Below are 69,014 nucleotides of genomic sequence, written 5' to 3' on the forward strand. Positions count from 1 at the left end.
AGGATTTTTAGAGCTGACGATTCTCTACCAGACAGTCTAATTTTCAAAAATTTTGGATGAGAAATATCGAAGAAAATGTCGTTTGAAGGAAAGTGGCAATTTTCAGATAGTTCCTCTTTGAAAATCATTATCATTTTTGCTGTGTTAATAGAAGTGACTTTGATTATTCAGAATCTTTTTGAATTTTGAAAAAATCTTCATCTGTTCAGATTTTACGGCTTCGTGAGAAATAGGTTCTGGCGGAGCGCGGGTCGAGCGAGCAGCGCCGCGCCGATGTATACCATTACCCTTAAGAAAAAAAAACTATAAAGTAAGCGTTTTTTATTTTTCTGTGCGCAGATTAGATTCTAATTTAAATTATCGAATTTCAGAAAAAATTTTAAATGGGGAGCAAATTTGGAGCTCCCAATTTACTCCAAGCCCCGGAATTCCGGGCTCCTGCAGCAGAAAAAAGGTGAAACTATTTCCACAGAGTGTCCCCTTTAATATTGACCAAATGCTCTCTGATTGGCTTTTATTTTTGAAGCCCCAGTGGAGGGCGCTCTCCGAGGAGCGAGCCAATCAGAGAGCCCTGAGTATTCCTTTTGTAATATTTAATATAATATTTAATTTAATATAATTTAATTTAATATAATATTTAATTTGTTTGATATACAAATTCCTACATTTTAACCTATTTCCGGGCAAGAACCGCGACGAACCGGAAGCACAACCGGTTGGTCAAAAAAAATACCACACCATTTTGATCAGTAATTAATAAGCTTCAATTTGAGCTATAAAACATCATCATAGCATGCTTATATCAGAAGTTGATAATATTGGATTTTCGTATCTGGCTGCTTGCGTCAACTTTGGAGCTCTAGAATCATATGAAGGAAGCACTCCGCAATAATAAATTTCATATGTTTCGATGCATCTTGCGCTTATCTTTCACATGGTAGGCATCAAATTATCAAAATCGATCTAGCACGCACTCAAAAGCCGCTTCTAATCAAACTAGTGCTTTTTTTCTCGCTAAAAATCCCCCAAAAAAAGAGGTAAGATGACTCATATCGAAAATTCTGTAAGTGCAGTTTTTCAAGGCTTGTCTTGATGCATATGTTCTGAAAGTATGGGGAGATTTTTCAAAAGAACCTTGAAAATCGAAAAACACCGCGGTAAGCCTAGTAATACTTTTCCAACTCTGGACTGCGTCGTTTGGTGGCTCATATTTTGTAACTGATTACCTAGTACCGTTTTATCCACTTTAAAAATAAATGTTCTAGAGAAATCAAACTTTCCGCAGAAAATAACGGTTACCTTCTTGCAATGCCTGATTGGAAATCATTGATTGCTTATTCGAAATTTCACTTCTACATATACAGTTACAGTTATTTTCCTCTTTTGTGGACATTTTTTGTCCTAAAATTTCATAAAAATGTCCACAAAAGTGGGGAGACGGACGGTGCCGGTACCAAATTGGTACCCGGTACCAAAAAATTGGTACCCGGTACCAAAGTCAAACATTATTTCTGACTCGTCAAAAAACTAATGTCCGCTCCGCGGCTGAAGTGTAAGAAAACTTCATTTATTGACCGAATACACCTTTTAAAATCAATTTTGGCTCGGTATCCTGACAATTTTTGGTACAGGGTACCAGAAATTTGGTACCGGGTACCAATTTTGGATTGGTACCGGCACCGTCCGTCCCCGCAAAAGTGGGCAACAGTCTTCCAAAAAATGTCCCGCCGTAGGGGCTCAAAATTTTTTCTTCGATAAATTTTTCGTCGAAAAATGGCAAATTTCATCATCGAAACGTATTTTTTACCTTTTTTTACCATTTTTGGTCAATTAAACAGTAAAAGCCATTGATTTCTTATAAAAAGATCCTGATTTTTGAAAAAAACACCCTATTTTTTCCTTTTAAATTTTCTCGGTTGACAAATGCGCACAAAAATGGAACATTATTCTTGCAAATATGTCCCAGAAAAACCCTCCCCCCGTCAACAATTTTCGAAAAATTTATTCGGAATTTCATAATTTTGACCCCGGAAATGGATTCTACAGGTCAAAAAACGATTTTGAGGCTTTATTTTTTGGGGGTCTATCTCGACTCTAACACCCTCAAAATCGCGTTTGAAAATCGGACTTTTTGACGAAAAATGACGAAAAAATCCCAATTTTGCTATAATTTTAGATTTTTATGGGTCAAGAAGTGCTCCGAGCAAGTTTTTATGGTAAATTGAACTTCCAGGGACGCTAAGAAGCCAAAATATGGCTTTTTTGAAATTTTCGATTTTTCGAGGAAAATTGTTGACGGGGGTCCTTCAAGAAATATTTTCATTAGAAAAATCGCGTTCAAAAATGACGCAAAATGATGATTTTCACGGACATGACTTGAAGTTGAGCTCTCTATGGCCAAACTTCCTTAATCATTTTTTCTGAAAAAATTTTAACTCTAGTTTAAGGCCAAATCTATAAGTAGAAGAAGAGTTTATAAAAATTTTCTTACCCATCTGAGCCAGAGGGCTGTTTGAAAATGGTCAATTTTCTGAAAACCGCCCGGTACCTCCTTTAAAGATTTTTATTTACATAATGTTTCAAAATTAATAAATATTGTTTGTCTCTAGAACACATTTATAAAGATGTTTTTTCGTATTTAAATACATCAGTTTTGTATTTTTAGTGTCAGCTAAGGTAAAAATCAAGTTTTTGTCGTGCGAATAATAATTTTTGAAGGCAAGTTTCTTTGTTTTCTTATAAAAACTCTTATTCATATACACTAAAAAGTCTTACCCAGAGTTCGAAATTTGTTTGCAGTACTGCCACGATTGCCACTTGCAGCTGCCAATTTTGGCAGTCACTTGGCAGTAGCAGTTACATTTTTCAAGGACTGGCAATTACTGGCAGCTGCCAATCTACTGCCACTTCGAAATTTATTGATTTTTTCTCAAATGATAAAGAATATAACGATTATAATCAAATTTTGCTACCGAGACATATTAAATTTCATTTTTCTCATCAAAAGAGACATTTTGATATCGGATTATGCTTCTGTTATATGGCCAATTCGTCAAAACGACTGTTTTGAACTTAGTTTGACTTTAAAAATCTTTATAAATAGACTATTTACTATTTAAAATAGTATCGAAACCCGCAGTTTTTGGCGGTCAACTAGCAGCTTCCGATTTTCGCAGTCAATCGGCACTGCCGATTCGGCAGTGGCAGTTGCAATTTAAGGGTAAAACATGAAATCGGCGCGGCGTGGCTGCCCGTTCAGTGCCCCGCCGTGACCTATTTTTCAGAGGTCCGTTTAATCTGAACGGAGAAAGTATTTTCATAATTCTTTTTGCGTTAAGATCATCAAAGCCTGCACTTTCATAAAGACAATTTTGAAAGAATCGTGAGCGTAGAAGTATGAAAAAATGGGATGACTTGCTCAAAGTCTATCTCCTCCCACAATTTTCGTCCGATCTTTCCCAAATTAGAACCATTTTGTAGAGCTCCGTCTACTCTACAAATTCATAGACTAACTTTTTAAATTTTAATTTTAAAGATTTTAGACGGAGCTTTGAAATGAGCGCTATCACTCCGCGGCCGCCTTTTTCACACGCTGCGCTCCTGCTAATGTCTTTTTCGAGGGAGCGCTCATTTCCAAGCTCCGTCTAAAGATCTATAAGATAAAAATTTAAAAGAAAGTCTACGAATTTGTAGAGTAGACGGCGCTCTACAAAATGGTTCTAATTTGGGAAAAATCGGACGAAAATTGTGGGAGGAGATAGACTTTGAGCAAGTCATCCCATTTTTTCATACTTCTACGCTCACAATTCTTTCAAAATTGTCCTTATGAAAGTGCAGGCCTTGATGATCATAACGCAAAAAATTATGAAAATACTTTCTTCGTTCAGATTTGACAGGTCTCTGAAAAATAGGTCACGGCGGGGCCCTGAAGGGCAGCCGCGCCGCGCCGATTTCATGTTTTACCCTTAAATAAGGCTGGAAGTCACTTGGCAGTGGAAGTCGCCATTATTTTTCAGATTTCGAACTCTGGTCTTATCACCGGCAAATTGAAAACTAATTTTATAAGGTCTCAGTAGCGGAAGTCTGAACTGACTTCAGATTTTGGCATAAAATCACCAATTTATTAAGCACTCGACGGGCCAGAGGCCCTTACGTGCGCATTTTCTGACAGAGAACTCATTGGTTTTTTCGTTCACGTTCAAAGATCGTCTGTTTTAGAGCTTATCAGTGCTCGTTAGCCCCAAAAAATCTAGTTTGACTTTAAAAATTTCGCGACAAGAATTTTTTCGGATTTCGAGTGAACAGTGATCAGTTCTTTTAAATCGCTGTTCACCGAGTGAAATTCACTCTACTGTAGACTCTGTAGAGTGAACAGTGAACAGGGGTTTTCGGCGGATTTCGAACCCTGTGCCGAGCTCTTGCTCTTATTTCGAGCCATTGGTTCGGTTAGGCGGCGCTATTCAATATCCTCGAAATTTCTGAATCATCAAAGAAAGGGTCTGTTTGCCCTTCGAAAACGTCTCTTCTGAAAAGATCTTCGGATAATATATTTTCATTTAGATTTTGGGTCTCAAGAACGAGTTTGATGGAATAAATCTGTTTAAAATTATAAAAAACGAGGGTTATTGAACAGCGCCGCCCGGTCCGTTATAAACCAGGTCTCTTTTGACAAAATCATAATCAAACAAAACTGCGCTTTAGGAAGTTTGCGAATCAATTTTCAATCTTTTTGGTAAAAGTAATTTAAAAAAACAGGAAATCTTTTACTGAAAATAATTTTGATCAAAAAAGGGGTCCTAAATAAAACATTTAGCTGTCAAGGTTGGCTTCTGATGAAGCCAAATATGGTCGCTCCAGAATCAACAAGTACGGAAAATGCTGGAGCAGATTCTGACAAAGTTGCAGAGGACGTATTGGAGCAAAATGCACCTCAAGTGAGTGGAATGGCGCCCGTTCAAGCTCATCCAGGTTATGGTCAACCTCAACCAGGAAAGAATTAAAAGTTTATTTTCCCGCTTATTTGGTCAGATAATACTATTGTTTACGATTAAATTCTTTAATTCACTGACAAAAATTATATGATTCATAGATAAGTATAGGTTGTCTGTGATTCATAGTGATTTGAAATCACTGATTTCCCAAAAATTTTAGCGGTCTACTTTTTCGGTTTATCAAATTTAGCGCGCATATAAATATTATATTTTTAGAATCAACAAATCCTGACAAGTCTGTTGAAATCATTTGATAAAAATCGGTTGTAATGGGTAAAATTGATGAATTTGTAAAAAATGACCATTTTTGGTGAATTTTCTCGAAAAGGGCCTTAATTTAAGCGGATTTTACCTGATATTTATTATTATATTTCTTTGGTAGAGTTTAACAACCCTTTAATTTTCCCGTAACAATTCGATTCTTCCTATCCAATCTTGTTTCCCGCTTTTTTGGTCAAGAGAAACCCCATCGGTTACCCCGATATTTACGATAGGTTTTATAGAAGATTTTTTATAACTTCACAAAATCATTTCTCTATACTAAAGATAATAAATTTTATCTAAATCATGTCGCAGATCGAGTCTTTATCAGCACAAATCGGCCGTATTTCCATAGAAATTCCCTGAAAATGGCCTTTATCGAAATTTTCGAATTTCAGCGCCTCCGAGTGGACGGTTTTGCTTGAGCAAATCATTTTTGTGTAGAATACCACTGTACTAGGGAATAGGAGATAGCACTCGAGCTTTCTTTAGAGCCTATATACGACGTATATTATACGTAGGGTGGCGCGCGAAAAAATCAGCTGTTTGATGTCGTCATTCCGGTCGATGACGTCTTAAAATCATCAAAAACATACAGTTATCGGTCAATATGTACTCTACGACTGTGATGACCAAAACATTTTCTTTTTGTTTCTGACTAAATTGAGTGCGCTCTTTCCAATGGTGAGCTTTGTTTTTCTCTACCTTGAGGCGCTCTGGAAATAGCTTTTTGGGTGCAAAAAATTGTACTTTCTGAGGTCACACAAACTAATTTTTTTCAGATTCGGAATTTTCAGCGTCAAAATTATAAACAATTTTCAATGGAATTTTCGGACATCAAATTTTTGGACATTTTTGCGATTTTAAGGGCTTTTCTTGGGACATTTTTTCAAAACATTTTCTACGCCAAAATATTAAATTTTCAGTTTTTTTTATCAGATATGACGTTTTTTTGTCAAAAATCTTACTTTTTCTTTAAGAATAATAGAATTGAAGGTTGATCTCATACCCCTAGAATATTTTTTGTCTTTGGAAGGAGGAGGAAAAAGAGGTTGATCAAGTTTTCATCAAAAAGAAAAATTTTAAGAGATTTGGATGGGACATTTTTTTGGGAGCGTGTATAAAATTTTTGGACATTTTTGAGAAAATCATGGGACAAAAAATGTCCAAAAATTCCATAATTAACTGTAATATAATTATATAATATAATATAATTTAGGCTCGACACAATTTCAGGAGTTAAGAAGATTTAGAGTAACAAAACCTGGAGAAACCGAAATTTTCAAACCGATTTTTAGGGTGTTAAGGGCCTCCCGGCCCCCTCAAATCCCGGCGAAAACTCGGCTTATGGCCCGGGCTTTCTTTTGACCGAGTCAGATACCCTTAATTATGACTTTAACACCCTTAAAAATCGGTTTGAAAATTTCGGTTTCTCCAGGTTTTGTTACTCCAAATCTTCTTAACTCCTGAAATTGACTTTTGCCTATAATTTATATTAAATCCAAAAATGATCCCTATACGATATATGATGCCAAAGTTGTTTTTTTCCGTGCCGGTTTTCAGTTGAAAATGGCCAAAACGGAGGAAGATCTCTTTAGTGATAAATAATCACTGATAATAAAAATCGTTTTTTTGATAAAATGTCTTTGAGCTTCGTATTTACTGCTGAAGGGACTGTCTCGAATTTTCGCCTTAATAATCAGTCAGTTTCTAATATAAAATTCACAAAAAGGATACGCTCAGCCTCAGCCTGGTTACGCACCAGCTCCTCAGCCAGGCTATGCTCCAGCTCAGCAGCCAGGGTATGCCCCGGCGCCGCAACTTGGCTATGCTCCTCAACCTGGTTATGCCCCTGCTCCTCAAGTTGATGCTTATGGACAGCCTCTTCCTCAACAAGCTCCAGTTCCTCAACCTGGATATGGCTCAGCTCAGCCCATTCCTCAACAAGCGCCGATTACTCAACAAGCACCGGTACTTCAACCTGGCAATGTACCTGCTCCTCAATATGATGCGTATGGGCAACCAATTCCTCAACAAGCACCAGTTCCTCAACCTGGATATGCACCTGCTCCTCAAGTCGATGCGTATGGGCAACCGATTCCTCAACAAGCACCTGTTCAGCCTGGCTATGCTCCTGCTCCTCAAGTCGATGCATACGGAAATCCGATCCAACAACAAGTAGCTCCTGTTCAACCAGTTCAACCAATTCCTCCTGTTGCTCCTCAAGTAAATCCTAATGGGCAGCCACTTCAGTCTTTGGTCACGAAAAAATAATTTGATATCAACAAAGATAAATCTTGGGCGTTAAGGGCGTCCCAAACGACTTTGTTAGAGTTTGAATTTTTTTAAAAAATTTAAGGATAAAAAAAGGAAGAAAAAGTCCGTAGAATTTAATAGTAAAGAATTTCGGTCTTTGAATCAAGGAAAAAGAAAAAAATCAGATTTTCATAGGACTGTTTATTTGAATCTCAACGTGCAAATTTTCAACAGTCAAGTTTTGACCAGTTATTAATGTAAGTTCTGGATATTTTGTCTCGCACGATTTGCGCAAAAATGTCCAAGAATTTGATGCATTGCCAGAAAAAAATGTCCTATCCAAATCGCTTAAATTATTTTATCTTCTTTCAGAAACCTGTTTCATTTCTTATTCCTCCTTCTCAAGAACAAAATAAAGTTCTCGTGGCTTTTGTGTAACCTTCAATCTCAACAAGAGCTTTTCAAAAGTGTCGCGAGAAAACCTCTTAAAATTGTCCAGAATTTCCATAAATAATTGTTATATAATCTCATAAAAAATAGAAATATTTCGTGACCTGTTGAAGCCACCAATTGCAATACAGCCCCAAGCTGATGAGAATCAAAATAAAAGCCAGGAAGAATCTGAGACTGCCAAAGAAAGTTCTGCACCAGTTCGACAATCAATCATCATCAATGTTCAGCAAAATGTTGGCTGGGCACCTGAGCCAGAAAATATTCCAGAAGATCTTCCTTATGGACTCGAGTATCTGTATAACGTGAAAAAACTGACTATCGAGCAACAAGTTGAAGCTTTTGAGACTTACTCTGGCTTCGAAACAGCTAATCAATACAAGGCAAGTGTTTTTATTCACGACTTATAAGGGTGAAGTAGGGTTACCGTTAAAAACCTTTTATGAGCAAAAAATTTATCGCGGAAAATATGGCATGCGTCTTTATTTAAATTATTTTAATAATTTTGTTGACGAAAAGATAATTGAAAGTTTCGATTTTACACTACGTCTCAGGCAGTTATCCGCATAGACCGAGAGATAGAAGTGTATTAATGGATAATTTTAATAAGATTGCTTCACTTTACCTTATTGGCCGTTAGCAATGGCTGATTAAGGACCTCCCCCGTCAGCTTTTTCCTTCGAAAAGCTTAAAATTTTCAAAAAACCATGCAAGAGCCATTCGGTTCTCAATGCGTCCTCAGGTTAACCTTCACAAACTTGAGAGAAGGAATTCTTGACAAATAAAAATCAATATTTTTGCCAAAATTAGGGCAAATTCGTCAATTTTCGGAGATAAGTCTAACTTTTAAATGCCATTTTGGAGTCGAGATAGACCCCAAAAAATCGAAGCCTCAATATCGTTTTTTGACCTGTATTATTCATTTCAAAGGTAAAAATTTTTAAATTCCAAAATCTGATTCTTCGAAAAAACTGACGGGGGTCCTTAAGACAGAATCCGAAAAATAACTTTTTTGGTTTCGCCCCAAGAGTTCGAAATTTCGGGAACCCTCGACTCGCCGGGACTTTCGGGTACCCTCCCAATCCCTGGGCAAAATCGAAAACCCAGGGATTCGGAGGGTCAAATCCAAAGTGTTCTAGAAAAAGCTTTTAGCTGTTTTAAATCAGATTCATTGATTAGTTTTCTCTAAAAATTTGTTAGGGTTGAAAGCAAAACAACTTTAGCATACTTATTAAATGTTCTAAATGTAATATTGGTGACTCACAAATTGTGAGCATATACTATTGATGAAATTGAAATGATTTTAAAAATACTTTTTGCTTTCATTCAATTTTCTTCTTTTAAGGGTTAGTGTTTAATCAAATATGACATACAAGCTATCTTATAAAATGCGTAATTTTTGATATATTTTGAAAAATGATAAATTAAAGATGTTTTTTGATCATTTGTAGGGGTTTTCTAGAACATCACCCTCCGAATCCCTGGACTTTCGCCAAAAACCCAGGGATTCGGAGGGTGCCCAGGGATTCGGAGGGTCACCCGGGACTTTCCATATTTTTTCCCGGCGAGTCGAGGGTGTTCTAGAGATTGCTAGAATCGCCAATTATACCCATTATTAACGCTTAAATATTGTATATATATATTATATATATATATATATATATATATATATATATTCTTAATCATTCCTTATCAAATATTTCCCAGAGAAAAGGTAAAGTAAGAGCTATTGTTTTGGTTTATGGTTAGGGTTTAGGAAAATTGTCGAGGAATTGTGCTTAGCGATAAGTGATAGGGTTAGGCTAATTGACCCTCGACTCGCCGGGATTCTGTCTGCATATTTTTTCCCTGCGAGTCGAGGGTCAGGCGAAAATCGCGGCGAGTCGAGGGTCTCCCCGAAATTTTCTGGCAGTAATGTCACGACTGCCACTGACAGCTTCCAAAGATATTTTGTTTTCTTTCTAGAATGACAAAGAAAAAAAACGTCAATGATCAAATTTTTCTCCCGAGACCAAATTTATTCCGTTTCTCTTCTCAAAAGAGACATTTATATTTCAAATAATGTTTATTTTATATGTTAAACTTGTCAAAAAGACTGCGTTCAACCTAGTTTGATCTTAAAAAATTGTATAAATACTTTTAAAATTGGAATTTTTTGACAGTCAGCTGCCGATTTTGGCAGTAACTTGGCAGTGGTAGTCGCTATTTTCTTTCAGATTTTTAACTCTGTTTGCCCCAATAATACATATTTTTGAAAATTTTGGTAACAATGATTTTTTCTCCAAATATAAGTAAATCAATTAATACTGTATTCTTTGAAACGCTTTCATTTTTTCCGTCTTTCGGAAAAGACTTTTTTCAAATCAGTTTTTAGATCAAAAACAGTAAAGGTGATCAAGTTTTTTATGCTGGAGAAAAAAGTGGGTTCTGTGCAAGAAACTGTTGCGGAGCAAACCGAGATTTCGACATGGCTATTACAAACAATCATGGAGAAGAAATTGCCAGATTCGTTCGACCTTTTAAGCCTCAAGTGAGATGTGGCTTGATTTATTCGCCATTGTTTCTTCAAAAAATGGGTATGTCACAAACGTGTTTTTCAATTCAAACAAAAAAAAAACAAAATTTTTCATTTAACAGGCGCCTGATTTTAGATTAAACATTATCTTTCAACATTTCTAAATCAAACCGGGCCAAGGACCTTGGCCAAAGGTATAGTGTGTTGCGCAGGTAATGTGACTCTTAAGGGTAGAAGAGGATCCTTGCGCGCGCCCCTTTGACGCTATTTCTCATCCTCAGAGAATCTGATGGGATTATTATGCACCAAAATTTGTTTTTGAAAGGTATACTCAAACTAAGTAAGTAGTACTACTAAGTAATATTTTTAAAATTTTGATTTTCGTAATTTGAAATAAAAAAGTAAATACATAACTAACATACACAGTTAATTTATACTGAAAGAATTTTGTTGCAAAAAGATTCAGTTTTTAAAAAAAATTCCCAATCCAAATTATTCAGGTAACTAATTGACATTTATCATTAGATATTTTAACAAATGGAAATATTGTTGGGAAAATCCGTCAAGTTGCTGATTTGTCAAAGCCGATTTTTTCCATTCAAACCGCAGACGATCAAGAAGTTCTTCGACTAACTGGCCCGGCTTTGTCATTCGCCTGCTGTGGCGATCTTGAGTTTGAAGTCTCCACTGCTGATGGCGTTGTTGTTGGTAAAGTTTCAAAGAAATGGGAAGACACTGGCGGAGAATTTTTGAAAGAGATTTACACAGATGCGGACAAGTTTGGAGTCACTTTTCCGGTCGATTTGGATGTCAATGTCAAGCTTTCTCTTCTTGGCTGCGTTTTCCTCCTTGTAAGGCGAAATTCTTTTGATGAAAATAAAATGTTTTTAGGATTTCATGTTTTTTGAAGATTCTTGCAAATGGACTTCTCACGCAAAAGATGAGGAAGAAGGAAGCGGCAGCTCAAAGCTAGACTTCCTCATGTGCATATGCGACTTTATGTGTAGCGATGACTGATTATAAATCATTTTGCTGCGAGAAAATACACTGTTATCATTTTCAATATGCGGTCTCGAATTTTTCACATTCTTTTTGATGGAATTTAAAGATTTTGGAATTCATTTTTTTCCCGTAGAAAATTAAATTTGCGAGTCATTTTCGGCGTAAAAGAAAGAGGTTTTGTCAAAAAAATCAAATTATGAATTTTCTGCAAATTATCAAAACGAGAGACATTATTCTTCTACATTACGTTTCTTTTATAAAGTCGACATGTTAAACAAATCTTTTGATCTTAGTTTGTCCTTCTAAATATCTATACCTCGGATACCTGATTTAAGGGGGGGGGGGTCGACGAGAATCGGGATTTCCGTGACCAAAAATGCGGGAAAACCTGAGTAGATAGGGAAAATCTGATTTTATTGGGGGATAGAAAAGGGTTGAAAAAATCAGGCGGCGAAAACTAGAAAAAATTCTGACCAGAAAAAATCGGTCAAAAATCCCCTCAAAGTAGGGCCATTTTCGCGAAAAAGCACTATAAATGGTCAATTTCTTTACAATTTTGTTCATTTCACCCCCTAAATCTAATTTTTATCAAATGATTTTAGGCTCAACAGATTCAGGAGGATCTGTAGATTCCAAAAATATAAGATTCGTATTCAGACTATGAGTATAAGCGAAATTACGATCTCGCCGGAAAAAATTCTCGTCGACCCCCCCTTAAGGCACCCCAATTTAAGGCACAAATTTGCTTACTCCTGCAACCATCGAACTCTAATTTAAGGCATATTATATCATATTATTTATATGCCGCATATATTTTCGGTGATTAGATTCCTCAAGGGTCTTGTTATTTGGATCGCATGGTCTTTGGACTTCAAAAACTAATCCAGAGGTATTTTATGGGGCCTACATCCAGAGGTATTAGCGTCTACCCGACGCTGCTCGGCACTCCCTTCCATGCCTTTTGCAACAAAAAAAGATGTTTTGTTCTCATTCGAAATTGTCTACTCTTAGATGAGAGCAGAGTTCGAAATCTGAAAGAAAATGGCGACTGCCACTGCCAAGCGACTGCCAACTTTTTTTAAATGGCGACTGCCACTGCTAAGTGACTGCCAAATACTGCCGATTTCGATACTATTTTTAAAAATTTTTAAACACAAACTAAGTTCAAAACAGTCTTTTCGACAAGTTAAACATATAAAAGAGACGATATCTGAGATTTAAATGTCTCTTCTGATTAAAAAAATTGAATAAAACAGGTTTCGGGAGCGAATTTGAATCATAAGCGTTGTTTTTTGTGGTTCTAGAAAGAAAACTTTAGAAAGAAATTAATATCTTTCGAAGTGGCAGTCGGTTGGCAGCTGCCAGTAACTGCCAGCACTTGAAAAATGTAACTGCCACTGCCAAGTGACTGCCGAAATTGGCAGCTGCCAGTGGCAGTCGTGGCAGTACTGCCAACAAATTTCGAACTCTGGATGAGAGTATTCTTCTTTTTCTGAGCTGTAAAGTTTATTCTGTACTAGGGCTGGTGAAGGCACTTTTGTAGACGAAACGCGTCCCCAATAAAAAACGTATCTATCAATAAGGAGAAACGCCGTTTAGAGACACGAAAAAAAGCATAATTTGGCAAAAATTTTATTTTTATACCGTCAACTCCCCACTTCCTTAAATCAGGTATCCGAGGTATAAGGAATCGAAATTCTATAAAAATAATTGCGGTTGTTATTTCAAAAAGCTAGCAATCATTTGGCTTTCCGCATCATACAGCGTTTTCTGGATAATTTATTTGCTGAAAATTATAGTGAATTTAGGGATCCCCCTGTTTTTCAAGTACTTGATGAGGGTCTATATTTGATATTTTTAGATTCCTCGTGCTCTGAGGATCATTTTGATGTATAATATTACCTCTTTACGAACATCTTTCCTCAAAATATTAGCCTTCAAAAATTTCGAAAATGCATGGAAATTGTACTTAGCTCATTTATTGGCAGCGACTAGTTTCGGAGATAGATTCCTTCGTCAGGCTATAAGGTCAATGAACAGTTAACCCAGAAACAAGATGTTACCTCTGAGAAGCGAAAAGCGCGTCTGAGTAACAAGCGAGATTACAAAACGAGATATTTGAGCGTAACAGAAATTGCAAAAGGGGCGCCAAGGATGCACAGTTAGCGTACAATGCAAGAATACTTCTAAGTGTGTCAGCTAGATGTCCCTTTCTAGAACTGTTTACTTTTACTTTTTGAAGCGCAACAAATAGTCAGTTATGAATTTTTACAACGGCTACCAGGGTTTGTGAATAAGGGATTGACTGAAATTTTGAAATTTTGAAGAAAATCAGTAATCCCGCTCCCTCCGTGCTCCCAAAAAAGGGAGCTCCCAATTTTACTCCTTTTTTTCAAATTTCAATATTTGATTTAGTTTTTCATTTTATTTATTATATTCACAGTGGCAACATCATCGTTCAAAATTCATCATCAAGGGTTCAAAATTTGCTGTTTTCTCTGTTCACTCTGTGAATTTCACGGTGAACGGAGATTTCGAATTGCTGTTCACTCTAGAGTAGGGATCGGGAAAAATTATTGGCATGAAAAGTGTACAGCGATTTGAAAAAGCAAGTGAGCAGTGAACTATTCACTCTGTTCACTCGACTTGTTTTGCCAAATTTACTTTGTCATCGATAATTTGAGTCAAAATTTTTGACTCCGAAACTCGGCAGAAGATTGCTGTGAAAAAGCAACAATTGTGTTCTAGAATGTATTTTTGCGAAAAAAATGTAACGAGAGTACATCTGTTAATATGATCTAACGAAAGAGACGATTTTTTATCCTCTCATTTTTTTAACCGTCTCTTTTTAATAATAAGAAAGCTATTTTGCTTCGAAAATCTTAGTTAACCAAAAAAAATTTTTGTCTGATTTCGTGCAGAGTGAACTGTTCAATCTATTCACTTGATTGAACACTGAACAGGACTTTCGAATCCCTGTTCACTCAAGAATGAAAAGTAAACAGTATTTTGAGATTGCTGTTCATCTCAGAGTGAACAGTGAAGGGGGGTTTCGGCGGATTTCGAACCCTGATCGGTTTATTGGATGAGCAGACTTCAACGATTTCTTCTTTGCATTTATTCTTTTGAAATTATGAATTTCAATGAAGATGATTTTTAATTTTTATTTGAATAAAATTTTCAAAGAAACATTTTAAAATATATCGAATCATATAATAACGTCTTTTTTTTGTATAAATTCGTGCGGGCGTTGCATCTATTTTCATAATTATGTCCATAATCTGAGATTTTATTTTTTTTTAAATTATAAGAAAGAAACAAGCGGTTAAATCCTTCAACCTTTCGGGATCCCGAATGTTTTTGTCTTCAAACCGGGGACGCTCGATTTGTGTACCAAATTTTTTTGGTATTCGAATACCAATTTTTGGTATTCCAATACCAAATTTTTTTTACCAGATCATAGTTTTTCCTTCAAAAAACTAGTAAACCACTTCTAAAGTTTCCTTCATGACAGGCGCGGAGCGCATAGGGTCTCTTTAGGTGTATCAAATTTGGACTTTTTGACGAAATTTGGTATTCGAATACCAATTTTGGTATTTGAATACCAAATTTCGTCCCAAAGTGTCTCCCCTTCAAACCTTTCGGGGATGATTTTCAATAGTTTCTATCCCAGAAAATATTTGAAGCCAAACAGTAACGTCAAAGTACATATTTATTGAAGAAAATGGAGGCGCGAAGGAAAAAAAATAATTAACTCGAAAAAAATGGATCTCATAAAGTTCTCTGTAAAACAGGCGCGGAGCGCAAACATTCTCTTTTACTACAAATTCAATATTTATAAATGGTCTGGCCTTCTTAGACCATCGAATTTGACGAAGGAAGATAGAGTTATCATTTTTGATTAGTAAAATGACCTAATTCTGCATTTATGCCACTTTTTTTAACGTTATCCTCAACAAAACTCCCGAAAGATTCGGGCGATCCCGAAAGTTTCGGGAAATCCCGAAAGATTCGGGATCCCGAAAGGTTGGAAGTGACAACCGAAACAAGCTAAATCAGTTTCTTCCAATTCATTCATTTCTGGTCACTCGTCTGGGATTGACACTAGGTTCATGTTCGAGTTAAGGTTTCGGACTCTCTTTTGGTTAGGGTTAAGGTTTCACTTCGGGCATTCTATTGATCAAAAGATGGCGTGATTCTAGCACCCTTATTCGGCAATCCTGGCGGCAACAATAATGAAGACAGGAACCATCAGTGTTCGTCGGGTCTTCAGCAAGCTTCCAATGCAGCAGTAGAGGATCATTTTGGAGGGCAAGAGAGGTCGCAATGTAGTGGTCTTCCTGCATCTCACCAAGGTCAACCTGGAAATCAACAGTATCCTCCTATTGGAGAAATTTCACCTACTCTCTATTCGAGTTATGCAATTCCTTCAATAAGCGCGGTTGGTAGTGTTATGGGGCCTGTTCGTGTTCTCGATGAATATGTTTTACAAGACTTGCAAAAGCTTTTCAGGTTCACCGGTTTCGAATTGGGCTTCAAATAGCTTAAAAATTGTTCGAAACCAAACTAAGATCACCAATACGCGCTGATATAGATGAACGAAGAGCGATTCTTCGACAATATATTCAAGTCTTAAAGAGCCGTGATATCAAAATTCGAGAAACTTACCAAGAAGACGGAGCAGGAGACAATCCTCGCTCTGTGACAGTTTACGTGCCAACCAAGTTACCCCTGACCGCTGAAAATTTCGCAAAGGGAAACCCTGAATTTGTTTATTATTTTATAAAGCATGTTCTTCCGGGTAAACTTATTTATTATTATTCGGTTTCAATTTAATTTAGGCGGACCCAAATATATCAATTATGGCTGCTGTCCGCATCCATTTGATAACCGATTATATCGATATCCAGTCATCTCAACTGGATGCGGCTACAAATCTGGCTGGAATGAAAACATGCCTCTTTCAGAAGAAGACGAAATGCTGATGGAATGCGTAAGCGATTCAATCGGAAATTTATACTTATGAAATGTTTAAGACTGGTTGGAATCAAGCTCAACTTTGGGAAGGGATGAAAAGAGTTCAATCAGCATGTAGGTTTTAATTTTCATAGTTAGAAATTGCGACAGTTGAAAATGTCATGAGTGTCAAAAGAACATGTTTCTTTTGATGATTTATCACTAGGCCTCGGACGTAAAAAAGACGATTTTCACCATCCGGTCATCGTCCGGGAACATGAGAGGGCTCATTCGAAAGGTTTTGATAAGGGCTTTCTATTTGTCCGATAAAAAAACTGGACCCTCCCTTTCTGTTACGAGTTATTATGAAAAATATTTTTCGAAGCTTACCTTCAAAATCAAATATCTCGAAAAAGAAGGACAGGGCCCATTTTTTTATAAGACCAACAGAAAGCCCTGTTCAAGAGCTTTCGAATGAGCCTACTCTTGTTACCGTACGACGACCGGCTGGTGGTGATGATTTTTTACGTCCGAGGCCTATTTATCACCATCATTTCGATTTTTAACAAATTAATCAATTTCTTTAGTTTTTTTTGTTTATTATTATTACCGCTTAATTCCTTTTTTTATAACGGACCCCCTCAGCTTCTTTCAAAAAATCAAATTTCGAAATCTTTAAAAACCGAAAATATGGTGAAAAAGATGATTTGGGGGTTCCTTAAATTCAAAATATTCGTGAAGGTCATAAAATGAGTTTTCAGTGGATTCAAGTCATTGCTGTGCACTCTATTTCAAACTTGTCGTCTGCGCGTTCATCTTGTTCTTTTTCGTTATGGCGTTCATTGACCCTACTCATCCTTTTCATGATGCTCTTGCTGGCTAAAAATCAGATGAACTGCTACTTGAGTCAATAAATGATTATTATCTTTTCTTAATAACATCGAAATAAAATGAGAGTGCAGTCACTCAAAATGAAATCGCGGTATATGATTCAGTGACGACGTGATTAAGACTTTATTTTCTGATACAACCTTACGTTCACAAACGGGAAATTCAACCAACTATCGGGGGGCGGTCAGCCGTTACAAAAGTGGAATTGGTACAGCGGGTACAAATTTTGTACCCCCGGTACAAGGAGTCGTAATTTTTTTGAAAATAAATACCGATTTCTACCCATTATAATGCGAATTTTCGGACAGAACTCCACCTCAGCTATACCAGTAAGGGGTTTCCTTCAATTCTAGCGCGAACCTCAAACTAATTCTTTGATTTTATTTCTGGTCTGTACCGGCGGTACAAAAATTTTTGTACCGACATTATTAATTTGTACCGTCGCCACCCCACACTTTAACTATCTGGCAAAAGGGTTAAAAAATTATAAAACCTCTGTTCACTTTTCACTCTCTTTACTCTGTCCAAAACCGAAAAAAAAATTTTTTTTGGAATATTTTTTAAGTTAACCTATTTTTTTTAAGTTAATGCAAACTATTAAGTCTGAAAAGAGATGTTTTACGCAGTGACAGGATAAAAAATCGTCTCTTCTGATAATTCTTAGATTTAATTGTATACTTTTTTTGAAGTTTGCTGATCTCTAGAATGTGTGCAGAGAATGTTGTGAAAATGGTAAACGCAATCAGTTACAAGTTATGAGTTATTTTGACGACGACAAGTACGGGGATGTAACCGATCCGGTGGGATCAGCATTTGATTCGGGTGACAGCTTCCAGCCTCAAGATACATCCGTAACAATCCCACAACCATCAGAACAACCGAAGTGGGCCATGGCTCCTCGTATTTTTCCTTCGAGTCAACAAGAAGAACACGTTGAAATTAATGAAGCGCCTATTTATCGAGCTCCAGAAATCGTTGTCGATTCGAAGATAAGTTACCTAGGGACAATCGAGAAAAAATTCAGGAAATTGATTTCAACGAAAGACATTTAACCTAAAAATTTTCTTTAGAGCGCTTGTAGAAGGGTTCGAAATCCGCCGAAAACGCAGAGTGAAAAGCGAATTACGAACTCTGACGTGAACAGAAATTTAAAGACTTTAATTTTCTTAGGGAACTAACCATGGCCCGTGTAAAGTGACCTTGTCGAGCTAGCTGAGACGCTATTTCACACGCGCCATTTTATTTTCTGAATATAAATGATAAAGCGAAAGAATCGGTAATCCGGAGTTATTAGCGCGCGCGTTGGGGGAATCGTGCGCAATCGGAAAACACATTTTTCTCATTTTTGAAAACCCACCATTCCCATCTTTAAGGAAAACCAACTTTCCCATCTTTGAAACCCATCTTTCCAATCATTCCCACCTTTCCCATCTTTCGGAAAACCCATCTTTCCCTATCCCATCTTTTGTTTGAAAGATGAGTTCCCGACCGAAGCTCGACAGGTTATTGTTATCATAACCCCACAAGCCAATTTTTTTTTTCGAGAATCGTCTGCTCTTTCTTCTGAATGTATCTTTTATTTCGTACGATGAAAATGAGGGAGCTAATCATTTGATCATTTCCAGGAGATAGCTCAGCCTTTAATCTTTCAATTCATGTCCTTTCGAAAATTTTATCACGACTGTTAGACCCTAGAAAAGCCCGACCTATGCGTAGGTCGATATGCGGGCAGAAGTGACAAATTTTTCACGCGGGCAGGGGTTAAGAGGGGGGTCGCCAATATTCGAATAACGGAAAAACAAGAAAGCGGGAAAATCTGATTGTATTAAAAACATTTGATTTCTTAGGTAAAAAGGGAAGGATGGAAAGAATTCATCGGCGAGTAGAAAAAAAAATTCTTGGAAAACTTTCTCAAAAAATAAGGTTAAACTGGGGGCGTCTCCCGAAAAAAAATCTCGAAACCCTTAATTTTTTATTGACAATCAAGTTTTATTTACAGATAGATAGGACCCTTAAGGAGGGGGTCGTTGATATGAAAACTTTTCGACTTTGAAAATTTTGACCAGATTTTGAATTACTCATGAAAAAATAAAATTTTTTGGTTCCTGGCTTTCTTTGATTGGTCAACGTTAAAGCTCGCCTTTTTTGCGCGAGATACTGGGTCAGAATATCAATTGGTGTTCAAATCAGAGTTCGAAATCTATGGGAGTAAAATTGGGAGCTTCCAAAGGGAGCTCCCTTTTTTGGGAGCACGGAGGGAGCAGGAGCACAGGTTTTCAGGGCTGGGAGTAAATTGGGAGCTCCCCAAATAATAATAATTATTAGCTTAATAATTATTAATTATGATACCGTGATTGCTCAGATTTTTATTAGAAGAGACGTTTTTTTTATTAGATTTATTTTTAAATGTCTCTTCTGAAATTTGATATCAATAAATAGCCTAAAATTGACCTAAATTTGGTTATGTAATTTTAATAAGAAAATATTGAAGTCATTCACGAAATTCGCCTATTTGGCATTATGCCTATTTATACTTTCTTTATCATTGCTATATAATAACCATACAACGATGGTTTTGCTACTTAGACTTTACTTAATAAAATTAAAAACTTTCGAAAATTTTTGAAATTTGAAAAAAGGGAGCAAAATTGGGAGCTCCCAAAGGGAGCTCCCTTTTTTGGGAGCAGGGAGGGAGCAGGAGCACGGGTTTTTTACGAGGGAGCTCCCTTTTTTTCAGGGTGAGGGAGCAGGGAGGGAGCGGGAGCACGGATTTTCTACCAGATTTCGAACTCTGGTTCAAATACAAATTTTAGGTATTCAGTAAAAAATAAGGTCCGAATCCGCGGAAGAATACTTATTTAGACCACCAAAAATTGTGAGTGTGCGCGACGCGCCTTAATTAATATATTTTTTTTAGTAGAAAAAAATTTGTATAAAAATACCGCGGGAAAACAAAAGCACTGTAGACGATCTGAAATAAAGTCATAAATACTCAAATTAACCCTTTGTGATAAGAAACGAAGTCTACCGATCTACAAATTCTGATTCTATCTCGAAATCGATCGAAGAGCTAAAAAGGGAGACGATATCCAAGTGCGAAAAGAACGACTTATTCAGTTTTTACAGATTATTCAAAACCGCCACATTACTGTCTTTCAAACTCCAACTCTGGAACCAGAATTTTATCTCTCTGCTGACAATTTTCGAGAAGCAGATCCTGATTTCGTTGCATATGTTATTTCTAAAATTCTTCCAGGTAAAAATTCAACTTCTTCAGATTAAATCAGAATATTTCCTAAGGCTGCAAATTGCCGGAAACCTTAGTCAAACCCTGCAATTTTTACGACGACCGTCTCTATCAGTTTTCGATTCGAAAAACCGCCTGCTGTTGTTTAAACAAGCCAGAGTGGGATGACTTAATGCCGCCTTCAGAAGAGGACCTGATGATCATGGAAGTTGTAAGTTCTTTTAATCCCATTGGATTCACAACTTTTTGATTTAGACTGGTTGGACCAAAAGACAGCTTTACAAAGGGATGAATAAGGCGCAAGAGGATCGTAAGATAAAAGATATTCTTATTTCTGACTCAAAATTATATTTTAAGTGATGGGACAATATGTGTCAACAATTTTTTTGCGATTTTTTCTTTACATCTTCATTATTCAAGTTGTGACTATACTGAGCTTGATGAAAGCTGGAATTATTTAGTTGTTAACTGTCACATATAAATAAAGAGAAAACTTTTTATTCAAAAGATAAGAAAACATATAACACTTTCTTGTTGATCACACTTATTGAATCAGAAGGGTCCTCTAAATACGGCTAAATCTTAAGCTTGAGGGTCCCCCCGTCAACAATTTTCGAAAAATTTATTTTCGGAATTTCACAAAATTGGACTTTTTGACGAAAAATGACGAAAAAGTCCCAATTTTGCTTTAATTTTAGATTCTTATTGGTCAAGAAGTTCTCCGAACAAGTTTTTATGATAAATTGAACTTTCAGGCACGCTTAGAAGCCAAAATATGGCTTTTTTGAAATTTTCGATTTTTCGAGGAAAATTGTTGACGGGGGGGTCCTTAAATATTGCTAAATCGTTGGAAAAGCATCCCCTAAAGAACATGTATTATGATGGCATAAAAAAATGTTTTTCTTTTATGAAACATATGTTTTAGACTTTTCAATTTGTTAAAAAGATAATTTTTGTTGCGCAGCATGGCTCTGCCATTCACCACTAATACAATTCGCCCACGCAATTTAAAGCTTCATTTCCCCAGAGCTCCATCTCCCCAGAGCTTCATTTCCCCAAGAGTTTCATTTGCCCAGGCTAAGGAGAACGTCTCTTAGTGTTCGTTAGCTTAAGGGGTCCCCCTCCGGAATTTCAAATCTTGATGACGGGCCCTTCTGAGACATATTTAGATTCCCCGTGTTCTGTGCATCATTTTGATGTATTATAGTCCCCCCTTACAAATATCTTAACCCAAAACTTTAGCCTTCGAAAATCGCAAAAATGCATGTAAATTGTACTTAGCGTGAAAATCGTAATTTGTTCGACTTTTCAATGTCCTCAAAAATATACAAATAAGGGGTCTATCGAAAGCTCAGAATGTACTGAGTAAGAATATAATACCCGCACAAGAATTTTCGGCCATAATTCGGCGCTAGAGAGCAATTTAATGCCAAAAATAGGCGAAAATGGGTTTGAATAGTTTTTCTTAAGAAAAATTTTTTCTCACTTGATCAATCATGGTAAAGCTACTTGCAAATTCAGATAAGCGTCTACTCTTTCGAGTCTGCAAGTTTTAAGAGCAAAACAAAAGCCCAATGAAATTTTATTTCGGCTTGAAAACACCCCAAAAAGGCGTTTTCTGAAAATTCGAATTTTTCAAGAGCCTCTGGTGGCACGTTTGGGATTCGGAAAAGAGCTAACGCTACTTGCAAATTGCAATGAAGGCCTAAACTTTCACATGCAATTGAAATTAGATAAATTCACAATGCCAAACAAAAGTTATTTCGAGTCAAAGTTGGCGATTCCGGGGGAGGATCCCTTAAAAGAAATCTAGTTTGACTTTAAAAAATATGCAAAAAAATAATTTTTCCAGATTTTTGGCAAAATGAACAGTTCAGTCTGGCCATCATTGTTGGGGGTAGGAGAATGGCGTTCCTAAAATTAGGAACGGTTCCTAAATTTAGGATCGGTTCCTAAAATTAGGAACGCCATTTCAACTTCTGTTGAGTCAACAGAGACTCCAATCAACCGTACTACAAAGACCGTTCTCTATGTGAAGCGTTTTCAATCAAATTAAAAGATCCAAGCATAAATAAGCAAATCAAATTCGCTGAAGTTAAATTTCTGTAATGGAGCATTTGAAACTCGCTTTCTCTGGCGCTCCATTACATCTGCCGCGAAAGCGAGTTTTCATCTTTTGTTTTCAACTTTCGATCTCATTCGAAATTGTCCAACTCTAGGTGAGAGTATTCTTTCATTTTTCTGAGCTGTGAAATTTATATCTGTACTAGGGGCTGATGAAGGCACAATAGTCGCCGAAACGCGTACCCCAAATAAATTACGAATCAAATAATTTTCGAAAAATCTATTTTCGGAATTTTTAAATTTTTACCCCGGAAATGGATTCTACAGGTCAAAAAACGATTTTGAAGCTTCATTTTTTGGGGTGTAGGGCGGCCACGTTCTGCAGCAGAACGGCGTTCTGCAAATGCTGAATGGCGTTCTGCACTCAAAAAATATATGCGCTTCACGCCTGTCTTAAAGGAAATCCCAGAATTTCTTTAATCAGGAGTTACTCTTTAAGCTTAGATGAATGCGTTAAAACTAATAAGAATCAAGTTATATCGTAAAAAAAATCTTTATGCAGAACGCCATTCTGCATTTGCAGAACGCCGTTCTGGCAGAACGTCGCCGCCCGTCACCCCATTTTTTGGGAAAACCTGAAATTGTCAACAAGGCCATCAAGGCCATCACGGCCATCAGGGCCATCGAGGCCATCAAGACCATTTGAGAAATAAACAAAAGTTCCCATAACCTGAATTTGTCAACAACGCCATCAAGGCCATCAATTCTAGAAAGTTGCTTCTGAGGTTTCCTTTAAGACAGGCGCGGAGCGCACACCCGCTTTTTCTGCTTTCTGATCGTCGATTTTTGCTTCAAAAGCACAAAAATTGATCTGCTTCCTAAGCAGTGTCCTTAAGAATAGCGGAAGCAATTTTAAATTCAAATCTTAGTTAATAATTCAGCTAAGCAGTATTATCTAGAACGTTTCTAGAACCGCGCTTATAAAAACAATAACAACCAAATCTACAAAACTTCGCAAAACCTGAAATTGGGAATTGATGGCCGTGATGGCCTTGATGGCCCTGTTGACAATTTCAGGTTCGTCCCCAAAAAATGGGTCTATCTCGACTCTAACACCCTTAAAATCGCGTTTGAAAATCGGACTTTTTGACGAAAAATGACGAAAAAGTCCAAATTTTACTAAAATTACAGATTTTTATTGGTAAAAAAGTACTCCTGACAAGTTTTTATCATGAATTTAGTAGTTCTGTCTTTGCATCACTCAAGCACTGAAGAAGCCGTAAGGCGAAAAGCTTCTGCAAATAAGTGATATGTATGAAATTCGTTTAAATATCACGGGACTCGTGATCTTTGTGGTTGGAAATTTGCGAAAAACTGTTTCTACCCCCTTAAACCTTCTTCTAAAAGTAAAGAAAAAAATTGTTTAAAATATTCGTTTGACTATTATGTTTGATTGTTAATACTGTCTGTCAATCTATTGAAAATGGCAGTAGATTTGAAGCTGCTTTGAAAATATCCGTGTTCTCGGATAAAGAGAATAAAGAGAGAGGTTAGATTTTCCGTAAATTAGATTTGACGTATCTTAGATTTTACGTATATTAGATTTTCCGTAACTCACGGAAAATCAAATTTCACGGAGTTTTTCCGTGAGTCACGGAAAATCGAATCTACGGGAATTCGAATCTCTAAAGGAAAAGTATTGGATAAAAAATTACTGAATGTACAGCTTAGACGTTATTTTCGAAATAAACATTTTCTGAATTCTCAATCTCAAAAAGACCACAAAGGCTGAGCAGGAGATTAAATTTAAGTACTTTTTGATGAGACCAAGAGGTGCGATTGATTATTATTTTCCGGGAGAAACTATTTTATTGAGATACAGAAGGATTTATAAGAATTTTGATGAGTCATTATCAATGATGAGTCTTCAAATTTACATAGGTTGAGCAGCGATTGGCTGGACGATGGTCTTTGGTGGTCGAGTCTGGAGTTCGTGCTGGACGATAACGCACAAGGAGCAGAACCAGACGGTGAGGAATTCGACGGCGGGGGAAGCCATTGGGATGCCGTATTTCTCCTTGATTTCCTTTCGCTGCTTGAAGAGCATGATGGAAGTCAGCTAAAAATAAATTAAGAAAGTGATTCTTACAAAAACTTTAAGGTTTCCCCCCTGATTATTTCGCCTTTTGATTATATACAAATGTCGCCGTTATATAAAAAATGTTTTTTATCAAAGAAAAATCGTTCCAGAGAATGATTTTCTTTTAAATAATGAAAGGCAAAAAGTCATTCCAAGTGACAAAATAATAAGTTAATCTTTTTGTCACCTTATTAAGTTTTTAGTAACTTACGATTGAACCAATGGCGTTGATTGTAGGCATGATGTTGTTGACCATCATTGGAGTAAAGGTGACAAATTTAGATAGAGGTTGCATCCAGATCCAATTGTATCGTCCAGAAAGTTCACCAAGAGCAACAGTTCCAGTTCGGAGGCCGTTCTTGCTCTTGTCGAGTCGAGCCTGGGTGGAGTTGACAACAAGGCAGGGACAAATGATTGCTTTGCAGCAGAGCCCGAAATCGCAATGGAAGAGTGAGGAATTAAACTGACCCTTTTTGATGGTCATTAAAGTGAAGAATAAAATAAAAATAAAAGAAATATTTTGAACATATATCTTCGTTAAGCATGAGCCTCAATAGACTATTGACAATAGTGAATCCCCGAAAAATAAGAAGCAATTTTATGCTAGATTAAGGGTGTCAACAACGATCGAATATGGGTCTTTCTTTTGATTCGACAAATAAATATCATTTTATTTAGCTTACAGGGATTCCAAATCTTTTTTCAGATCTGAAATATCTTATCTAGAAAACGAGATATGAAACATTCTATCGGCGCGCTAATGCACTAGCACTCAGTAGAAATACACTATTAGAAAGGTGATTTTTTAATTTCCGGTTTGGTATATCAAACTATATATTTTCTAAAAGCTTGAAAAAATCTCTATTCGCTGATACCAATATTGATAAGATCAGGCAATTTTTTCAAGTTCGAACTGCGCGCCAAAAGTCGCAAACAACTGCTCTTTCGCGCCGGAAAAGAGGATTAAGAGATTAATCAGTATACAATCTGAGCGCACCGGGTGATTGCCGAGGTATTAAACTATTATCCCTGTGAAAATAAGAATATTCGAGCTTTAGGATCACCACTAGAATCGAGCACGAAAATTCGGAAAATCGTATGTTTGCACAATGCATGCTGTCCGGATGCATGCATGCAAAATCGAAAAAAGGGCTTTCAGAGCCGTCGTAGTTTCGTCTGAAGATTCTTCTCTGAAAATTTCAGGTTCTTTTCTCATCTAGAATTCTAGTAACGGGGGTCAAAAGTTACCCCTATTTTGTGTATTACGGGCTTCCTTTGAAATCGGCGGGAGGATTAACGAGAGTACTAATCCAAAATCGGGCTTTCAGAGGCGTCACAGAAGGGTTTAAACATTCTTTTTCATTCATTTTTGAAAGAAATACCGCGATTGGCATTTCTGACTGACTGATTCTGATTTTCGACTGAAATAACTAATCAACCAATTAAAATTTGACTCTAGTGTCTCTTCTTTGAGAGTTCCGTCAAACCAGTGACGCCTACGCAATCTACGTTACAAATCTCCTATGTTTTTAGCATGGAGAATTGTAACGTCAATGTGCATCTTTCAAAAATCAGTCAGTCAGGACTGCCAATCGCGGTATATATATCTTCCGAATTGGCAGTAGGTTGGCAGCTACCTTAAAATATGTGCTGCTCGTTGTAATTGTGGTTAATTATGAGTTGTGAATTGTTGTTTCGACCCAAATTTATATTCTGATCATGGGTAGAAAAAAATTCTTTCATTTTAATATTACCTTATCCGTTTATTTTTCCTCGAAAATTTATCATGAGAGTTATTGTTCTTGTTACGCAGTTACTTTGCAGTGGAATAAATATTTTTAAGGATTTTTTTTTTTAATTTGAAACCTCGCAAGATATTTATTCTTTCTAGAATGACAATAATTGTTTTGCTTCAAAGACCTTTAATATTCAAAAAAGCCATTTTTACATCAGAAATCGTTTCGCTGAAGGCTTAAAAAAATGGAAAAATGATGAATTTTTATCACAAAAAATTATATTTCATTTTTTCTTTTTAATTATCAATCAAAAATTTTGATAATTAAAGATTCTTTTTGCTCTTAAATAACGATTCATGCGAAAAAATTTAAGATTTTACCCAGAGTTCGAAATCTGAAAAGAAATGGCGACTGCCACTGCCAAGTGACTGCCAAAATCGGCAGCTGCCACTGTACTGCCAGAAACTGCCGATTTCGATAGTATTAATTAAAAATTTTTAAAGTCAAATTTTGTTCAAATTAGTCTTTTAGACAAGTTGAGCATTTAAAAGAAACATTTTCTCAAAATAAAAATGTCTCTTTTGAATCAAAAGTTTCGATAAAAAAAATGTAATAAAATAAGTCTCGGGAGATAAATTTGATCATTAACGTTAGTTTTATTGATCATTCAAAATAAAAAACTAAATATCTTACGAAGTGGCAGTAGGTTGGCAGCTGACAGTGACTGCCAATCCTTAAAAAATTTTACTTCCAAGTGACTGCCAAAATTTGCAGCTGCCAGAAAATTTGGAATTATGTTTTAACCTTTGTCACTTGTCCATAAAGACTTTCAATACGAGATGTTCATATAAAAATTATTCGATGACCATTCCTGAAAGTTGCCAGAGGGAGTTGGCTGGGAGCTAACGGGCTGGCTTTCGACGGTCATTTTCAAAACTAGTCTTCTTTTGTTTTGATCTTTTGTGAACTAAATAATACATGCGGGTCACTCCTTTTATAGGCGACATCGAAAACAATTCCAGGAATTTAGGCATTCGAGAGAGAAAAATTTTTTTATTTATTTTTTAGAATTCTAGAAAATTCCTGTCGTAAAATATATCAAGCTTTAAGATTTTGGCGCAATTGAAGGGCATCAATCGATACATTATGTCTGTCGACGTGATTTTACGAGTGTAAATGATAAAACATTAGTCTCGTTTCTTTCTATTGAATAGTCTCAATTATTTGAGAAAAATTTTCTAAATTGATTTTTGAAAATGTTTCTTTTTAATTATTTTGAACGAAAAAATTACACTATTTTATGAAACGAAGGAGGTCAGCCCTCATTTTTGCGATTATGGGATTTTTTGAAAAACAATTTGCCAAATTTGAACTGAAAATTAAGATTTCAGAAAATTTTTTATTTTATTTTTCCTTATTAAGAATGGCGTGAGAATTTCATTACTAGATGAATTTTTAAAGGCGAAAAAAAGGGGTGCTGAAACCGCTCATATAACTGTCTCTTAAATTTTTTCCTCTTTTTAATCAGTGTTTACTCGATAACACGGCTGAAATCATTAATTCCAGACAACGAAGAAAAACTTTTATCTTAAAAATTTTTTGCTGCTATAGAAAATTTAGAAAAAAATTGGCGTTAAAAATCCGAAATCTCCATTATATCGTGATTATCATTTCTAAGTGACCAAATTTAATTTATATTGTAATTCTCGCGGACATATTTTGCATTGTAAAGTGTCCGCGACGATTCGAGTTGGTCATTCAGGAATGATAATCGCGGTACTTAGGCTGTTTATCTTAGATTTGCTCTTTTTTTATTAAAATTAAGGGGATACTTATCTTAAAATTTTAATTTTTTTTATTTTACACACAAAGTCAGCTGATTTAAATGAAAATGTATATTTTTTGGATAATAAGCTTGAAGAGAAGAAATCAAATCAGTTTTTAATTTCCACCGCCGAACATATTCGAAATGAATGCTTGAGATTCGTCCTTGAATTCAAAGGCCTCCATTGCTGTGTACATCATAAGACCTGAATGAACTGTTTTAGAAATTGTCAACAAGCTAAAAAAACAGTTTTTTCTTTCTCAGTTCAATTTTCAAATTTCCCCGCCTAAAAATTTCGCTACTTCTACCCAAATCTGCCATATTTTGAATCTGAAAATCAATGCTTTTAACCCAAATTTGTTTTATCGGCTTCAGTAGAAAAAGATAGATCTTGTGCTGACTGATTTTTGTTTAAGGACCCCCCGGCAGGGATCGAAATTTGCTGTTCACTCAGAGTGAATAGAATGAGCTGTTCAGTGTTCACTGTTCTCTCTGTTGTGAACAGAAATTCTGGATTTCTGTTCACTCTAGAGTGAACAGTGATCAGCATTTTGAAAAGTAGAGTGAACAGTGAACCGGGTTTTGACAAATTCTAGAGCAGATTGGTTATTGTCGAGTTAAATTTCAGAATTGAAAAAGTAATAATTTTGTTCTAGAATGAATTCTTCAAAAAAAAATCATGACGAGAATAACTTTATACTTTAAGATTTGTCGGAAGAGACGATTTATTATTCTTTCACTACTTGAAACGTCTCTTTTGTGACCAACAAGTGTTCGTTAGCTTCAAAGAAATCTAGTTTGACTTTAAAAATTTTGCAAAAAAAATGTATTTTTCCAGATTTCGGGCAGAGTGAACAGTTCACTCTGTTCATTCGAGTGAACAGTGAACTGAATTTTGAGATTTCTGTTCACTCCAGAGTGAACAGTGGACAGAGGTTTTCGGCAGATTTCGAACCCTGCCCCCCAGTCAGCTTTTTTTCGAAAAATCGAGTTTCGGAATTTTAAAATTTTGACCCCGCAAATGGATTCTCCGGGTCCAAAAACGAGTTCATTTAATGAAGGTCTATCTTGACTCCGTCAATCCGAAACTCGCATTTGAAAACTGGACTTTGGGCTCGGTACTTGCTAAGAAAATTTTGCTGGCAAGGCAAGTTGATTTGCAAGGCAAGAAAATTTTGCTTTTGCAAGGCAAGTTGCCGACCCCGAAGGGGGCATATCGCCAGAAATTGCCAAAAATATTCATTTTTTCGACGGGAAAAGCTGACGAGGGTCCCATAGAGGTGATTATTCGAAACCTTCCGTACCAAATTCGTTTAAATTAATGAATCTCAATTATTTTCCCTTATTCTCGATAAAAACAAGTCGGATTAGGATAAAAATTTGTCTACTAATATACAAATAAAAAAAGATATTTGCGAAAAAAACCGATTGAGGATCATTGATAAGTGAAGCGAATCTATTGTAAAAATCGTCAATTCCGATGAGTAACTTACAGATTTTTGCTTGAACGGATAATTCCGCGGGAAAAGTAAAAGTTGAAATTGTTTTCTTCGGAGTGAATTTACTATCGATTTTACACACTGGTTTTTCATCTTTACTAAAAAGGATGTAGATGAAATTTTTTGTCGTGAAAATGGAATGATACCTGAAAATTACTTGACGCTTTTTCGTCAGCTTCACTTTCTCCTCCTTTTTTGTTTTGACTGGTTCTTTGCTGATGTCAAAGATGACATTATTTTGTGGATCTCGGAAGGTGTCCGACTCGGAGCACAATGATGCAGAATGATGGAAGCTTCCACAAATTTCGGTTTGTCCAACAACGATCCCATAATTGAAACCTTTCTGAAAAACCCCAGGATAATTTAATCAAGAATTTTTCTTTGGCCTGCCAATACGTTTATACTTTTTTTTACGGAGAAGAATGTCGAATCTGTTTTATTTGTAAGCGAATAGAAAAATTAACCCGTATTAACTTTTATAAAGGAATTTTGGCGAGAGAGAGCTCATCATCAAGTCATCTCGTCGAAAATTCAGATTTTGCGTCATTTTTGAACGCGATTTATTCGATGAAAGAATTTCTGATTTTTAGAAGTGAGATGACGAATAGAAACCTCTATCGTTGTTCTCGGGCTAGATTCAACAAAGTCGCCCGAAACCAAGATCGGATCGGATCGGGTTTTAAAGATGTCATGAAAAATCGGATCGGGTTTTGTTGGATATTCTCGGGTTTTGTCGGATCGGAATTCGGGTTTTTATCGGGTTTTTTGTCGGATTTTCGTCGGCTTTCCTACAAGCAAAAATTTAAAAAAATCAAGTCATGAGAAGGTTAAAAACTTGTTTTTGTTAATTTCCCAGGTGATATGCGGTCAATAGGAGACTTTGTCTCCTAGCTCACACTTTTTCAAAGTGCGGTCACTGGGAGACTTTTTTCTCCCAGCTCAATTCTTACGCAAACTGCGGTAAATAGGAGACTCTAGAATTTTGGCTAGCGTTTAGGGTTAGGGGCTGGGGGCTCTTAACGGGGGGTTCGGGGGGCGAAGCCCCCTGATTTAGGCCTTAGGTGGGGGGTCCCGGGGGGCGCAGCCCCCTGGGTTAGGTGTAGGGTTAGGGGCAGCTTTAATGATAAGCCCTCAAAAGTCTCCCAGTTCGACAATTCTAGACTGTGGTCACTGGGAGAAAAAAAAGTCTCCTAGCTCGCATTTTGACGAAATGTGGTAAATAGGAGAAAGTCTCCTATTGACCGCCTACAACCAATTTCCCATTGTGCCTCCCCTTATACATAAAAATGCCTAGTCTTTTTATTTGAGTTCCTGTTTGGGGGGATAGACCTCGCCGAAGTCACATGACCTCAAATATCCCGTTCGGTCGAAAATAGTGGGAGTCAACTTTAAAGGACATCTGTTCTGCGAAAGCCGTCAAGGCTTGAAGTTCAAGCACAGGCGTTCACTGAAAATCTGCCCTCGAGATTGGATCGCCGATTGCCAGGGACCTCGCCGGGTTTCATTCTCTCAATAGCAAGAAGATTATCTTTGGTAAGGTTGATGTGCAAGTCGTCTAGAGCTCGTTCTCTGCTTTTTTTCGGTTTTGGAGGCAGTTCTCATCTACTTCGAGTGCATTTTGAGTAAGAAAAGGCAACTGAGGCTTTTTAGACCGTCTGTGATTGGCCGAAAAGGCAAGAAAAACCCGACGAAATTCCGAAAAAATCCGAGAAAAACCCGATCCTACGTCGGGTTTTGAAATTTTCAGGATCGGGTTTTGTAGGATAAAAAAAAAATAAATTTTGCTATCTAGTGAGAGTTTTCGGCTATCTTGGTCAAAAAAATCTCGATTCTCGACCACCACCCCCTTAAACGCGAGAGAAAATTGGTGTTAAGCGCTTTCTTTGCTGTCAAATTAACAAAACTCCACTCAGTGCTTTGATTTGTTCATTTGATTGCACATTGCAAAAATTAGATAGTGAATAGGCACATTTGAAGTTATTGAAGGAAAAAGTCGCACTTATTGATTTTACCAAACTTGGTGTCGTACCTTAAGGAACCTTGGCGAGCTGGCTTAGGCGCGACTTCGCGAGCGTTTCATTCATTTTTGACTTCACTTATTTCGAAAATTCTTTCTGCAAACATGATCTTCAGACACTCCTTTTTCTATTACTGCTTTTTTTTCTTTATCATTTATTATTCAGGCGCATTATTCATTTTTCAAGATATGAAATTAAAATACCTTCCACCGAAAAGCCCAGAATACTCTGTTCAAAACTTCGCTTTTGGGGTAATGACCACAATTATCTGTCAAGTCTTGACAGTCAAGATCAAGGTGACCATTTCCAGAGTGGGTCGGTACCACAGCGAGCATTCGCGCTTCGTGAGACATTATTCTGGCTTGGTTGCGCGCGTTTCCCGCAAAGCGCGCGCTAATAATTTCGGATTACTGATTCTAACCACGTTATCAATCATTTTCATAAAACAAAATAAGCAAAGTTTTTTAGAAAATTGTCAGGCTTTTACGGTGAACGTGATTTTAATTTCATATCTTGAAAAATGTAAATGCTTAATGCTTTGAGTTAACTTTCTCTTCTCGACTACAGCGCCCGAATTAAAAGGGATGGGGGAAAACTAAAAACAGAAAAAGAAAGATTCAGCCGAGTGCATTTGCGCGAGAGAGCCGCCTAAGCTATGAATTTATGAGAAAAAATTCTATTGATATTTTGACCACAATTTTAATTAAGAAAAATCCGATCTTGTTCTTCTCCCCTTAATAAAAATTTCAACTTGAAATTAATCATACCTGGCATTTAAAACAGCTTGTACCAGGGTCCAATTCTTTAAGGGCCAAAATCTCGCCATATTGGGGATGAATACCATCGACTTCCTTGTTTCCGATATTGCAGCAACTCATACCACAGAAAATATATGAAAGGACCCATTTTCCAATGTTTATAGGTGGCGTTTTTATGTCCATTATATGTTGATTTTCGCTGAATTTAGTTTTTCTTTTTATTTGTGAGCATCAAAATATAACCTGTTATAGATTGCAGCATCACCTGGAGAATTCCATTCGACAACAGCTGTGAATTGGGTTTCTATGAGTAATTAAATTTCAGAAAAAAAACGCATTTTTACGCTTGAAATAAGGCTCGCTTGAGAAAACAAAAAAAGCCCTGACTGACAAGATTAAAAATTATAATTTAAGTTTTCTTAAGGGTACGGGTGTCGGCTTTCTATCGTCCGTAATAATATAATGTGGATAAAAACAGAGTATTTTATCGAACTCTACAGAAAATTTAAGCTCGAGTCATAATTAATTGTCAGCTGCTATCATTGTTATTTTACGAGTTATGCGTTCGTAAAAAATTACCGAAAAAAATTTTTCGGCTCAGATTTTTTTCATCCGGGGCTTTTTAGAAAGCTTAGAAAATGAGGATCATCATGATATTCTCGGTTTTACATGAATCTGTCCAAAAACATTTTTAGAGCCGAAAATGTGTCGCTCAGTTTCAAAAAATGCTAATTTTCGGTGCAATAACAAGGATACTTTTTTTGAAAAAATTAAATTCCATACGAAATGTAATTCAATCTCAAAAATCTCTTGACAAAATTAAGATAAGAGTCTGAATTTTTACATAAAAATATAAAAAAGGTATGTTTACAAGCTCATTTCTTCGGAATTGAAGCCTCTTTTAGGCCCATTTTCACCATTTAAGGTCGAGATCACGACTTCGAGCCAATTTTTAAAACAAAAAATCTTTATAAATCCAAATTTCCTCTTGACAAAATGTAAAACTAGGATGGATCTTTGCACTAATGTAGGCGAATTTTTTCCACCGCCTCTATATCACGAGGAATTGAGCCCTAGTTAGAGCCTCGCCGACACCCGTACCCTTAAGTTTTAAAGTTTTATAATTTAAAACAAGATAGACCTAGATCTACAAACTTAAGTACAGGCGTTTTATTTTCTATACTAATAAAAAAAATAATAATTTGAGCTTTTTTGAGCTCAAAAGATTATGCTTAACCCCTGCCCGCATATCGACCTACGCGTAGGTAAATTGATTTTCAAACGCAATTATCTCGCGTCTGGTAAATATTTTCTGAAAAGCTGACCCCAACTTATGGTACAACTTTTTAATGGGGAATCAGGATCTGAGGTCAAACTAAATTTTTCTCAAAAATTTAAGATTTTGGCAATTGAGCGAATTGATCTCTGCTCAACCTGACAAAATCCAACTTTAATTCAACTGGCCTTGGCATGATTTTTCCATCAATTTTATGCTAAGTAAATAAAAAAGTCCGTAATTCTTAATTTTTACTGTATTTATGACTCTGTGAAAATATTTTAGTTGATATGGACGAGATTTGGAGCTCTCAAGACTGTTTCTTTTATCAAAAAATGAGCACTTATGAAAAAACGACATTTGTTGACATTTGACATTTGATATTTGAAATTTGATTTTGTCCAGAAGATAGCTCAGTCTTTAATCTTTCCATCCGTGTCTTTTAAAAATTTTATCACGACCGAAAGACCCTAAAAAGGCACGACCTACGCGTAGGTCGATATGCGGGCATCGTTTTTTGACCTGTAGAATCCATTTCCAGGGTCAAAATTATGAAATTACGAAAATAGATTTTTCGAAAATTGTTGACGGGGGTCCTTAAATTCAAACAACTTATTAAAATCTGACAAAAATTAAAACTCATAATCGGTTTTTCTTCGACGCTAATAAGTCACTACCTGGTGCTAGATATGAGAATATATGGCTCATTCTGATGAATTCTTTAACTAAATGTAAATGCGAAAAAACATACACGATAACGACATGTTCTAGAAAGAACATTCTGTTTATAAATCATCTGTGCTTACTTAATAAAATCATCGGATTTGTTATGATTTTTTTGACATTTTTTAACTTCGTTTTCTATGAGAATGTCGAGAGATATCTTTGACTTCAGCTAGAAATGTCCTTTATGATCAGGGCCGACGCGTAAAAAATCAACCCCAAGAAAGCATCAACGAAGAGAGCTGAAACTTCGGGAAGTAATGTAGTTCGACCAAACTAAAAGAATTGCTATAAGAAGGCACCAGAAAACACCGCTCTATTAAACCGATACAAGAATCTTCATTACTACCAAGGCTTAAATACTTCCTACTACGTACTGCAACGACTAAAGAAAATTTTGTATGAAGAAATCAGTTGACCTTCAGTTCTCTGTAGTAATAGCTAGTTAACTACTATCTACTACCAGTAAAATAACTTGAAATTGAAATTTTACAAATCAAACTAGATTCGCTGTATTCAAATTAACATTTTTAAACATAGAGAAGAGACGAAAATACTGCTTAAAAAATTCGGACGTCTCTTTATCATAAATAATAGCAAATAAGGCTAGTTTTCAAAAATTAATTAATCCCTTGAACCGGATGATAAAAGAGAATACCTTCATTACAACAAATTTCTGAGAACGCTTCTATCTACAATTTCTGCCACTCGATATGCAAAAGGAAGTAATTTACTATATTACTACATTGCTATCCGACTCCATCTCTAATTCTGCTGGAGCTGATGGTTAGCTCTGCTCCCCTTATGCAGTAGAATATTCAGTTTTCCGTTGACGTTTATTAATATTCGCTTTATGCTTTAAATCTGGCCTTTGCATTAAAGCTTATTTCTGTGCTTAATAAGTCGAATCAAGAAGCATTCGGAAAAAAATATCAAACACGCTTAGCTTCAGAATATTTTCCTGTTTTTAATTTTAATTTCTAGAAAAATTTTTGCTTGTATTTAACCCAACGAGTCAAAGTCGACATTTTTATCGAAATCCGGTTTTAATCAGCTGCCCTAATTAGCCAAATCACCACAACAAGCCAAAAATTGTAATGTGTGTTTGCATACGCCTTAGGCACCATGTGACCAAAAATTGAGGTGATAAGTACAATTGTATTAACCTGGTGCTCTGTACCTGTTTATTTCCGCTCAGCTCGAACAAAATCAGAACGTGATCACTGCAAAAAAACAAATTTCCGATTATTTGAGGAGTTTTACCGGAAAAAAACAATATATTGGTTTTCGAATGTGGAGAATTCTAACTAGGATGTTAAAACCAATCATGAGTGAATTTTACTTTGAAATAAAATGAGCTATTGATATGCAAGAGAAAAACAATTAACACCATCAAAAAGTGCTTATTTTAATAAATGTTAGAACAAAGTTTCAGGAGAGTATGAGAGCATTTCGACAAAAAATGTCGAATTAGACTCGTGGGATTACGCTCATCGCATCGACTCGTGAATTTTACTCCCTTTGTTCAGATTTCAAAATTTTTTCTAAATTTTTTTTGTTTATAAATAAACTTCCATTGACAACACCATCGTTGTCTGGATATTATATGGGACGATTAAGAAAGTATTAACAGCCGCGCTCATTACAACGCTCATAATCTGAGATAAATAAATTCCTTTTAAATTATTTAAATCAAACTAGACGAAATTTTGACTTTTTGTATATAAAAAGTTTTAAAAGAAACCTTTGAAAATATATCGAGTCGAATAAACGTCTCTTCTAAGAAAGTGACGACTAAAGACCTCCCCTATGGTTTTTGCCGAAAGGGGTGTCGCACGGACCAAAATTTTGCGTAACCAAGATTAAGGTAGGTCATCAGTATACTTAAATATCAAAATTACATCCTTAATCTATGGACATACAATGTATGTTACATACATGTATGGCCTTCTTTCTGTTTGGTTCTGTTTCCTATTTCTGTTTTGAACTAAGTTTGATTAAACAGATTTTTATAAATACAGTCAAAATCGGCAGCTTTTTGCATTCACTTCGCAGCTGCCGACTTTGGCAGTCACTTTGCAGTGGCAGTTGCAAATTTAAAAAGTCTGGTAGACGCCATTTTCTTTCAGATTTTGATCTCCGATTTGGGTATTGTGCAGAATGTATGCATAAAGCACTTCCTAGGAACTTATAAAACAATGAAATAGGGATAATTAAAAGATTTTTCACATCGCAAATTATTTTACTCAAAATCTCTAGATATCAATAGTATATTTTTCTCAATTTATTTTCTTTCTCAGTTTCAAATGTCGTATTTCAATACGGATCGTTCAATAAACAATCCACCGGGGTCAAAGGAAAACGCTCCCTCTTCTCCTGATGGAGACCTGCCTGCGTTACCATATCCAGCTCAAAATCAAGGTCTTCCGGCATATCCACCAGGACAGAATTCACCCTATCCACCACCGACTTTCAATCCGTCTCCCTCTTCGCCGCAACCTGTACCTCAACCTGCTCCGCAACCAGTGGTGATCAATGTGGTGCAAAAAACTTTCAGTGAGTCTGTTATATTTAAAATTGATAGCAAAATAGGAGTGCAGCCATTTCGAAAATTGTGTTTTTTTCAGCTCAGCCTGTTCAAGCCTCTCCAATCGAAAGTAATGACCATCATCTTAGTCAGAGCAAAGAAAAACCTAAAAAGCGTAGTTTCTTTGGAACTCTTATTGCTATTACGATTCTTGTTTTCATCGTTACCAAAGTTCGAAATTTGAAGGAAAAGAATTTTGAATATTTTGGAAAAACTTTCTTTAAATAACTCTTTCACGGTTTTAGCCGTAAAAGGCCTCGCGGGGACCAAAATTCTAGAAAAATACGATTCAGTGTGGTCCTTCTTGTACTAATATAGTTTGAATTTTTTTTTATACACATATCTTTATTAATAGTCATAGCATAAAGTTGTAGAGGTTTACTCTCTATATAATAAACTATCAAACTTTCATAGTATTGTAATTTATTTGGTCAGTGGCTAATTTGGAAAAATAGCTGCTCGTGGACTAGTGACAGCCGGTTATATAGTGAGCTCAAGTGCTCTTGAAAAGCGCCGCGCCCAGCTCGGGCGACTTCCTTCAAGTGCCAACTTGATTCATCGGGAAAATAAAGACAGTAAATCCCTATACTATCTCCCTCCTTCGTCAGAAAATAGCAGATTTGGGAGGAAGTGTTGTAGGATAAGGCCAGAGCGGCTTTGAACAGGCGAAAATCGAAACAGAAACGAAGGTATTAGGAGCTGGTTGAAGCCGAGCAATTGGCTCTAGACGCCAGGTCAATCAAAGTCAGGCCGAATTCGAGATAGAGCAACGCAGTAAGTGTCCAGTTGGGTTTGATTTAGTCGCATCGAGGCGATTTCCGCTCGATTGATTTCAAAATTTTCTTGGTTCTGGTGAAATGTTCTTGGTGGCATGTTATCCTTGCTTGCCAAAGCAATGTCGGATTATTTTCAACCCTTTCTTTCCCTCTCCTCTGGGGTTTTCTATTTTACGTCGTATGAATTCACGACTTCCCCTTCGATCAAAGTTAGTCTCGTGGCGGTCCGAGCTGATTATGTATTACGAGGTTTCGCCGTTGATCTAAACGCATTTTTGTTCTTTTATTCGAGTTCTTTTCGCTCGTGAATTTTTTTTTCAAAAACATATTATGGTCAACTCAGCCTTTCGTTGCCGACAATTTTCGTCATAAAATCAAATATAAATTTCGTGGAATCTGTCAATCAATTTAACATTACTCCTTGTTATATCGATGGAGCCTTGTTAAGTTCGACCATGGTAGAGTTGGTGTTTCAAACGCAGCTCAACCAAAGTTCGCATTTCATTTACCGGTTATGCTCATTTTTCTGTGGAAGTCGTCAACTGCCAGTTGATGAGTGTCGGAAGCATTGAATGCTCCAGCAGGGTGTCAAATCGCGGGGGATTTTGAAGGGATTGCGCGCCACAGCGCCGTTTCGATCCCACGGTGTAAGGGATCGCCTCGCAACGAGAGGCAACGAAAAGGGAGCGCTCACAGAAACAAAGGGATCGCGCCGATCCCTTCGCGCGTGGGATATCCCTTCGCGCAAGGGATCTAAAATTTCTGAAAACGAGCGATCATGTAAAAATTCAACAACGATCATTTTTTAATGCGAAAATTGACCAACATATAATAATTCTTATCCTTTCAACGAAAAAACTAACCAAAATCATGGCATAATCAATCCGACTTTAGGTTTTTTTGTTTAAAATTTATTTTATTCATGTAAAAATTCACCATCCTTTTGTCTTCATCACAGATGGTTGGTACCTCGAGTTTTTTTCCGTCTTCCCTGTGATATCATCTCCAGCTGTTTGGATATAAACCCTTCATATCTGATTCTCGCAGCGGGGTATTACTAAGATACTATACTAATGATCGGAAATCAGCCCATCTGCAGAAGGACACCATCTATCCAGATGTATTGTCAATATAAAGTCCTCCAAAAATGAAATTTTTTCGTAAATATGAGTCAAAAACGACCATTTGATGAAGGTCCTTTGCTTTCTCCACCATCAACTCCGTTTGAGAAAAAGAAAAAAACCAAGGATGAGTTCAAGAAAATTGTAGAGATTCTAGAAGAAGATGAGAAGCTCATTTGCACTTCGGAGATCCATCATAATTACAAAGCAGATTTCAAACTAGAGAAGATCACGAAGTCAGACCAGACGCCGACGCCATATGTCATTTGCCGGAGCCAATTTTGCACTAATGCTGAATACAAACATAAGGTAAGAAAAAATTGACCAGATTTGAATTTAAATTAACCTTATCATGTAAAAATTAACCGGTAAAATTAAACCCTTTCAATTTAAAAATTCGATTTTAATTTTTCATGCAGAAATAAACCTTGCTCAAGTAAAAAAACTTTTTTCAAGAAAAAATCGACCCTTTTTATGTAAATATTGACCCTTTTAATGTAAAAATTGACCCTTTTAATGTAAAAATTGACCGTTTCCATGTAAGAATTGACCCTTTTCATGCAAAAATTGACCCTTTTCATGTAAACATTAACCCTTTCAATGTAAAAATTGACCCTTTTCATGTAAAAATTGTTCCTTCCCATGTAAAAATTGACCCTTCCCATGTAAAAATTGACCATTTCATGTAAAAATTGACCCTTCCCATGTAAAAATTGACCCTTTCCATGTAAGAATTTACCCTTTTCATGTAAAAATTGACCCTTTTCATGTGAAACTTGCCCTGGCTTGAGAATAAATAAGCCCTCTTCATTTTTGACCAGTCGAAAAAATTAACTCTTTTATAGGTTTTCTTTGGCATTCGAGGCAATTTGGCGAAAGCGAACCATGCGACTGACTACTACGTGAAACGTCACATCCAAGAACACCATCATTCAACCGCAACCGACGCCGAAGAGCTTGAGGAAATCGCCGCAGAAGTTGTTGCAAACGATGGTCTCTCGATTGGTGCTTTTGAAACCGAAACGATGAAGAAATTTTGCGCAAGGGCTCATCAGGCAATAGCGAATGGAATAAGCAGTCACAAAATTGTGAAGATTCTCAGGTAAAAATTGACCGTTTAATTTAGATAAATAAATTTTTAAGGCGCAAAAGTACCGTTTCCAATGGTATCGTCAAGTCAAAGCTGCCTGGTCTTATCCAGGAAAACAGATGCTGCTTGGTCCTTGATGGGTTCGATTGCCCTCGGCTAACGAAAGAAAGAAGTAGCAAATACCTCGGGGTCTTCATCGGGTTCTACGATTCGAACCTGCGAAAGACTCGATTTTTTCTTCTTCACTACGGGGTCATCTTCAAAGCAACTGATGCGAATGTACGTCGACAACTAGAAAACGTCCTCTCGGATTGGAATATCCTCGACTTTTTTCACGCAAAACGACTTCCAGTTGTCGGAGATGCGCCGATGGCTCAGGCCTTCTCTGACTATTTTGCCGTTGTCTGTGCAAGCCACACGATTTCGAATCAGTTAAAAAGGTAAATACATCATTCTTCTTTCATCAAATAACGTCTTTACTTTAGATATATTACCCTTGTCCAGAGCGATGCAATCGTCGGCGATAGCTGTGTCGAAATCGAGAAAGCTGTCTCAGCATGCAATCATCGAGCTGAACGAGACGACTGCTCCGAGAAATCCTTCAATGATCTAGTGAAAAGCTACACTCCAACTGAAGATGAGCTCAAGCACATCAGGCAATTCTACCCGAATTACGACAAATTCGTTACGATCGACAGGATCTACTACATCAGATTCAGGTTCGTTCTTCATCATTTCATGTAAAAATTGACTTTTTCATGTAAAAATTGACCCTTTCCATGTAAGAATTGACCCTTTTAATGTAAAAATTGACCCTTTTCATGTAAAAATTGACCCTTTTCATGTAAAAATTAACCCTTTCCATGTAAAAATTGACCCTTTCCATGTAAAAATTGACCCTTTCCATGTAAAAATTGACCCTTTTCATGTAAAAATTAACCCTTTCCATGTAAAAATTGACCCTTTCCATGTAAAAATTGACCCTTTCCATGTAAAAATTAATCATTCCATGACAAAATTAACCGAAGTCATGTAAAAATTAACCGTTATTATGTAATAATTGACTTTATCTTTCAGATCTTTCATCACGACGTACAAGCAGCTCATGGCAAACGAGCCTCTTCTTCGTCGTCATCAGAAGTACCTGACCGACTCAAAGTCGATCACACACGAAATCGACTGGAAGCTTGTTCATTACCTCTACTCAGTCTCTCAAGTCTTCGAGCCTGCTCTGGCGTCCACCGACTCGGATCACTTCTCGGTTGGAGACACCCTGGCAAAACTGTTCGACTTGCTGAAATTTTTGCTTCAAGTTGATCCGGCTGACTTCAAGGAAATCCACCAGGAGCTGATTCTGACCGTAGCAGACTACATTTTCGGTGCAAACATCACTGGAAGGAAGCCATCGAGAGGATCCTACATCAAATCGAGAGCAAATCCAGCTGCTTTGGTCGGGCTCTCCCTTGACTTCTTCAGCCGCCACTTCGAATTCACCTTGATCCGTAACCGACTTGACGACGCCTTTGAGAAGGATTCGTTCATCACCCAGTCTACATACAACACCCTCAACACTTGCTTTGATACTGCAGTTCCTGTCTGGAAGGAGACAGTGCGCAAAACCTTCTTTGACCTCGCCGAGCAAACCAAGCCAAGCGAAGAAATCTTTATTCTTGTAAGTAAAGGTTTATTATTTCCCGGATCTGGTTAATTTTTTCCCGCAAAGGGGTAATTCTTATCAAGTTTCGATTAGTTTCTGCATCTAGCGGTTAATTTTTACATGACATCGGATTACTCTTTCATAAAAAAGGTCAATTCTTACTCAGAGCTGGTCAATTTTTACATAAAAAAGCATAAATTATAAACATTATTTTAGGTTCCTGTTGAAAACCAGCAACAGACGACACCATCGGCAGCTACTTCATCACAGCCAAAGACGTTGACTCCTCCAAGCTCGCAGGAGCGCGCTCCGCCGACTCCTCCATCTTCTCAAGCAAAGTCGACTTTCGAGGAAGAAATGGAGCAATATTCAAGCGACGAGGATGAATGCGAAAAATCATCAACTGATGAGTTCTCTGCATGGTTCAAAAAGGAGAACAAGACGGAGCGCAAAGAAAGCGTCAAAAGATACAAGCAATGGTTGAACCAGCTCGATCCCCAGTTCAAGACCTCCGCCAGTACCGCTGAACGAAGTTTGATGTATTTCACACATCACGCTGGAACTTACCCGACATTCGCCAGAATCGCACAACTCGTACGCTCAACTCCTGGCTCAAGCGGCAGCATCGAACGTCTCTTCTCAAAAGCGAACGATATCATGTCTTCAAAACGCAACTGCTTGAACACCAGTACTGTTGAACTCATTCTACAAGTGTCTTCTTATCCAAATGTACAGAATCTATTTGAATAAATGTTTTTCGCTAAAAATTATGCGTCGAAATCCTGCATTTATGACCCCTTTGCATGCAAAAATTAACCGAATTCATGAAAAAATTAACCTTGATCATGCAAAAATTAACCCTTTCTTAGAATAAATTGACCGAGGTCATGTAAATATTAACCGAATTTATGAAAAAATTAACCTTTATCATGCTAAAATTAACCCTTTCTTAGTATAAATTCACCGAGGTCATGCAAATATAAACCGAACTCATGAAAAAATTGACCTTTATCATGCATAAATTAACCCATTCTAAGCATTAATTGACCGAGGTCATGCCAATATTAACCATTTTCATGGACAAATTTACCTTAGTCGCGTAAAAATCGACCAAAATCGGATAAATCAGGCTTTTAGCCGATCAAAACGCTCTTAAATGGCCCTTAGCCAATCAAAACGATCTAAAATGGCTCTCAGCCAATCAAAACGAGCGAAAACGTCTATCAGCCAATCAAAACGAGCGAAAACGTCTATCAGCCAATCAAAACGCTCGAAAATGCCCCTTAGCAAATCAAAACGCTCGAAAATGTATATGAGCCAATCAAAACGCTCGAAAATGTCTATCAGCCAATCAAAAATCTAAATGCTCAAAAAATGGTTTCGGCCAATCTTAATGCTGCAAATAGGCTTTCCGCCAATCAAAAAGCTTAAAAAATGATTCCAGCCAATCAGAATGCCCAAAAAAAAAAAATTTGGGCCAATCAAAATGCTCGAAATTTCCTCTTTGGGAAAAAGTTCTTAAATGTTGACTTTTAAAAGTTAAACATTCGCCTTCCATAGAATTGCACAAAAAATCTCTAGAACAAATGTTGATTTTTGTGTAAATTAATAATAATCGTCAGTTATAAGTATGCCCAGGAAGAAAGAAGAGTTCCCTATTTGCTGCACACTCTGCTTGCGCAGTTTAAAAATGTCAACTCTCGACTTTCATTTTAAACGTTATCACAAAGAAATAGAGCCAAGTCAACGACGAAATTACATTACAAAATGTATTATTAAAAAAAAAGTCGCAATTTCTTTCAGGAAATTTAAAAAAAAGATAAGAGTGATTCTTAATTTGATTTTTTTTAAATAAAATAGAAATCTTGAAGTAAATCAAGATTGTTTCCTCGATTCTACTGTGCGGGAAACATATCGAGACGATCTGGGAAGAGTCAAGAGTCACCAAGTTACCATTCGCTCAATAAAGGCGAAAGAAGATAAGAAAAAGTTCAAGAAATTCGTAGAAACGGCGCGTGAGAGAGCAGCGGCGAAGAAAGAAAGGGGTCGGTTATCCTTATATAACCTTTTTTGTGAAAATCTTTATTCGGTTTGTTCAATAAGTCAAAAAATATATTTAACTATTTTTAGTCACCACCGATTATTCTTCCTGCTCCAGTGACATTAACTAAAGACAGTCAATACGAATGTCCACTCATGACAGACAATTGTTCATCTTCATATGCAGCATCATCCTGTGAAAAATGTCCGGAAATTTGCACGAATTGTTACCAACAAGCATGGCACCCAGGCTACAAGTGCATTTTTTGCATGAAAAAATTGTATTAAGTTTTTCAACTTTCTGTTTCATTCGAAATTGTCCAATTCTAGAGTAAAAGTTTTGTGAAAATTGAGTACACTATGTTTTTCCGTGAGAATCCCTTATTATATCTGTTCAAGATTCCCCAATACATTTCGAATCAATTATTAAGTTTGAAAATCACTGTCTTAGAGCGCAGGCTCCGCTGGCGCCAGAAGCGCTCGATTTGGCGCTCTGGCTCCCGCGATCCCTTCGCGTTCAAAATGGCGCGCGAGCGATCCCTTCACTCTTGGGATCGAGCGTAGGCGAGTAAGCGCGATCCCTTCTCGATCCCCCGCGATTTGACACCCTGAACAGGGATGTAAATCACCACAGCCACCCCACCACTGTGGTGGGGTGATTTTTCACCATCCCCTTTTTTCCGTGGTGGTGGTGGGGTGATTTTTCACCATCACCTTTTTTCAGTGGTGGTGGTGGGGTGATTTTTCACCAACACCTTTTTTAGTGGTGGTGGTGGGGTGATTTTTCACTAACACCTTTTTTAAGTGGTGGTGGTGGGGTGATTTTGCACCATTTTTTTTCGAGAAGTGGTGGTGGGATGATTTTTTACAATGGCCATTTACATTTTATCTGATAGAAAAATATCATTTATTAAGATAAATAGATATAACTTGCGACATAAAAACTACTGTTTATTATAAAATTTTTTAATTTCTTCTCCAAGCTCCTTGAAATTGCCAGCGAATTCGTTTTGCAAATTTCTTTCGATCGTAGCCATCTTCTGGCGATTTCGACTCGGATCTCTTGTTTTGCTGGAGACGATGCTGAACAATCGCTCGATTTCTGATGACGACGAATTTATTGAGAGAAGCTTAAATTTATATTAACGAAAATAATAAGAATCAATCGACTTACATAACCAGTAATTTTATACAATCTTGGATAATCCATTTTGTTGGTCTCCCAAAAAGATCGAATAAGTGACGTTACTGATTGACTCTCGCCTGGGGAGTATTTTCCATTGATCTTCAAGAATAGCTTCCAGTCCGGTAGATCCATTATTGATTTCATCTAAGATGCTATAAGGCCAATAACCGTTATTTTTACTTGCCATTTATTCCCTTCGCGGGTGCTGAACGAGAAGCTGAGGCGACTAGCGAAGGATCAACATCAACTTCTTGGTCATCCGAATTTTGAGCAGGCATTTCACACAAGGTCGGCTCACCGCTTATTTTTCCCCAAAGATCTTTTATGTACTGCTTTGCGTCGTTTTGCCAGTTGGCAATTTCTTTTTTTAGAATTTCGGAATTTTTCCGAAAAAATAATCCGATGATTTCTCCATATGCCCGATGAGTTTATATAAATTGCACTTGTGTGTCGGCCAATAGACAAAAACCGCGGCTATAAAATATAATGAAGTAACTTTGAAACATGAAAATTTATACCTTTAGTAGCGCCCAAGACGCGAGAACTCTCTTTTCCCTCGACTTCTCCAATCGATTCACTAACATAAGCTTTTCCAGCCATGAAAAACATGAGTTTTATGAAACAGCTGCGAGCGAAAATTTCCTTGTATTCTCTTATTTCGAAATCTTCTTCAAACTCTCCATCCTCATTTTTCTTGGGAACTGCAAGTTTTTCAAGTTCGATACCAACTTGTTCAAAGGTCGGCAAATTCTCGGTGATCTTAATTTCATATGCAAAAATGATAATTAATTAATAATAATTAATAATAATAATTAATGATAATTGTTCATACTTTTGCATCTGTTCTTTCCATCCTCTTGATATATTTCATAATGCAGCTCAAAATGGAGTGAAGAGCCGCGCATTTTTCGAACGCAGGAATTCCATGGGACAAATTCTTTAGAACAGGTGAAAATTGGGTCATTTTAAGACTAGAGAGGTCATTTTCAGACTAGGAAAGGTCACATACGACTATTTTCACCCATTTCCTGTATCAAATATCGCTCATTAGATGTTGCAGAGTCCATCGTAAGAAGTTGATTTGACCAGGAGAGAATCAAGCGCAAATGCGTCGTTAAGGATGTAAATCGTATCAGATGCAACGGGCCGGGTAAGGGATATGATGTTTTGATCTTGTGTGCACTTTCCTCTGACAATGTAGAGTCAGGCTGCTCCAGTTTGATCATTTTTAATGAATCCGCGGGGGTCGGGACCAAATCGTAAAAATAGTCTCCAAGGGATGGGGGGCTTCCTTTTGGTTTGTTGAGGGCGTCTATATGTATGGAATTAAGAGAAAATATGTTAAAAACATACCGAGAGTAGCTTTGGAAATGCCTTTTTTTGCTTCTTGGATGAAAGATTTGATCGAGTCGAAAAATAATGAATCTAGATGAAAAAACTTTTCAGCTTGTTCTATCGCTGCATTTGCAATAAGACTAAAACAAGAGTTCGTTAACAATAAATTTTGTTCAAAATTTCATTTCTATGCGTAAAAAGCCCTTTTGCTATGCGAAAAAAGTCCTTTTTCTATGAGACAAAGACCCGCATATTGATTTGAACTCGACCTTAAAGAGTGACACATGCAGATATTACTTAGCATGCTTATGTTTCTAACCGACCAGTGACACTGCAAATCTGATGTAATCGCAATTTTTGCGGCGTCCAATGAGAATTTCTAATTGAAAAATATTATAAGACTTTCTTTCATTTTTACCTCGAGAGTTTGCTCGAAAATTGGAATTGATTCTTCGCTACTAGTTGAATCGACAGCTTCAAAAATTAGAGGATAAACCACCGTTACAGATCCAAGAGTCAGAGTAAGGGCAATGCAGTACGCTTGATCTTGAAAGTCACTTGTTTTGTTTATCATCGCTTTGTGATCAACTTGTAGCCCACAGTGACCCTTTTCAATAAAAAATGGCACATTTTCCGAAATATAGACCACCATTTCTTCTGCGGCGATATTGGCTTCTTTGGCGATAAAGTACCGAGATGATTTGAGTTTGATTGCCTCTTGTGGATCAAATCCAAGTGATTCAAGAAGAATTTCATCTCTTTTTGACACGATGTCACTTAATTTTTCATGAAGATAAAATCTTATCATCACAAGTCTTACCAATCAAAATAGCTCTGGCTGAGATTTTTAGCGCTAACAAGATAGGAATTGTATTTTTTTATTCTTGTAACAGCGGCCTCGGGAATCTGTTTCGTATTTTTCTTCGTCTTGGCGGCGGTGAAAGGATCCGAAAAGACCAATTCATGGTTACGCGTGATATGAATTTTTACTAAAAAGTTTTTGTTCGAAAAATACGCAGTTTACATTTATCGCGGCTTACTAGGGTTCCTCCACCTTCGCATATGAACTCTGAGCTCTTAGATTTACAGTCACCTTCGCAGCGGGCGTATCCACTGTAATCGCCATTTTCTTTGAAGCCGAAAAGGAAACCTTTAATATTCCAACCTTCGTATTCGTCGAGTACTTTCTGTACTCGGAGAAGAGTCTTTTGATCTTTCGCCTTGGCGAATTGAACTGACAAATTCTCTAATCTTTTGCGTTTTGCCATATTTAGCTCTAAAGAACTCGCCCGCGGCAAAAACAAAAAAGTGATATCTAGAATAATTTTGACTAAATTGATCTCGAAACTTTTTCACCTTTTCAATGGTGGTGGTGGGGTGATTTTTTCACCATCACTTTTTTCAGTGGTGGTGGTGGGGTGATTTTTCACCATCACTTTTTTCAGTGGTGGTGGTGGGGTGATTTTTCACCATCACCCTTTTTCGGTGGTGGTGGTGGGGTGATTTTTTCCACCACGGATCACCCCACCATTTTGCTGTGGTGGGGTGAAAATGGTGTGGTGATTTACATCCCTGATTAGAAAGAGCTCAAAAGTTATTCTGATAGAGCTAATAATATTTTTGGTGGTGCAATCACGTGACGCAGAAGAGCTCGTTGAAACGTCCAAAAAAGCTGTTTTTGACACCAATTTTGACTAAATGAACCCATGAAAGCTTGATTTGTCCATATTTTTACCCGTTATTTGGGGTTTTTGTCCCTTCTACCGCCTCACTTGATTGCGCCACCAAAAATATAATTTACTCTATAAGAATAACTTTTTGAGTTCTTTCTTCTGAAGTATGAGCCGATCGACCTTGATCAGGCGTTCAAGGTCGTCAAGCTTTTTTAGGTTTTCGGAGGCCTGTATCACGTGACCACGCGACCAGACCAAAAAATTTTTAATAGCAATTTTTTTAGTTGGATCAAACTACATTATATCCCGAAGTTTCAGCTCTCTACGTTGATGCTTTCTTGGGGTTGATTTTTTGCGCGTCGGCCCTGAGTCATGAGCACACAAATAGAACGGCGGTTGTTAAGCATTTCAATGCTATTTTATGTTGTCTTTTTCTCAAAAGAAACGATTATCATTATAAAATTATTATTGTTATAAATATATAATTGTCATTTATTAATTAAAAGACAAAACGGACAATTCCGGAAGTTTTTCTTCGGGAAAAAACGCCGAATCTTCGGAATTGTCCGAACTCGACTTGAAATTTTTTTTGCGTCAAAAGTGCCCTTTTGAAGGGTGTCAACCAGAAAATTGGCTTTTAAGTGCTGCGCAAGGCTTTTTTGACCCTTTCTGATTTATTTTTAATTTGGAAAAAGGTGGCCCTTAATTATTATTATTAGAGAATAGGCCTCTCAGTTGAATTTTAGTCTAAACTTTTCGGAATCGTGCGCTTTCAAAATTTTTCTCATTTTCCTCAAATTCCTGAATTTTCCGTTTTGTCTGTACATTAAATGTCTTGGTTTTTGAAAAGAATTCTGCTATTTTGGATCTAAAAACACAAAAGTCTGTAAACCTCACCAAGAGCGCACCGTTGTTACTAGGACAGCCCTAAAACTGTTCATTTATTCATATGATATAAGGGACCTCATCTTTTACAAATTTTTGGTGATCAGGCCCGCTCTGTATTTATTTTCGAGAATAAGTCGTTTTTGACGAAATAATTTTTGACGAAGAAATCTGCGCAATATAAGTTCAAGTGTTAAAAGACATATGATAATTTTAAGATCAAAAAACGTCTCTTCTGAAAAGTTTTGGCCTTTTATGGACCCCCTCCCCCCACGGTTTGGGTGTTTGATGAATTTCTTGAAGATAGGCAAAAATAGGGGTTTGCTCATCCAATTTATAAATTTTTAGATGAAGACACTCTTAACCCATCAAATAAAAGCTAAGGGTATGTTCTTTCAAAATCAGGAAGATCAAGGATAATTTCAAACTTAAGGTCTTCTCATTGTTACGTCAGAAAAGGACTTATGATCACCTTGAATTCGTTAGAGTTGAGGTCCCTTAGAAGGATATATGCACAGTTTTAGGGCTGCCCTATAAAAAATACATGCTAATAAGGGTGTAGCTAAGATAAGTGATCTTAATTTTTGATCCGCGCAAATCCGATTAACGGATAATTGCAAAATGAGGACGCTTTAACAGCCTGTATCTCTTGACGTGTAGATGGTAGACTTCGTTAATAATCACAAGTTTGATTGTAGAACGTTTTCGATTTTATTTCAAATCATCATCAGTACAAATTAAGCTTAAGATAAGGAAGAACATTTGTAAAATACCTCTGTTTATTTAGGGCAGATCTTGGCGCTCGATAAAATCAACTTGTTTTCGTCTTCTCGCGTTTTTGATTTCAGTTAGCGTAAGTTTGCTTTCTCATTAAACAGAGGTATTTTACAAATGTTCTTCCTTATCTTAAGCTTAATTTGTACTGATGATGATTTGAAATAAAATCGAAAACGTTCTACAATCAAACTTGTGATTAGCCTGTATCTCCTTAAATTACTTTATAGGGATTTACTGTCTTTATTTTCCCGATGAATCAAGTTGGCACTTGAAGGAAGTCGCCCGAGCTGGGCGCGGCGCTTTTCAAGAGCACTTGAGCTCACTATATAACCGGCTGTCACTAGTCAACGAGCAGCTATTTTTCCAAATTAGCCACTGACCAAATAAATTACAATACTATGAAAGTTTGATAGTTTATTATATAGAGAGTAAACCTCTACAATGGTGTCAGAAGTGTTAAAGAACAGCGACTCTAAAAACTGCTGCGCATAAACGACGCAGACAGGTAAGCACAATAGGTGCCCGATTAAAAATCGAAAGAAACGACCAGCACAAGCAAGACTGGCACGGAAACCAACTAGTCCGCATTGTCGTGATCACCATACGACCAGCCAAATGCTGAGCAAGCGCATTAATATGCCGATATCGGTGCGAGAGTTAAGTCTTTGCAACTGACACTCAAACCGTAGAAACAACAACAGCGACTCTATACACTGCTGCGCACAAACCGACGCAGACAGGTGAGCACAATAGGTGCCCGATTAAAAACAAAATCGAAAGAAATGACCAGCATAAACAAGATTGGCACGGAAACCAACTAGTCCGCATTGTCGCGATCACCCAACGAACAGCCAAATGCTGAGCAAGCGCATTATTATGCCGATATCGGTGCGAGAGTTAAGTCTTTGAAACTGACACTCAAACCGTTGAAACAACAATAGCGACTCTATAAACTGCTGCGCACAAACGACGCAGACAGGTGAGCACATAGGTGCCCGATTAAAAACAAAATCGAAAGAAAAGACCAGCATAAGCAAGACTGGCACGGAAACCAACTAGTCCGCATTGTCGTGATCACCTAACGACCAGCCAAATGCTGAGCAAGCGCACTATTATGCCGATATTAGTGCGAGAGTTAAGTCTTTGAAACTGACACTCAAACCATACAAACAACAATTAACCACAGCGATGCGTTAAAAAGAAAATCTCCGCCCAAAATGAAGCGAAATGCGAACATGTGTTAGTCCGTGAAAAGAACTGGAAAATATTGAACGACTGAAATAAGAATATCAAAGTTGAACAAATAACAAATATCAAGGATTTTAAACTAAAAATGGAAACAGAAGACGTCAAATCTGAAAAAAGAAAAGAGAGAAGCGATTCGCTCCGAGTTAAGCTACCCAACGAAAAAGTCGTCAATATACACACGGGTCCAGAGGAAACAGCAGTTACACTACGGGCAAAAATAATTGGCAAACTCGCTCTCGAAAACCTGAAAAAAGAGGAAGTTGCCTTACCCTCAGGGGTCCGTCTCTATTGCGCAGGAAAAGAAGTCCGCACTGACGCAGAAGTCTCGTCTTTGCCAAAGATACCCACAAACTATAATCGCGCTACCAACGGAAACAGTAGTACCAATGCAAAACACCTATTATCATCGGGCTGCCGGCATTAACGAACAGAACGATCAAAATCTCGCAGAGCAAGATACAAATCGACGGAGAAAGCATTAGGCTCCTCCGTAAGAAATTAACCAGACTATTCGAAGTAAAGAAAGCTGAACGAGTAATGGACGGGACAATATTAGAAGTCCAGGCACCAGTCGACAAGACGGAGGACCGAGCGTTACGGGAGCAGCTTACCTTTACTGTCCCCACAGCTTCCGGTCCCCTGGACGTCTCTGTATGGCTAAACAACCGCAGTGAATTGAAAGCTGCAACCGATTTACCATGCCTCTCCCACTTGCCTTGGAAAAAGTTCCTAGGACTATCCCGGCCAGGTTGTCCACTGGAATTTTCGAAGTCAGAAGCGTACTCAAGGATACGAAAGATGTACCTGAAAACAACGCTGTTTTCATAGCCAAGGCAGGTCGGGCGATGATCCGCGCGCTGTCACTTCAGACAGCCCAGACAGCGGAGGAGACGCGGGACGTACGACCCGAAGACAAAACTGTTCTCCGTCCTCGGACAACTGTGCTGATGAAACGCCAAAGGGACCCCGGGGAGTCAAAGCTCTTTCGAAACTGGAAAGGGCGGCTCACAGTCTCGAAGCGTTTAGACGTTTACACTTACCTTCTTGCGTCTGATCTCTACCCAAGACGACAATTTATTGCGCACAGGAGCAACATTCGGCCTGTCGCAACTCCTCAAATCGTCGAAGAAAAGGAAGGATGCGCATCCGAGGTACGTTAAATTCACTTAAACGGAATGAAACGTAAAATTACCGGCACGACAGGCAGAGGAACCACGCCAGAACCGGCGGTCAGGCCTTCGTGAGAGAAAACGCATCAACTATAGGTAAGATCCAATGCATCTCTTTGGGGAAAGAGCGCACCGACGGTATTCGCATTGGAAAACGTATTGACATCTATTTAGGGAATAAACGCCCTGAAAGAGAACAACTGAAAAAAATACACACTGAAACTATTGAAATATCGCCCCTTAAGTAGATAAGCAAAACCGTTCCGTTCCTCGAAAACAAAATTATTTCAAGATGAGATTCGGACCTAAAGATATTTTGGAACGGCTGGTGTTGAACCACCAGCAATCCCTGATGGGCCAATTCGCCATGATGAAATGGCTCTTTGTAATATTCCTTCTCGGAATCCTTATCCTCGGCTTGAGCCTCGGACTGTTACGCAGCAATCGCTCAGAAATTTGCGCGTATGATTTGCTACTGCTGCCGTCAAAAGCAAGAAGTGCAGCTTAAAGTTCTTCCGGCTCAGCAAAAGGAGACCCGGCGATGAAAATACGGGCAAAATCTTGGCAGAGCCTCATTCTCTTAAAAAAAAAACTCACGACCACTTCAGGGTACTAAAATAAGTACAAGATATCTGATTTGCGAAAATCAATTCAATTTTAAAAAGCCCCTTGATAAATTTTTGAAATAATATCTCCGAAACGAGAGCAGCTCCCTTTCTGAATTTCAATTTCCGACTTGTCAAGTTATTCCAAAACTCAACAACAAGTTGCTCGAGGCCGCCCCTGCCGGCTCAAAATTTTAGCTCGTCTAAAAACTTTTCGAATCGCCTTTTCGAATTGCTTGCCAAAACCGCGAGTAAATCAAGTTTCCTTCACATCCCATGACACCACCCTTATATACAGTGAAAACCCGAAATCTGCGCCTCCAGGGGCCAGCCAAGTTCAAATATTGCCTACCAACAGGCTCCCGCCGAGAAACAATAGGCTCACCTGGCAAGCGATAAAGATCGATAATGACCCTAGAATAACCTGCAAGTCACCGAGCAAATACAACGGTTTGCTTCACTCCTTAGGGTCCTGGCACAATTGAACCCGAAATTAAGAAAAAAAATACAGTCGACACGGAAAAGACTGGAGCACAGGGTGTCAAATCGCGGGGGATCGAGAAGGGATCGCGCTTACTCGCCTACGCTCGATCCCAAGAGTGAAGGGATCGCTCGCGCGCCATTTTGAACGCGAAGGGATCGCGGGAGCCAGAGCGCCAAATCGAGCGCTTCTGGCGCCAGCGGAGCCTGCGCTCTAAGACAGTGATTTTCAAACTTAATAATTGATTCGAAATGTATTGGGGAATCTTGAACAGATATAATAAGGGATTCTCACGGAAAAACATAGTGTACTCAATTTTCACAAAACTTTTACTCTAGAATTGGACAATTTCGAATGAAACAGAAAGTTGAAAAACTTAATACAATTTTTTCATGCAAAAAATGCACTTGTAGCCTGGGTGCCATGCTTGTTGGTAACAATTCGTGCAAATTTCCGGACATTTTTCACAGGATGATGCTGCATATGAAGATGAACAATTGTCTGTCATGAGTGGACATTCGTATTGACTGTCTTTAGTTAATGTCACTGGAGCAGGAAGAATAATCGGTGGTGACTAAAAATAGTTAAATATATTTTTTGACTTATTGAACAAACCGAATAAAGATTTTCACAAAAAAGGTTATATAAGGATAACCGACCCCTTTCTTTCTTCGCCGCTGCTCTCTCACGCGCCGTTTCTACGAATTTCTTGAACTTTTTCTTATCTTCTTTCGCCTTTATTGAGCGAATGGTAACTTGGTGACTCTTGACTCTTCCCAGATCGTCTCGATATGTTTCCCGCACAGTAGAATCGAGGAAACAATCTTGATTTACTTCAAGATTTCTATTTTATTTAAAAAAAATCAAATTAAGAATCACTCTTATCTTTTTTTTAAATTTCCTGAAAGAAATTGCGACTTTTTTTTTAATAATACATTTTGTAATGTAATTTCGTCGTTGACTTGGCTCTATTTCTTTGTGATAACGTTTAAAATGAAAGTCGAGAGTTGACATTTTTAAACTGCGCAAGCAGAGTGTGCAGCAAATAGGGAACTCTTCTTTCTTCCTGGGCATACTTATAACTGACGATTATTATTAATTTACACAAAAATCAACATTTGTTCTAGAGATTTTTTGTGCAATTCTATGGAAGGCGAATGTTTAACTTTTAAAAGTCAACATTTAAGAACTTTTTCCCAAAGAGGAAATTTCGAGCATTTTGATTGGCCCAAATTTTTTTTTTTTGGGCATTCTGATTGGCTGGAATCATTTTTTAAGCTTTTTGATTGGCGGAAAGCCTATTTGCAGCATTAAGATTGGCCGAAACCATTTTTTGAGCATTTAGATTTTTGATTGGCTGATAGACATTTTCGAGCGTTTTGATTGGCTCATATACATTTTCGAGCGTTTTGATTTGCTAAGGGGCATTTTCGAGCGTTTTGATTGGCTGATAGACGTTTTCGCTCGTTTTGATTGGCTGATAGACGTTTTCGCTCGTTTTGATTGGCTGAGAGCCATTTTAGATCGTTTTGATTGGCTAAGGGCCATTTAAGAGCGTTTTGATCGGCTAAAAGCCTGATTTATCCGATTTTGGTCGATTTTTACGCGACTAAGGTAAATTTGTCCATGAAAATGGTTAATATTGGCATGACCTCGGTCAATTAATGCTTAGAATGGGTTAATTTATGCATGATAAAGGTCAATTTTTTCATGAGTTCGGTTTATATTTGCATGACCTCGGTGAATTTATACTAAGAAAGGGTTAATTTTAGCATGATAAAGGTTAATTTTTTCATAAATTCGGTTAATATTTACATGACCTCGGTCAATTTATTCTAAGAAAGGGTTAATTTTTGCATGATCAAGGTTAATTTTTTCATGAATTCGGTTAATTTTTGCATGCAAAGGGGTCATAAATGCAGGATTTCGACGCATAATTTTTAGCGAAAAACATTTATTCAAATAGATTCTGTACATTTGGATAAGAAGACACTTGTAGAATGAGTTCAACAGTACTGGTGTTCAAGCAGTTGCGTTTTGAAGACATGATATCGTTCGCTTTTGAGAAGAGACGTTCGATGCTGCCGCTTGAGCCAGGAGTTGAGCGTACGAGTTGTGCGATTCTGGCGAATGTCGGGTAAGTTCCAGCGTGATGTGTGAAATACATCAAACTTCGTTCAGCGGTACTGGCGGAGGTCTTGAACTGGGGATCGAGCTGGTTCAACCATTGCTTGTATCTTTTGACGCTTTCTTTGCGCTCCGTCTTGTTCTCCTTTTTGAACCATGCAGAGAACTCATCAGTTGATGATTTTTCGCATTCATCCTCGTCGCTTGAATATTGCTCCATTTCTTCCTCGAAAGTCGACTTTGCTTGAGAAGATGGAGGAGTCGGCGGAGCGCGCTCCTGCGAGCTTGGAGGAGTCAACGTCTTTGGCTGTGATGAAGTAGCTGCCGATGGTGTCGTCTGTTGCTGGTTTTCAACAGGAACCTAAAATAATGTTTATAATTTATGCTTTTTTATGTAAAAATTGACCAGCTCTGAGTAAGAATTGACCTTTTTTTATGAAAGAGTAATCCGATGTCATGTAAAAATTAACCGCTAGATGCAGAAACTAATCGAAACTTGATAAGAATTACCCCTTTGCGGGAAAAAATTAACCAGATCCGGGAAATAATAAACCTTTACTTACAAGAATAAAGATTTCTTCGCTTGGCTTGGTTTGCTCGGCGAGGTCAAAGAAGGTTTTGCGCACTGTCTCCTTCCAGACAGGAACTGCAGTATCAAAGCAAGTGTTGAGGGTGTTGTATGTAGACTGGGTGATGAACGAATCCTTCTCAAAGGCGTCGTCAAGTCGGTTACGGATCAAGGTGAATTCGAAGTGGCGGCTGAAGAAGTCAAGGGAGAGCCCGACCAAAGCAGCTGGATTTGCTCTCGATTTGATGTAGGATCCTCTCGATGGCTTCCTTCCAGTGATGTTTGCACCGAAAATGTAGTCTGCTACGGTCAGAATCAGCTCCTGGTGGATTTCCTTGAAGTCAGCCGGATCAACTTGAAGCAAAAATTTCAGCAAGTCGAACAGTTTTGCCAGGGTGTCTCCAACCGAGAAGTGATCCGAGTCGGTGGACGCCAGAGCAGGCTCGAAGACTTGAGAGACTGAGTAGAGGTAATGAACAAGCTTCCAGTCGATTTCGTGTGTGATCGACTTTGAGTCGGTCAGGTACTTCTGATGACGACGAAGAAGAGGCTCGTTTGCCATGAGCTGCTTGTACGTCGTGATGAAAGATCTGAAAGATAAAGTCAATTATTACATAATAACGGTTAATTTTTACATGACTTCGGTTAATTTTGTCATGGAATGATTAATTTTTACATGGAAAGGGTCAATTTTTACATGGAAAGGGTCAATTTTTACATGGAAAGGGTTAATTTTTACATGAAAAGGGTCAATTTTTACATGGAAAGGGTCAATTTTTACATGGAAAGGGTCAATTTTTACATGGAAAGGGTTAATTTTTACATGAAAAGGGTCAATTTTTACATGAAAAGGGTCAATTTTTACATTAAAAGGGTCAATTCTTACATGGAAAGGGTCAATTTTTACATGAAAAAGTCAATTTTTACATGAAATGATGAAGAACGAACCTGAATCTGATGTAGTAGATCCTGTCGATCGTAACGAATTTGTCGTAATTCGGGTAGAATTGCCTGATGTGCTTGAGCTCATCTTCAGTTGGAGTGTAGCTTTTCACTAGATCATTGAAGGATTTCTCGGAGCAGTCGTCTCGTTCAGCTCGATGATTGCATGCTGAGACAGCTTTCTCGATTTCGACACAGCTATCGCCGACGATTGCATCGCTCTGGACAAGGGTAATATATCTAAAGTAAAGACGTTATTTGATGAAAGAAGAATGATGTATTTACCTTTTTAACTGATTCGAAATCGTGTGGCTTGCACAGACAACGGCAAAATAGTCAGAGAAGGCCTGAGCCATCGGCGCATCTCCGACAACTGGAAGTCGTTTTGCGTGAAAAAAGTCGAGGATATTCCAATCCGAGAGGACGTTTTCTAGTTGTCGACGTACATTCGCATCAGTTGCTTTGAAGATGACCCCGTAGTGAAGAAGAAAAAATCGAGTCTTTCGCAGGTTCGAATCGTAGAACCCGATGAAGACCCCGAGGTATTTGCTACTTCTTTCTTTCGTTAGCCGAGGGCAATCGAACCCATCAAGGACCAAGCAGCATCTGTTTTCCTGGATAAGACCAGGCAGCTTTGACTTGACGATACCATTGGAAACGGTACTTTTGCGCCTTAAAAATTTATTTATCTAAATTAAACGGTCAATTTTTACCTGAGAATCTTCACAATTTTGTGACTGCTTATTCCATTCGCTATTGCCTGATGAGCCCTTGCGCAAAATTTCTTCATCGTTTCGGTTTCAAAAGCACCAATCGAGAGACCATCGTTTGCAACAACTTCTGCGGCGATTTCCTCAAGCTCTTCGGCGTCGGTTGCGGTTGAATGATGGTGTTCTTGGATGTGACGTTTCACGTAGTAGTCAGTCGCATGGTTCGCTTTCGCCAAATTGCCTCGAATGCCAAAGAAAACCTATAAAAGAGTTAATTTTTTCGACTGGTCAAAAATGAAGAGGGCTTATTTATTCTCAAGCCAGGGCAAGTTTCACATGAAAAGGGTCAATTTTTACATGAAAAGGGTAAATTCTTACATGGAAAGGGTCAATTTTTACATGGGAAGGGTCAATTTTTACATGAAATGGTCAATTTTTACATGGGAAGGGTCAATTTTTACATGGGAAGGAACAATTTTTACATGAAAAGGGTCAATTTTTACATTGAAAGGGTTAATGTTTACATGAAAAGGGTCAATTTTTGCATGAAAAGGGTCAATTCTTACATGGAAACGGTCAATTTTTACATTAAAAGGGTCAATTTTTACATTAAAAGGGTCAATATTTACATAAAAAGGGTCGATTTTTTCTTGAAAAAAGTTTTTTTACTTGAGCAAGGTTTATTTCTGCATGAAAAATTAAAATCGAATTTTTAAATTGAAAGGGTTTAATTTTACCGGTTAATTTTTACATGATAAGGTTAATTTAAATTCAAATCTGGTCAATTTTTTCTTACCTTATGTTTGTATTCAGCATTAGTGCAAAATTGGCTCCGGCAAATGACATATGGCGTCGGCGTCTGGTCTGACTTCGTGATCTTCTCTAGTTTGAAATCTGCTTTGTAATTATGATGGATCTCCGAAGTGCAAATGAGCTTCTCATCTTCTTCTAGAATCTCTACAATTTTCTTGAACTCATCCTTGGTTTTTTTCTTTTTCTCAAACGGAGTTGATGGTGGAGAAAGCAAAGGACCTTCATCAAATGGTCGTTTTTGACTCATATTTACGAAAAAATTTCATTTTTGGAGGACTTTATATTGACAATACATCTGGATAGATGGTGTCCTTCTGCAGATGGGCTGATTTCCGATCATTAGTATAGTATCTTAGTAATACCCCGCTGCGAGAATCAGATATGAAGGGTTTATATCCAAACAGCTGGAGATGATATCACAGGGAAGACGGAAAAAAACTCGAGGTACCAACCATCTGTGATGAAGACAAAAGGATGGTGAATTTTTACATGAATAAAATAAATTTTAAACAAAAAAACCTAAAGTCGGATTGATTATGCCATGATTTTGGTTAGTTTTTTCGTTGAAAGGATAAGAATTATTATATGTTGGTCAATTTTCGCATTAAAAAATGATCGTTGTTGAATTTTTACATGATCGCTCGTTTTCAGAAATTTTAGATCCCTTGCGCGAAGGGATATCCCACGCGCGAAGGGATCGGCGCGATCCCTTTGTTTCTGTGAGCGCTCCCTTTTCGTTGCCTCTCGTTGCGAGGCGATCCCTTACACCGTGGGATCGAAACGGCGCTGTGGCGCGCAATCCCTTCAAAATCCCCCGCGATTTGACACCCTGTCCCTGTTTCTAATGAAGTATGAGCTGATGGACCTTGATCAGGCGTTCAAGGTCGTCAAGCTTTTTTAGCTTTTCGGAGGCTTGTATCACGTGACCACGTGACCAGACCAAAAAATTTTCAATGACAATTTTTTTAGTTGGCTCGACCTACATTATGTCCCGAAGTTTCAGCTCTCTACCTTGATGCTTTCTTGGGGTTGATTTTTTGCGCGTCGGCCCTCATGAGGGGAGGGCGCTGGGGCGCAATACCGATGGGAAGATTCGCTTTCGGAGTTTTCAAACTCCCTTCCGGGGCGCAAAATTGCTTTAGGGTGGCGCGCTTATTCCTTCAAAGAAATCCAAAACACACATTTTACAGCTTATGAATTATTGAATAGCAAACTCTCAAATTATCAAATAAAATATAAAACTGTTAAAAGAAGTGCAAGAAAAAAGAGTCACTTTTTTGTGACAGGCTGGATTCTTGTCACAGATATGAGAGTTTACTCACTCAAAATATATCGGCGGTAGTTTCTTTTTTGTTTTTTTTATTCTGAGAATATAGACACACTTTATGAAAGCCTACCTAATTTGCAGCTGCTCTTAAGCGTTAAGGGTAAAACATCAAATCAGCCCGGCGCGCCACGCTGGATCAGCGGCCCGCTGTGACCTACTTTTCAAAAGGCCGTTACTTATGAACGGATAAACTTTTTTCAAAACTTTCTTTTGGCTTATATTGATTAAAGCCTTCTCTTTTTGCATACTGAAAATGAGCGAAATCGTACACTAAAAAGTAGGGGAAACTGACATGAGTTGATTAAAATCTATCTCTTCTCACAATTTTCATCCGATTTTTTTGAAACAAAAACCAGTCAGTAAAGCTCAGTTAGATCTAAAATTTGGTTTTCTCAGATCAAATTTTGAAGGTCTCTAGAATTTTATATGATCCTTTGAAATAAGCGCTGAACCGCGCCGCTACTTTCGCAGGAGCGCAGCGTGAGAGATAGGCGGGCGAAGCGTGAGAGCGCACATTTCAAAGGATCATATAAAATTCTAGAGACCTTCGAAATTCGATCTGAGAAAACCAAATTTTAGATCTAACGGAGCTCTACTGACTGGTTTTTGTTTCAAAAAAATCGGATGAAAATTGTGAAAGGAGATAGATTTTAACCAACTCATGTCAGTTTCCCCTACTTTTTAATGTACGATTTCGCTCATTTTCAATATGCAAAGAGAGAAGGCTTTAATCAATATAAGCCAAAAGAAAGTTTTGAAAAAAGTTTATCCGTTCATAAGTAACGGCCTTTTGAAAAATAGGTCACGGCGGGGCGCTGATCCAGTGTGGCGCGCCGCTCCGATTTGATGTTTTACCCTTAAGTCAAAAATAAAATTCAACCTCAAATGACTGCATAAATTGATAAGGCCATCAAATTTCGAACTTTTGTCGTCATTAAAATGAACGAAACTACGATTTATATATCAGATCACGGAGTTTATTGCGGCGCTGTTTCAAGCTTTGGTTTTAGATTCATTTTTTTTTTGTGAATCTCCGGAATCTCACTTTCTATAAGCTCTATTAGAGCCTATAAGCAATAAGCTATCAATTCTAATCTAAAAGAAATTTTACACCGAAAAAAATCCAGTGCACCCCTTATTTTGTTGGTGTCAATTTCGATTTTTCTTCAAAACATCGAGTGGTTCACTTATTCTTCAACTATATTTCTTAATAAAAATAAGAATTAATCTTTGATAATTTTGAAACGGGCTCAACAAAGACAATTTGTCTGCCACGATAAAAGCTAGTCCTCCGTAGCATATTAAATCAAAATGTAAGACAATAAAAATATAATCGTTTACGAAGTACAAATTTCTTTATAAATAGATAGATCATATGATTTTGTATCGAACGTTTTCGTTTATTGGATAAACTTCATCAGGATACTAAACTTAAGATGAACGAAAAAGAAACAGAGGAAAAAGAATACTTTTATGTTGAGAGAGCAGTGTGAAATTGCTAACTGAGGAAAACAGAAAAACAAGATCAAAAAATGGCTGTTTTTAGTCGAGCGCCAAAGTGGCCCAAAACAGTGCTCGACTAAATTAAAAAGTTTTGAACTGTTTGAAATCAGATTGTTCATTTAGGGAGGGTCGATGCAGTAAAATAAGAAATTGTTCAGCGCTTCTCCTTTGACTCTCATTAGTTAGATTAGTTTGCAGAACATCAAAGTATTTTAAAGCATAGTCATTTTTTGAAAATTTGTATCGAATTTTCGGAGGATTTTAGAGTGAAAGGACTCTAGAGCAAGTTTCGATTGGGCGATTTTAGTCTTGTATTGACTGGTGAGATTTTTGTGCTTGGCTCACTAATGTAAGTTTCATAGCTTTTTTGAAAGGTCTTACAAGTGGAAAAATGTTTGAAGATGGAAGAAGACGCATTTTTATTCTGGTTGTTAGAATTAACATGTTCAGTCCAACGAATACCAGCTCTTCGTTTGGACTGACCAATGTATTGCGCTTTACAGTCACATTTCCAGGAATAAATGAGATCACACAAATCGTATTTATCAGGGACTCTTTTGAGAAATTTGCCTAAGGCTCTTTCGAGTCGTATGGTTTTCCAACTAACGACTAGGCAAAAGAAGGTGTTACTTTTCGGAAGAGTTTTTGAAGACTAAGTCCAATAGAGTAGCATCTTTCACTAGTAAAATCGAGGCACAAGTTGAACTTTTTCACAATTTTAGAATCATCACGTTTCAGTGGCTCGAAATTATTGTTTTGGGCCACCTTGGCGCTCGACTAAAAACAGCCATTTTTGATCTTGTTTTTCTGTTTTCCTCAGTTAGCAATTTCACACTGCTCTCTCAACATAAAAGTATTCTTTTTCCTCTGTTTCTTTTTCGTTCATCTTAAGTTTAGTATCCTGATGAAATTTATCCAATAAACGAAAACGTTCGATACAAAATCATATGATCTATTAACGAAGTCAACCCGAAAAGATATATATTCTTTATAAATTTCAAAAACCATCAAAAAAGTCAATCATGCGAGAATGCCGTCGCTCCAACAACTATCGATTTTGCAACGAGTTTTTCAAATGGAGGTTCTATCGATGGAGACACAAGAACAATAACTGGTGATTCTTATGAGTCTCCAACAGAATACTCTGTTTCGACATCGGGCAATTTAAAGTAAGAAATCAAATTCAACTATAATTGATTTTTTTAGATCTTATTTATATGGCATCGACGGACATGGAACAGGTTCCTATTCTCCAAATACTGAAGCAACTCATCGATTCACCTCTTCATCTGATGGAATTACTTTCGACTTTACTTTTTGTGAAATTGATACTGGCGGCGACTTCTTGATCTTCCGCAAACAAGATGGTCAGAAGTATTTTTTCACTGGCGACTTGACGGTAATGAAGAATTTTGATAATTTACCAAAATATTTCAAGGGAACTCGATTTTCGCTCTCATCGCCATTTGTGGACGTGCATTTCACGACCAATGGAGTTGATCAATCGATCGGTTTTGATCTTGAAGTAATTGATGGATATGAAGCATTCTTTGACGTAACAAGTCTTCGTTAACAATATCAGAAAAAAAAAATCTTATGTACATTCGCTTCGCTTTTCATTTGCGATTTTTTAGAAATGAATTGAATAAAACAAAAAATTATTAAAGATCCATTCAGTACTGAAAATGTCATGAATGTCACAAATTTTACGAGAGTCACGATTGTCACGACTTTGCTGAAAATGTCCAGAAAACAGAGATTACGCTGTAGTAAAGATTCTATAGAGAACACCGTCTGAGCTTACTTGTGGTGGTTTTTGTTTGGTTGTTGGTCATAGCTGTTTCAAGTAATTCGACCAAATGTCCAAATTCTTGGTATTTTTCCGAAAAAATTGCGATTTTACCATCAAAAATTTTTTTCAAAACATTTTTGGTGCATTTTTGGGAAAATGGCCCCACTTTGACGGGATTTTTGACCGTTTTCTCCAGCCAAAATTTATGCTACTTTTGCTTACTGCATTTTCGGTCACGGAAATCCCGATTTTCGTTGACCCCCTCCTTAAAGTCAAACTTAATTAAGAAATATCTCTTCTTTAGTTTCACGTTTAACAGAAACGCGACCTGAAAAAATTGTTTCTTTGGAGGAAAAAAAATACATTCTGGACACATCTCATTTAAGGGGCGTCTACGAGAATCGGGATTTCCGTGATCGAAAATGCGGGAAAACCTGACTAGAGAGGAAAAATCTGATTTTACTGGTGGATAGAAAAAGGTTGAAACAATTAGACGGCGATTAACTAGATATAAAAATTTTGCAAGAAAAAATCGGTCAAAAATCCCCTCAAAGAACGGCCATTTATGCACCAAAAATGATAATTTTTTTTTTACAATTTTGTTAATTTCGACCCCTAAATCTCAAATGATTTTTGACTCAACAGATTCGGGAAAATCTGTAGATTCCAAAAATATAAATTTCTTATGCATACTACGTGTAAATGCGAAATTACGATCAACCCTGAAAAAATTCTCGTCGACTCCTCCCTTCACCCGTTAACAGGCGCGTTTCTTAACACAGACAGGCAGAAGCGTAGGCAAAATTGACCACCCTGTTATCGAGAATAAAATTTTGTTAAGAATTTGCTTTGAAATTTTGAACATCACAATGAAGGATTTTATCTTTGAGTTTGATTCGAAATTACGCTTCTTTATTCGAGATGATCCGCGCCGAAATCCTTGCGGAAAGAACCGGGCAAAAGAAAAAGATACGCGAAAATTAAGCTCGCTTGATTGGCTTGCTCATTTCACTGGGTAGCCTGGGCAAATGAAGATCTTGGAGAAATGAAGCTCTTGGGCTAATGAAGCTCAAATTTTGAATTGGCTCGAACGCGGAAGATCCGCGCCCGCGAATAAAAACAGACGATCGGAGGATCGGAGATCAGCGCGAATAAATCGGCGGATTAACCGCCAAAAAATCACGGAGAATCACAAGCGCTCCGAGATTGACAGCTCTTGCTATAAAGTATATTCTTTTAAGTTTGTTTAAAATTCTTCCAAAAATTTACTTAATGTTCTGTAATTGTCTTTTTAGAGCCATAAAGGGTTTTGGAGGGAGCGATTTTTATTCTCTTTACTTTTTCATGCTCCGCTTTGATTTTTTTCTAGAATTAACTGTTATGAAAGGAGATTTTACTTGCTTGCAACTCAGTTTTGAAATTTCGAGATGGCCGATCAAAAGGAGCCTGTTATCTCACAACCGACTGCTTCGTTATCGTGCCAGAATCAGGATTAGTTCTTGCTTACCATAAAAAACTCGTAAATATTAAACAGAAGAGACGCTTTGTTTTCTTTTCGTATTATTAGAAATTTCTTTTTGTGGTTAAGAATTGCAGAACAGAATGAATAATATATACCAAAATGTAAAAAAAAAGTATACCTTGAGTTTATTCTTGAAGCTAGAACGACAAGAATTTTTTTTTATCGCTTACAAACTCGGTCCACAAACATAGGGTCGGAATTGTAGCTAGAGACAATTCGCTAGAGACTATTTGAGTCTTTGAACTCTCGATTGGTCAATGCGAGCAAAAATAAACTTATATTTCAGACTAGTAGAATTACGAGCAGAGTTGGCAGAACTGCCACGACTGTTACTGGGAGCTGCCAATTTTGGCAGTAATTTGGCAGTGGCAGTTTCATTTTTCAAGGACTGGTAGCTGCCAACCTACTGCCGCTTCGAAAGATATTAATTTATATATGAAGTTTTCTTTCTAAAACCACAAAAAAAACAACGCTTACAATCAAATTTCATTCCCGAGGCCTATTTTATTTAATCTTAGTTTTATCAAGAGAAACATTTTCATCTCGGATAACGTTTCTTTTTTATGTTGCATTTGTCATAAAGACTGCTTTGAAATAAGTTTGACTATAAAACTTCTTATAAACAGTGAAAACCCATTTTAAGGCCCCTTTTTGGATGACAGCGAATTTCAAAAGTGGCCTTAAAATGGATATTTTTTGCTTTTCGTCGGATGACAACAAATTTTCCCATATTTTTGGGACAAAAATGAATCATAAGGGCTTATAGGGGAAGGCCCGAGTCTACCGCATGTTTCTATCGCCCGAACCAAGTATGATTCAAAATGTGTTCTTTAAATTGGACTCTTGATGATTCTTTCTTTCATTCTTTCAAAAATATTTTTCTGTCAACAAATCAGAGAAATTGATCAAAAATCCCCATCGAAATCTTCATGCACTTGAACCCAGCAATCTTCAAGCGATCATGGATCAACAAAGGACTACTTCAAAAGAATTATTTTCGAGAAGAAATCGAGCAGTTTGAAGATCTCGATGTTGCAGAAAATATTCTGGACAAACAAGAATTAGTCAAGCATTTTCTGGCGCTTCAAATGGAAGAGCTACGACTCGGCGAGTCGTAGCTCCCCGCTTCAAATTGATGAAACACGTCCTTGGACTCCGATGGAGATGGAAGAAATGCTTCAAGTTCAAGTGACAAACAATGCTGACACTGAATTTTTAGCCATCGACTTCAAAATGGCCGAAGACACAGTCGATGATAACTAGCTTTTACAAGCGAAACTGTAACTTTCGGATTAAAAAAAAAGTGGCCTTAAAAGGGATTTTTTTAGGATGACAGATTTTGGAGATTTTCAGAAAAAGTGGCCTTAAAAGGATGGGCCTTAAAATGGGTTTTCACTGAATATAGTAAGGGCTTGCAATTTCACTGATTTTTTTTCTGGGATTTTCTCTTAAATCCATGTATTTGCAAGCCCTAAAATGCACTAAATAGTGCAAATTGATTCCGGGTTTTCGCCGAAAAACGTGCATTTGCAAGGCCACAAATTGCAAGCCCTGACTGTAGTATCGAAGTTTACATCTTTAGGCAGGCACAATTTGTGACTCAAAAGGCAGCTGCCGATTTAGGCAGTCACTTGGCCATGGCAGTTGCAATTTTAAAAAGGCTGGCAGTGACTTGACAGTGGCAGCCGCCATTTTTTTCAGATTTCGAACTCTGATTACGAGTATTTCGCGAAGTCTCCGAAAAATTGCTCGAAATTTTCACAGTTTGTTCAAGCATTCTTATAAGTAAAAGTGTATTACAGTTTGAAGCACTTTTAAGGCCGACCCTTTTAAGGCCACTTTTTCGAAAAATTCCGAAAATCTGTCGTCCTAAAAAAATCCACTTTAAGGCCACTTTCCCTTCAATTTCAGTTCAAAATCCGAAAGTTACAGTGTCACTTGAAAAAGCTTTTTATTGTGGGAGAAGGTCCCCTCCTCTTAGGCATCGTAACTGGCTCAAATGGCGGACAAAGTCCCCAGGAGAAGTAGTGCAGTGGTAGCACACCGGTTCATGAACACGGAGGTCCCTGGTTCGACCCCAGGCTTCTTCAATACTTTTCACTCGCCTTTGCCTGATCCTACAAACTGGTGAAGACAGTGGGTTGTCTAGGTAGCCAAAACAAACCCTAAGCTGAGATTGACGAGGGTCACTCAGTAGCTCAGGAGAAGCTGAAGGTTGGGAGGGTTGGTAGGCTTGTAACGGTTGCACGGGGACCGTGGCACCAGACAAAGAACCAAAACCTATGGCGGCATATGTAAGACGAGTGATTTGAGCAGTTACTAGGGGGAGTTGTGGGAGAAGGTCCCCTCCTCTTAGGCATCGTAACTGGCTCAAATGGCGGACAAAGTCCCCAGGAGAAGTAGTGCAGTGGTAGCACACCGGTTCATGAACACGGAGGTCCCTGGTTCGACCCCAGGCTTCTTCAATACTTTTCACTCGCCTTTGCCTGATCCTACATTATCCTCGACTGCGTGATGCCTTCTGTTTTTATCTTTATTTTTCTTTTTGGTATTTTTCGATGTTTTTTTCTCGACTTTTTCAATTAACGATGATTTCTTACGGTCTTGTTTGAATTTACACTTCGATTTTGATTCCAATTGTTTCAATCTATAATCATTATATAGCCGTGTAAAAATACGCAGAGGAATGTCTTAACCCTAGCCGGTCAAGGTACTCCAAATATGGAGCAGGTTTTTACTCATTACCAATATTTAACGTATAATTTCCAGGGTTTAATGATTAAACTTTAATCTATTTCCCCAAGACCATATAATTTGAGATTTATCATTTGTATAGTCTTATTTGCAGGTAAATCCCTGGCGCCAAATATGGAGGTACCCGAGAAAAACCATTTTTGGCCGGCTAGGGTTAACCATTTTTCTTTCGAAAAAGCTCAGCAATTGTCTTCTTCACGTCACTATTCTTTGACGTCTTCACTAGAATCTCTTCATATCTTTTTTCTAAGCATTTGCCATGTTGATTCTTTTTTAAGACATGCTTTAAGAATATAATATTTTTAAAAAAAAGGAAAGAAAGAATCAGAATTGAGTTCAATTTAAAGGACATATTCTGAAAAAGGCTGCAATTCATACTTTGTTCGGGCGAGAAAAATAACACTTTTTCTATTCTTTAGGAAATAAGTTGAAAGTATATTCCAAGAACAGTGAAAGAAAGTAAAGTTCCAAATAATTTTATTAACCCTCATTTATCTTTTTCCCAAGAAACGAAAAAATTTGTTGTCATCCGACTCGAGACAAAAAATATCCATTTTAAGGGTACTACCGTCGATTACCCCTATGACCGGTTATGTTAAATTTTTCATCGGAAATGAATTCCTCATAAAATTTTGACCAAAAAAGGTCCGAAGGTTTCATTCATAACGTCAAGCGTTTTCATAATAATTAGAGTTTTAATTGATTTCTGTACTAGAAAGAATTTTTTCCGAAAAAATTTTTGGTGTCCGATTCTTTCAAATAAGGGCTCGTTTTGAAGCTCAGAACAAGATGATGATTATGGTGAGTTCATTAATTCTTGAACTAAGATATTTTAGCTTCTAGAGACAAAAATGCGTCGCCAAATTTTGAAAAATGCTCAATTGTAGCAAAATCATAGAGACACGATTTTCAAAAAATTAATTTTGGTATTTTTCCTTTTTCAATCAAGAAAACCTTCTGTCATTTTTAAGATGAAGGTTCAATTCACACATAAAAAATAAAATCAGGCTGAGTTTTCAAGCTACTTTTCGAGCTATTTCGCCGTTTATTCAGTCTATTTTTGCAACAATGATATTTTTAAGCTAGAAATTAGCTGACTTTTCAGTGAGCTATTCAAAAACGCCTCTGACAGAATAATGATCTAAGATAGCTTAACTTTTAGAGACCATATGATACCCGCTATCCATGCCATGTTAAGGGTTATTCAAGGCTAAAGTTGGGGAAATCGAAGGTAGTACCCTTAAGGCCACTTTTGAAATTCGCTGTCATCCGAAAATCGGCCTTAAAAGTGCTTCACACTGTACTGTATCCGGTTTGAGAGACATCTTCACTTTTGTAAATTCGGCATTTTTGCCTTTTTTTCTAAATAAGAGGCATCAAAGACTCTTTTCGCGCTATAGTTCACAAAACATGGCCGCCCACACGCTAAAGGGTCGAATTTTACCTCTCAATACGTTTTATTGAGAATAAATGACAAGAGGATGAAGTTTTTAAGATCAAAAGATGGGACGCGAAAGTAGAGAAAGTTGGCCTCCTGCAAAAGTGAGTTTCCTACCAGATTTTGCGCGCAAGGGCCACAGGCCCGCAGCGTGCTTAACAGCGTTGATAATATTTTTTGGTTAGTGAAATCATCAGATACAATCTCGCTAGAAGAGAAGCAGAGTACATGAAACAGAAGAAATGTATTATTATTCGATTAAAAATTTATGAATTTTGAT

General features: G+C 37.4%; 8 protein-coding genes across 8 annotated transcripts; 4 read left to right on the forward strand and 4 right to left on the reverse strand.

The window, feature by feature from the left end:
• The first annotated feature begins 5,260 nt into the window (after positions 1 to 5,260).
• LOC145702741 (uncharacterized) lies at positions 5,261 to 11,530 on the forward strand. The gene is made up of 6 exons (XM_081780007.1): positions 5,261 to 5,264; positions 6,985 to 7,478; positions 8,072 to 8,341; positions 10,333 to 10,534; positions 10,999 to 11,324; positions 11,365 to 11,530. The coding sequence occupies exons 1-6, from the start codon at positions 5,261 to 5,263 to the stop codon at positions 11,488 to 11,490; spliced, it is 1,422 nt and encodes a 473-aa protein (XP_081636133.1). The 3' UTR covers positions 11,491 to 11,530.
• A 4,150-nt stretch (positions 11,531 to 15,680) lies between these two features.
• On the forward strand, positions 15,681 to 17,387 carry LOC145711084 (uncharacterized). Its single transcript, XM_081788811.1, has 5 exons — positions 15,681 to 15,987; positions 16,047 to 16,276; positions 16,317 to 16,468; positions 16,512 to 16,566; positions 17,193 to 17,387. Exons 1-5 carry the CDS (start codon positions 15,929 to 15,931, stop codon positions 17,312 to 17,314), a joined length of 618 nt encoding a protein of 205 aa, XP_081644937.1. The 5' UTR covers positions 15,681 to 15,928; the 3' UTR covers positions 17,315 to 17,387.
• A 690-nt stretch (positions 17,388 to 18,077) lies between these two features.
• On the forward strand, positions 18,078 to 21,067 carry LOC145702752 (uncharacterized). The gene is made up of 5 exons (XM_081780019.1): positions 18,078 to 18,344; positions 20,389 to 20,578; positions 20,623 to 20,780; positions 20,825 to 20,879; positions 20,927 to 21,067. Exons 1-5 carry the CDS (start codon positions 18,078 to 18,080, stop codon positions 21,028 to 21,030), a joined length of 774 nt encoding a protein of 257 aa, XP_081636145.1. The 3' UTR covers positions 21,031 to 21,067.
• A 3,388-nt stretch (positions 21,068 to 24,455) lies between these two features.
• On the reverse strand, positions 24,456 to 27,471 carry LOC145708704 (uncharacterized). The gene is made up of 3 exons (XM_081786402.1): positions 27,380 to 27,471; positions 24,985 to 25,241; positions 24,456 to 24,752 (listed from the first exon to the last, which is right to left on the reverse strand). The coding sequence occupies exons 1-3, from the start codon at positions 27,435 to 27,437 to the stop codon at positions 24,567 to 24,569; spliced, it is 501 nt and encodes a 166-aa protein (XP_081642528.1). The 5' UTR covers positions 27,438 to 27,471; the 3' UTR covers positions 24,456 to 24,566.
• A 918-nt stretch (positions 27,472 to 28,389) lies between these two features.
• On the reverse strand, positions 28,390 to 34,598 carry LOC145711181 (uncharacterized). Its single transcript, XM_081788913.1, has 6 exons — positions 34,563 to 34,598; positions 32,853 to 32,913; positions 32,619 to 32,808; positions 29,980 to 30,176; positions 29,828 to 29,931; positions 28,390 to 28,539 (listed from the first exon to the last, which is right to left on the reverse strand). Exons 1-6 carry the CDS (start codon positions 34,591 to 34,593, stop codon positions 28,451 to 28,453), a joined length of 672 nt encoding a protein of 223 aa, XP_081645039.1. The 5' UTR covers positions 34,594 to 34,598; the 3' UTR covers positions 28,390 to 28,450.
• Positions 34,599 to 39,137: 4,539 nt separating this feature from the next.
• Positions 39,138 to 42,589, forward strand: LOC145702761 (uncharacterized). The gene is made up of 6 exons (XM_081780029.1): positions 39,138 to 39,401; positions 39,938 to 40,194; positions 40,236 to 40,622; positions 40,668 to 40,901; positions 41,260 to 41,854; positions 42,056 to 42,589. Exons 1-6 carry the CDS (start codon positions 39,138 to 39,140, stop codon positions 42,587 to 42,589), a joined length of 2,271 nt encoding a protein of 756 aa, XP_081636155.1.
• A 2,666-nt stretch (positions 42,590 to 45,255) lies between these two features.
• Positions 45,256 to 45,998, reverse strand: LOC145695351 (uncharacterized). Its single transcript, XM_081772352.1, has 3 exons — positions 45,898 to 45,998; positions 45,584 to 45,824; positions 45,256 to 45,539 (listed from the first exon to the last, which is right to left on the reverse strand). Exons 1-3 carry the CDS (start codon positions 45,934 to 45,936, stop codon positions 45,433 to 45,435), a joined length of 387 nt encoding a protein of 128 aa, XP_081628478.1. The 5' UTR covers positions 45,937 to 45,998; the 3' UTR covers positions 45,256 to 45,432.
• Positions 45,999 to 55,192: 9,194 nt separating this feature from the next.
• LOC145702780 (uncharacterized) lies at positions 55,193 to 58,645 on the reverse strand. The gene is made up of 6 exons (XM_081780053.1): positions 58,382 to 58,645; positions 57,589 to 57,845; positions 57,161 to 57,547; positions 56,882 to 57,115; positions 55,929 to 56,523; positions 55,193 to 55,726 (listed from the first exon to the last, which is right to left on the reverse strand). Exons 1-6 carry the CDS (start codon positions 58,643 to 58,645, stop codon positions 55,193 to 55,195), a joined length of 2,271 nt encoding a protein of 756 aa, XP_081636179.1.
• Between the last annotated feature and the right edge of the window lie 10,369 nt (positions 58,646 to 69,014).

Source organism: Oikopleura dioica, chromosome 1, assembly GCF_907165135.1.
Source record: "Oikopleura dioica chromosome 1, OKI2018_I68_1.0, whole genome shotgun sequence".
Taxonomy (NCBI): Eukaryota; Metazoa; Chordata; class Appendicularia; order Copelata; family Oikopleuridae; genus Oikopleura; species Oikopleura dioica.

Coding starts and splice junctions, on each gene's coding strand:
- LOC145702741 (XM_081780007.1), top strand. Junction 8,342..10,332: donor AAACAGCTAATCAATACAAG/GCAAGTGTTTTT, acceptor ATCAGTTTTTAG/ATCAAAAACAGTAAAGGTGA. Junction 11,325..11,364: donor TTGGCTGCGTTTTCCTCCTT/GTAAGGCGAAAT, acceptor AAATGTTTTTAG/GATTTCATGTTTTTTGAAGA.
- LOC145711084 (XM_081788811.1), top strand. CDS start 15,929: ATGGGGCCTGTTCGTGTTCTCGATGAATATGTTTTACAAGACTTGCAA. Junction 15,988..16,046: donor GACTTGCAAAAGCTTTTCAG/GTTCACCGGTTT, acceptor AACCAAACTAAG/ATCACCAATACGCGCTGATA. Junction 16,277..16,316: donor TATAAAGCATGTTCTTCCGG/GTAAACTTATTT, acceptor AATTTAATTTAG/GCGGACCCAAATATATCAAT.
- LOC145702752 (XM_081780019.1), top strand. CDS start 18,078: ATGAGTTATTTTGACGACGACAAGTACGGGGATGTAACCGATCCGGTG. Junction 20,781..20,824: donor ACCTGATGATCATGGAAGTT/GTAAGTTCTTTT, acceptor TTTTTGATTTAG/ACTGGTTGGACCAAAAGACA. Junction 20,880..20,926: donor GAATAAGGCGCAAGAGGATC/GTAAGATAAAAG, acceptor TTATATTTTAAG/TGATGGGACAATATGTGTCA.
- LOC145708704 (XM_081786402.1), bottom strand. CDS start 27,437: ATGACCGTCGAAAGCCAGCCCGTTAGCTCCCAGCCAACTCCCTCTGGC. Junction 25,242..27,379: donor TCCCTCTGGCAACTTTCAGG/AATGGTCATCGA, acceptor CCATCAAAAAGG/GTCAGTTTAATTCCTCACTC. Junction 24,753..24,984: donor TCAACGCCATTGGTTCAATC/GTAAGTTACTAA, acceptor ATTTATTTTTAG/CTGACTTCCATCATGCTCTT.
- LOC145711181 (XM_081788913.1), bottom strand. CDS start 34,593: ATGAGCCATATATTCTCATATCTAGCACCAG. Junction 30,177..32,618: donor CAAGCTGTTTTAAATGCCAG/GTATGATTAATT, acceptor GGGGTTTTTCAG/AAAGGTTTCAATTATGGGAT. Junction 29,932..29,979: donor AAGCGTCAAGTAATTTTCAG/GTATCATTCCAT, acceptor CATCCTTTTTAG/TAAAGATGAAAAACCAGTGT.
- LOC145702761 (XM_081780029.1), top strand. CDS start 39,138: ATGAGTCAAAAACGACCATTTGATGAAGGTCCTTTGCTTTCTCCACCA. Junction 39,402..39,937: donor ATGCTGAATACAAACATAAG/GTAAGAAAAAAT, acceptor ACTCTTTTATAG/GTTTTCTTTGGCATTCGAGG. Junction 41,855..42,055: donor GCGAAGAAATCTTTATTCTT/GTAAGTAAAGGT, acceptor ACATTATTTTAG/GTTCCTGTTGAAAACCAGCA.
- LOC145695351 (XM_081772352.1), bottom strand. CDS start 45,936: ATGAAATATATCAAGAGGATGGAAAGAACAGATGCAAAA. Junction 45,825..45,897: donor TGGAAAGAACAGATGCAAAA/GTATGAACAATT, acceptor TATGAAATTAAG/ATCACCGAGAATTTGCCGAC. Junction 45,540..45,583: donor CGTCTTGGGCGCTACTAAAG/GTATAAATTTTC, acceptor TATATTTTATAG/CCGCGGTTTTTGTCTATTGG.
- LOC145702780 (XM_081780053.1), bottom strand. CDS start 58,645: ATGAGTCAAAAACGACCATTTGATGAAGGTCCTTTGCTTTCTCCACCA. Junction 57,116..57,160: donor ATTTCGAATCAGTTAAAAAG/GTAAATACATCA, acceptor TCTTTACTTTAG/ATATATTACCCTTGTCCAGA. Junction 55,727..55,928: donor GCGAAGAAATCTTTATTCTT/GTAAGTAAAGGT, acceptor ACATTATTTTAG/GTTCCTGTTGAAAACCAGCA.